Genomic DNA, 61,024 nt, shown 5'->3' with positions numbered 1-61,024 from the left:
TGTGGTGACTGTGGGCCACTGTGGTGTCCACGGGCTGCTGTGGTGTCCATGGGCTGCTGTGGTGACCACGGGCCGCTGTGGTGACCATGGGTCACTGTGGTGTCCACAGGCCACTATGGTGTCCACGGGCTGCTGCCTCTGCTGCTGTGGCTGAGTGGGACGGACACCATATCCACATGCCCACTGCAGGAGAAGGCCCCCTTACGTTGTGGGGCACCTGTTCCCCTGCCGTGTTCACACAGTTCGCAGCATTCTCTCTTACTCATAGGCAGGTCGACCCGAGTGCTGGGCAGCATCAAGCTAGCTGGGTAGGGACGGCCCAGCAGCCGCCTGTGTGGTTGGAACGTGGGGCACTGACGGTCTGCCAGCACACAGTGCCTGTCACGCCTGCCCCTCTGTGCCAGCAGCCTGGCACATGCGTGAGTCCCTGTTCTCCCAGGACTTGCTCTGGCCACCTGTGTCGGCTGGGCCTGAGCCCACGATCAGTGGAAACTTGGGGCTGTCAGAGGGCACTCGCCAACTGCACAGGCCCTGATGTGTCCTCAAGTCATCGGGGCGTCTCCTGTGAAACACAAGCCAACACCCCAAATAATGGAGAACAATCGGGGTTGGACACTGCTGGGCATGCAGGTGCCCAGACGTACAGACGCCATGCTGTCCGGCCAGCCCTCACTGAGTGGAGAAAACACAGGCCCACGGCTGCAGGAACACGGGCAGGGCCTTTGCGCTCTCCTGCTGGGCCACGATGGTTCATGGAACAAAGAACTGGCAACTTGAAACTCCTCACAACGTGAAATTTGCCCCTATTGGAACAGAAACCCACAGCACAGGCACAAGAGCTGGAAATCCTCCTGGGACTGGCGCCGTGCAGGAACGCGTGAGACTGCTGCCTTCGACACCAGTCCACACACAACTGTTCACGTCCCAGCTGCCCTGCTTCCGGCCTGGAAGCAGCAGGGGCCAGCCCAAGCCTTGGGCCTGCACCTGCGTGGGAGACCTGGAAGAAGTTCCTGGATCTAACCTTGCTCAGCCATTGCATCCACCTGGGGAGAGAACCAGCAGATGGAAGATTCTCTCTCTCTGAACTTTTTCGAATAAATGAGCAAATCTTTTATTTAAAAACCTCACCTCCGGTCCTTACTTAGTTCCAACTTTGGATCCCCACCCTCTCCTGCAATAACCATAGGGGTCACTCCGGAGCCCCCACCCCAAAAACAAAACAAACAAAAAAAAAAAGATTAGAATAGACAGACAGAGAACAGCAAGGAAAGCTTAGAATCAGACAGGAAACGGTCAGTGTGGACGCACTTATACCTCACTAGGTGGGACACGAAGATTAGTTACTCCTCACTGAGGTATTGAAGATTTCTCTGCACACCCCTCCTAAAACGGTTCTGCGCCTCAACTGTTGACATATGCCTTGTTAAAGTTATAAACCAGTTTGGACTATCCACCAAGTTCAGTAAAAATTATGCTTCAACACTATAAACTGCTAAATTTATATTTATGAAAATAGACACGAGACAGCTGAATAGTACCCTATAGCCAGTTTAAGGTGGATAGCAGCCGGTTGTGTATAAACCAAAATTGAAATGTCAATGAAGTGGTCACAGGATGTAGTTAAGAATTTGCTTTTTCTAACATATCGGTCGCTCAATACCATGTCAATGATCTCCATAATGTTGTAAGCTGTTGTTGATGTTATGTTGTGGCTTTTAATTGGTCGGGATAATATTCTGCCAGCTCTGCTTTTAGACCAGAGATGGTCTCCCCAGGAAACTGTTGCATTTATCTGGACAATAAGATGCTGGACTTTATGCATGGTACATGCTTGCAATGAAAGAAGCATGACTGAATTTGAACTGTAATACTGCAACAAGGTGGAGGAATCCACCATGGGGAAAGGGTACAGGGAGGGGTTGGGGGAACCTCAGAGCCTGTGAAACAGTGTCATAAGATGAAATGTAATTTTAAAAAAACTCACTTCTGATAAAGGACAGCCAGGGAATAAAAAGAATCATTAGGGGCCCGGCAGCGTGGCCTAGCGGCTAAAATCCTCGCCTTGAACGCGCTGGGATCCCATATGGGCGCCGGTTCGTATCCCGGCAGCCCCGCTTCTCATCCAGCTCCCTGTTTGTGGCCTGGGAAAGCAGTCAAGGACGGCCTAAAGCCTTGGGACCCTGCACCCGCATGGGAGACCTGGAAGAGGCTTCTGGCTCCTGGCTTCGATTTGGCGCAGCTCCAGCCATTGTAGCCGCTTGGGCAGTAAACCATCAGATGGAAGGTCTTCCTCTCTGTCTCTCCTCCTCTCTGTATATCTGCCTTTCCAATTCTTATTTTTTTATATATATATATTTTTTTTATTTTTGATGATGTTTCTTTTTTTTTTTTATCCATTTTATTGTATTGTTGTTGACAATCTTTACATAGTTAACTATAGTTGAAGGAAAAACAAGAAAAAGAAAAAAAGGTTCAGGGGGATAGGGAGGTAGGCAATGCTATTATGTCCATATTGTTTATATCATGTATCTGAGGTAGAGGGGGACACTGAGGGAAAAGCCCCACCTGGTTTCCCGCCCACCCCAAGTCCCGGATGTGGGGCATGCTCTGAGATATGTGCTCAAGTGGAGTTAATAGTTCTCCAGTTATGAGTCACTGCCAGTTTCGCTCGATGAGGTCGTCCACTGATTGATATGGTCCATCATGAAGTCTCCATTTGTCCCATATTTCGCTGCCAACATGTAGCTGAGATGAATGATTGTCCTATTCTGTCTTCTGTCTTTTCTTGGTTAGAGTTCTGAGTCCAGCAGTTCGATTGGGGAGATCTCCAAAGATACTTTGAGGTATTCCCAGATTAGTTTCTTGTATGTTCTAGCAAGCACAGGGCCCGGCACAGTCCATCACCCCGATCAGCTGGTGGTTGCAATTGCTATGTTGGTTTTGTTTTCAGTCCCGAGTTGCACTGGAACCAATGGGTGTTGCAGTCCAGTCTGGTTCGGCCCTTACATCAACCAGTGGGAGCTGCAGCCTAGTTGGGGCGACCCACAATAACCCCCACCAGACCGCCCCCTACCCTGGTTTGCCAGTATGTGTAGCAGAAGACCAATCTGTCCCCCATCCCATTTGGCTCTGGTACTTGTCAATGGGTATTAAAGCTTAGTTTTATCTAACCAACTCAACCATCCAGCCCTCACAGATATTGTTGAGTACCTCTCTATCTAGCCATCCCAGCCCCCGTCCTAGTTTTCATGCCCTCCCACGGGAATAGTGACCCAAGAAGGGGGAACCCACTTTTTCCCTCCCAGGTCTCTCTGTCCCGGTTTATGCACTCTTTAGGTGGTCCTGTGATTTGACTCGACAGAATTAGTCCCCAGTGCCAGCTTCTGCCAGCTGATGCTGTGGCCCTGATCTAGTCCACATGCAGCGCACAGGTGTTGTAGCCTTGCTTAGTCGTGTCTGTCTCTATCCCAGCCCACACTCTCCAGTGGGAGTGGCTGTCCAGCGAGGGGACCAGCCCCTTAACCCCCCCGCCAGTTCTGCCCCTCCCTTCCTGGATCTCACGTGTGCTGGATGGGTGCTGCATTCATATCCAGTACAGGCAACCACGCCCTGGCGTTCCATAATGTGTACTGGTTTTGTCGCAACCAAACCCGGCCCATTCCACACTCTGTTCTGGTGATCGGATTTGCCAGAGGATGACATGAACTGATTCAGCCTGGTCTGCTCCTGACCCATGCCGAATGCATGCCAGTGGGAAACTTTCCATGGCCTATTCTGGGCTGTTTCCAATCATGCTTCTCGCGCTTACCTGCAGGGACTGTGTCCTGCCAGAGGAGTTGCCCAGGCTCCTCCATCAGAACCCCTCCCAATGCCAGATTTTGCGCTTGCCAGGGGGTTCTTGAGCCAACCCTACTCAGTTCACCTCCTGTTCTAGCAGGAACAGTGGCTTTTCCTGGCTGGCTTTCACCCCATTCTGATTCTTGTTGTTGGATGTTTCAGCCCAGCCATGGCTCGTCCATACCCACATACAGCTCACACATGGCTCAGAAGGGGATTGAGACCCAGCCTAGTCAGTCCCACATCTACCCTGTTTCTCCATAACACCAGATGGTGCTGGGATCTGAACCGGCCTGGTGCATCCAATCCCAGCCCACACTAGTGCCTCGGGTGACTGCAACTGTTTCCTAGATAGAACGCAGCCCCCATTCCAGCACATACACCCCTTGGTGGGAACCTCATCCCAGCTGTGGCATCCCAGATTGGGACCGTTCCTAGCCGTAAATCACGCACCTGCACGTGGTTGCTCCGAGGACCATTAGGTGCCAGCCTGCTACACAAGCCGGAGCTTATCTTTTACTTGATAGGTGTTCAAAGCTCAGCATTATTAAGGGATTGGAAGTTCTTCAAAGGAAGAGTTACTGGCATTGGGAATCTTTAGGATTGACTCAGATCCCAGAAACAGTGGGGTCACTCTAGAGCTATCTCAGCAGCGATTCAGACGTCCAATACCCCAGAGCTCCCTGACCGGGCGGCCAGCAGGCACATCCTGGCGCCAAATGGCGCACTGGCCGCCCGGGCCCAGCCCGCCATGAGCCATGGGCACATGGCGGACTGGGTTCGGGATCCGAGCTAGACGTCCTCTCCCGCAGCCCTCGGCTCGCCTCTCTCCAATTCTTTTTTTTAAAAGAAGGATCATTAAAACCCAGCAACGTGGAAACACAGTGGGCCATGCATCTGCCTGCCATGCCATCACTCTGTGTCCGACTCCAGGACTGAGGTAGCATCGCTGCTTCCAGTTTGTCTCCTGCTAGTGGCTGGGAAAGCACCAGGCACTGATGCCCATGTGTTGGGCCCCTGCGCCCACATGGGCAACCTGGATGGAGCACCTGGCTTCTTCCCAGCCCCACCAAGCCATTGTGACCATTCATGGTGGGAACCTCAAGATGGAAGCTAACACTCTTAAAACACAGTGAGTAGTTGAAGACCATGTCATGTAGAAGTGCAAGGGTGTGGGCACACACACGTAGACACATCATCAGGGACGTGTACAAGGGCCGCCCACGAGGCTGCGGCATGCCAGCCAGTACAGCTGGAAAGGCCAGGACGAACACCTAGGACATGGCGTGTGTCACGGAAGGTGTTCGTGGGTAGAGGCCCCGAAGGCCAGTGAGGAACAGGCCCACAGCCCCTCGTGGAGCCAACACAGCAGCCCCAGCCCAGGCTCGCCCAGAAGTGAGCAGGAACCTGGGGTAGGAGTATTCAGGGACCGGGCGCCCAGGCACCTCAGGACCAACAGGCACTAACGCCAGAGGCGCCAGCCCAGAAGCCAGGCAGGGTAGGGGCAAGGGGAAGGGCCAGACCTGGTGAGGGGACAGTGGCCATGACCACACAGCTCCAGTGAAAACATGAACATTTGCAAAAAATCACAGAAGAGAGAAATCATATTTCAGTACCAGCTGGACATTCCGGGACAGAGGGAGGCCACACGGAGACCACCGGGCTATGTGGGTCCGTCCCCCAAGGAAGCCCACCGGGCGGCCCAGGGACACATGCCCACACAATGACATGGACAGTACAGGACCTGGGCCAGGCAGCTGGGCAGAGCTGGTGGGGTCTGCTGGCAGGAGGCTGACCCTGGAGGAGCCCCTGGCAAAGCTCCCCAGGCCTGTACGAGCGGAGAATGGTCCCCATGACGCTCACAACCCCTGGAACTGTCCTGCCCCTCACTGAAGTCTGCGTGACATCGCCTTCCCAGGGTGGCCGGGAGTCTGGTCCAGCAGGCAGCCATCACCTGAGATGTCAGATCCCACGCCTGAGGGCCTGGTCCGAGTCCTCGGCCAGCTCTGGGCCAGCTCCCTGCTCAGGCAAAGACAGGGGGACTCTGGGGAGCGGCCTCTGCCACCTCCAGAGTGGTCTCAGCATCTGGCCTGGCCACATCCCATCTGGGGAATCAGCCAGCAGCAAGCAGCTGAGTTGCTGTGCCCCTCAAATTAGAGCCATAACATAATGACAATAACTTCCGGAATGCAGCACGTTGGTCAAAAGATGTGGAGTCCATGTTGTAACGCAACGAGCCCAAATGTGGCTAGAATCTACATCAAGCATGCCTCACTGCCCCCGGGAACCCTCGGCGGCCAGTCCTGCCCCACACCAGCCATCCAAGCGCACAATGGCCTGTGGGGGAGATGGGAAGTCAGGCAGTGCTGCAAACTTATAGTTTCTATCCCAAAAATGAGCCGAAGGCAGACTCTCAGCTCTCTTTATCCATTGGCCAACAGACAGTCCCACACCACCACGTGTGGAAGAGGGCAGCAGCCCCAACAGGTGCAGCTAGGGGCTTTTAAACTCACACTGGCACGAAAAACCATCCAACCAACTAAGCTAGCGTTGGTGCAGTGTGACGAAGGGGGAACTGTCAGGAATTCTTGTCTTCTGAAGGTGGTAAAAAGATCTGTGTTTTGGCCTGGGCTGTCAGGGCAAACTAGCTGAGTGCCAGTCTGCGGATAAGGCTAAGGTGGGCCACCTGCAACCCAGCTGCCAGGTAAACTGGAGACCAGTCACGGTTACACGCTAGGCTCTCCAACGGGCAGGTGTTTAAACAGACTAAGAGCAACGCCCTGCTGGCCAGTGGGGACCTGAAGCAAGCAGGCAAGCCTGGGCTGCAGGGGCCAGCTGTGCAGGTAACCATGTTTTTAAGTAGACAGTGGACATCTTTGTAATATTCTGGTCCCACATACGTGTCCCTAACTGAACACTTATTTTTCTCCTCGCCCTGGGACTCGTGTAGACTTAGCGGGCCTCACAAAACTGAATTTTCAGGCTGCCATAGGCAGCGTCCCCTCTCCTGCCCAGAAACCCGCATAGTCCCTGGACAGGAGAGAGGTCAAGCTCCAGTTCCCTCTGTCACCTCCTGGGGAACTCAAGACTGTCCCCACACAGAGCTGTTTAAATCCGAGTGAGTGAGTGCGTGAACAGGTAAGAGAATGAGTGAGCGAGTGAGGGATGGAGGAAGTGGATGACTGAATGCGTGAGCAGTGAGCCAGGACGAGCCCAGTGGCCAGCGGCTCTGGCTGGCACAGAAGAGGGGGAGCCAGCCGCAGGGAGCTCCCAGCCCCACACAGAGTCATCTCACCAGGCACCAGGCAAACACATACCCACCCTCACGCCTCCTGCCCCCGCAGCCCTGCGGCTTCTGGGGAGGGGCTGGCCTGCGCCCCCACAGCTGGCCGGCTCTCCCGGGAGGTGGGACGGCAGCAGTGAGTGTCCCCGGGCCCCCCCGGGGGGCAGCCAGCTGTGAGTCAGAAGGAAACGCGTGGTCAGTGAGTCAGCGGGCAGGGGGCCCTGGTGGACCCGCAGAGGCCGGCAGCCAGGTGTGCGTCAGGAGCTCCATGCAGCAGCAGGGGCCTTGTCCACACTGCGGAGGGCGGTGCTGTCCCAGGGCTGAGGGCCAGCTACTCAGGCTCTGCGCCCATCCCGTGAGCCCCAGCTCTGTGAGCAGCGGAGGCTCCCCACACCTCCTCTGAGGGGTAGCTCCTTTCCCTGCCTTACCAACCCCAGGGGGGGCGTTCACACCTCACACACAGGCTCCCAGTGGGGCATCCCCTCAGCTCCTGCCTGTGACAGACACACCCAGAGCACACCTCCCATACCACGGGGGACACAGCTCACCCCACCCTTCCCAGGGCCTGTGCCTGCATCCACCCTATGCCAGCCCTCAGGAGCCCTGTGCCCATGGTGCTGGAGAGCCCCCCACCCCACAGCCCCAGCTCCCTGGATGCTCTGCACACCCACAGGGGTCCTCCCCAGACCTTTCCTGGAGCACTGTGCCCTGACCGCCCCTCTTGGCTGCATCAGCTCCAATGTCACACATGGCCTGCAGGTCTGGGCACTGGAGAATAGAGGTGGCCCAAGGGGACAACAGCACGGGAGGGGTACAGGGACCTCGACTCCAAGGCAATGAGGGTTTGCCACACTGGGTCCTTCTGTCCTCACACCTGGCCCCCAGCCTGACCCCCTCCCACCCCAAAAGGCTCCAGAACAGTGACACGTCCTGCGGGTTGGCAAGGCATCCAGGGCAAGCTGGCCAACGTGCTGTCCGGGCTCTCCACAGACAACTGCCCAGAAGGCAGCAGTGAGGAAAGCGGGGCTCGCATCCCCTCGGGCTGCTGCCTGTGGCCCCATGACTCCATGTGTGTCCCCCGGAGGCTGCAGGCCAGGTCCAGCTGAGGCAGGCAGCCAGGTGTGCGTCAGACCTGGATGCACCCCACTGCCTGCCCTCGGCCCCCCAACACAGCCATACGAAGGCAGAGAGAATGGGCCCGTGGGCTTGTGTGGGCATCTGGAGGATGCTCAGCCCCAGGCACTGAGGAGACCACAGGTTTGAGGACAGACTCCGCACAACCCCACGGACGGGTCCGCCAAGGTGGATGGGAAATCAAATCAGAGCTGGAGTACCTGAGTGAATGTCAGCTACAGCAGCCCCGAGAGAGAAGAAAAGGGATAAAGAAAACTCGCAACAAAAGGGACCACAGGACACAGCAAACCTAAAAACGGTCAGCACAGCCACAAAATCCGGGAGACAGACTCCACAGACACGGCAGCCAGAGGCAGCAGGACCAGAGCTCCAGTGGGAGACCTCACACTGCTCTCAGGGAACAGGAGCAAACACAACGAGGTTCGTCGGTCCAACAACATGGTCGTCATTGAGCATGTAGGACAATGGACATCAGCAGAGAGGTAGCACAGTGGACGTCACCAAGATACAGGACGGTGGATGTCACCTGGGATACAGGACGGTGGACGTCACCTAGGATACAGGACCGTGGACATCACCTAGGATACAGGACCGTGGATGTCACCTAGGATACAGGACGGTGGACGTCACCTAGTATACAGGACGGTGGACGTCACCGAGGATGTAGGACAGTGGACGTCACCGAGGGTGTAGGACAGTGGACGTCACCGAGGATACAGGTAAGTTCATGTCTCTGTTCATAGCAGGGAACAAATGTTTAGCTTGGCCAGTGAGATGCCAATGCTTTCCAAAAGCACACAGAGCATTTACCAAGATATATGACACCCACTGTCATTTTAAAATGTGAAGAAACTCGTAATAAAGAATAATGCAAAATTATTCTGGACATGACTAGATCCTTGATCTAGGGCTAGGGTTTGATGTATCCTGGCCTGGAGCTCCTCACCTTCCCCAGCTATCTTAAAAAAAGAAGGAAGAAGCAACTACATGGGCACACTGGTATAGTTAACACAAAGTTGGCATTAACCCAGGATGCCCTAAAAAAAAATAGTTGGTGATAGTTGGTGAATGTTTCCAATGGGTTGAAAGTTGGGGAGTGTGCTTCCTAGCTACCCACAAGGGCAAATTTCACAGAAACCTAATAACAACTTTTAACTGAATGAAAGGGAACATAAGGAATCTGGGCTGTGGTGTGTCCAGCTAATCCTCCCCTGATATCCACACCAGTACTGTCCGCTGCATTTCCAGTCCAGCTCCCTGCTTGTGGCCTGGGAAAGCAGTCAAGGACGGCCCAAAGCCTTGGGTTCCTGCACCCACATGGGAGATGTGGAAGAGGCTCCTGGATCCTGGCTTTGAATTGGCTTGTCTCTGGCCATTGCAGGTAACATCAAGATGTGTGGTAAACAGTTGAAGCAGCGTTTTGGTGGAAATTTCTAACACTAAATATTTATATTCAAGAGAAGAAAGATCTGAAAAGAATAATTCAGTCTTACAGCTCAAAAAACTGTTGAGAAAAATGAAATACATGGGCCTGACGGCGTGGCCTAATGGCTAAAGTCCTCGCCTTGAAAGCCCCGGGATCCCATATGGGTGCCAGTTCTAATCCCGGCAGCTCCACTTCCCATCCAACTCCCTGCTTGTGGCCTGGGAAAGCAGTTGAGGACGGCCCAATGCATTGGGACCCTGCACCCGTGTGGGAGACCCGGAAGAGGTTCCAGGTTCCCGGCTTCGGATCGGCGCGCACCAGCCCGTTGCGGCTCACTTGGGGAGTGAATCATCGGACGGAAGATCTTCCTCTCAGTCTCTCCCCCTCTGTGTATATCTGGCTGTAATAAAATGAATAAATCTTTTAAAAAAATGAAATACAGTAGAAAGAAAAATAAGAATGAGAGCAGTGAAAAATTAAACGACACAATAGAAAAGAGCAGCAGAAACAAAACCTGATTGTGAGACATGAATGAAATCGATGAAGCTTCAACAGACCTGACAAAGGAGGCAGACAGCCACAAGGAGCAGCCTGGGGCGTGAGGGATGACTCAAAGTCACAGACCTCAGGGACATCTCAAAGGGGACAAGACACCATGGACACCCTGACAGACTGCTTCATAGACACCCTGACAGGCCCCTTGAGAGACCACCTCACCAACTACCTGAATGAACACCTGACCAACCACCCAACAGACCCCCCCTGAGAGACCACCTCACCACCTACCTGAATGACCACCTGACCAACCACCTGACACAACTCTGACCAATCATCTGATCAACTCTCTGACCAACCACCTGACAGACCATCTGACCAACTCACCTGACCAACTAACTACCTGACCAATCTCCTGACAGACTCCTTGGCAGACCACCTGACCAACCAACCATGTGACTGACCACCTGACAGACCCCCTGAGAGACCACCTGACCAGCACATGAAAGACCATCTGACCAACCACCTGACAGAGCCCCTGAGCAACCTGACAGACCACCTGACCAACCGCCTGACAGATCAGCTGATGTATCAACTGACCTCCTGACAGAAGTCCTGAGGGACCCTCTGAGGGACCCTCTGAGGGACTGCCCAGGCACAGAGGTGCCACAGCTCTCTTGTGGTGTCCTGTGCACAGCCCACAGCCCAGGCCCCCCTAGAATAAGTGCACCTGAAGTCTCCGAGAAAAAGGACTTGTGGTTAAACTTCCAGTAAAGGCAGGCAAGCTGGCATGGTTTCACGGGTAACTCAACCCAATTACAGAGGAAACAGGGACACCAATGATCCTTAAAACCTCCTTGAACACAAAAGGAGGGTTCCTAGGATGCCAAGAAACTGACTCATCCTGACCCAGAACAAGATAGAAACACCACACAGCAACACTCTCCACAGCAGAGATATGGGGAGGCCAAGAGATGGTGAGCAGACCAAAGCGGAGTGCAGACAGCACCCATGGATGTGCATAAGAATCTGGTGGGATACAGGCTAGGCCGCAGCAGAGGCTGACACATGTAAAAACCAGGGCTGGTGGGGGGCAAGCCTGGTGGGGGATACTGGGGGTCACCTGTCTAGGCCGCAGTACCCACTGGTATGTGTGGACCAGGCTGTGGCGCCCTGGCTGAACTGGGCCATAGCACCCATTGGGTCTCATGAGATATGAGACTGAGGCAGAACTAACCAAGCCGCATCCACAGTGCATTGGCTGGTGCAGGTGAAAGACCAAACCTGAGCCTGCACTGGCTCATGCACACAGGAGTCAAGTCTGAGGTGACCCCAGGAGAGGTTTCTTGGGGGATTCCCCAACTAGACCGCTGGGCTCAGACTCTGGTGGCAGGGAAATCACAGCTATGTTGTCTGTCCTGCTTTGGAATACATGTATCAGGATTGGGCCTCCTTGGTTGCTGATGCCTGTGCAGTGGACAGCATGTCAGGATGCACACAGTGGACATGATCATCAGCTCATCCAGGCCAGCACACATGTCAGAGGATGGAAAATAGAACAGGTAGGACCACTCTCCTGGCCAGGCTTTGCAGCACGTTCCTGGGTCTGTGGACGCACTGAGGTGGACTTCGTCGGCCAATAGAACTTGGAAGGATTTCCTCAGCCCTGGAGCAACAAAACCAACAATGTCTCAGACCTATAAAAACCAGTCTTCCCCACACCAGGGTCTCTAAGCCATCCGCCATCCCCAGGTACTGATGCAGCTTGACAGAACCTCTGAAGCACGTCCCCCCCGCCTTCCTCCCTACCTGACCTTAACCAGAGGCCCACATGGGCATGCATCCCTCTTAGCTATGTAAACAGTATTAAAAATAAAATTAAAAGTTTTTAAAAGACAAGGGGTGCTGTGGCCCTGATGACATCATCCTCTAAGACAGGCAGACGCGGTCCTCAGCTATGAAGGTGGAGCCCTGTCTGGACTGGCCAGCAGCAGGAGCCTCCTGTGGGGCCACGCTGTCCCCTCATGGTCCTGCACGCTCTCCTGGGCTCCCCCACCAAGTCCAGCATCTCAGCATCCAGGGGCCTGGGTGCTGGTCAGCTGCCCCTGAGCCTGGCTGCTGACCATGCTGGACAGGACACTCTTGGCACTGGACCCCTAGGGCCAGCAGAGATAGACACTGCCCCCTGAGGAGGGCCCTGGAGCCCAGTGGGGCTTCGCCATGTGTAGGGGAGGACCCTCTCCCACCCTTACCCCACCCAGCCAGAGACAGCATCCCCACACCATCCTGCCCCCCATGGACTCCACGCTGCCCTCGCCGGACAGCTGCAGGGCCGGAGGCAGAGCCCTAGCAGAGGGCATCCAATGCGGCCATCTCTGTGGCTGCAGAGGCCAATGGGCCAGGGTCCAGGCAGGCAGGGACAGTGATGACCAGGCCCAGGGGTGCCAGGGCAGGGCCAGGGCAAGACGGGACTCTGGCAGGGGTGAGGGGAAAGAAGCTTCATGTGAGAGTCCCCGGGGGGTCCCATCGGGACACAGCCCAACCACAGGCCCCCATTCCTGCCAGCAGCAGGAGGGCACGCCCCTGGCTGTGCAGGCGGCCAGGGCCTGGTGCTTGTGAGGGACACCCAGAAGTGGGGCAGGGGCCCACGTCCACTGACTTTGCTCTGAGCCAGCATGAGCCCCCAACAGCCTGGCAGCTCAGACCCACAGGACTGCCACAGCATGGGTGTCTACAGAAGCTGCCCAGGGCCGGCCCAGCTGGGACGTCGGCAGACTTTAGCAGTGACCCTGGCCTGATCCCACCTCCCCGTGCCCAGAGAGGCTTTGGGACAGCTCAGCCTGGCCAGCTCCTCTGAGTCACAGATGACCATGTGTGCAGCTTGTCCATGTCTGCAGGGCAGCCACAGGCTTCCTGCAAGGCCACTGTCCCCACAGCTCAGGCTCCACTCACTTTCCACTGCTGGATCCAGCAGAGACGCCAGGGGAGGGGCAGCCAGAGACTCCACGTTCCCATGTGTTTTGCTGGCCTGGATGGGGAGGGGAGCTGGAGCAGGAGCAGGCCGGGAAAGAGCCATTGTCCAGCTCACTGTGGTCTAGCACTGGGCCCAGAGGAGCAGGGGTGAGGCCCGGAGCCTGGAACTCCCGCACAGGACCTGGAGGAGAGCAGGGACTGTGAGCCACCATCTTCCGCCTTCCGCCAACATTCCCACGCAAAAAGCCACTCCTAGGCCTTGGCAGCGTTTTCATCAAAAACACATGAATATGTGACGGGACCATAAGTATTTTTAGATTGAATGAACAGCCATCAACGCCCTTATGGGAACAGAAGTCCACAGCTAGCAAGGCGGCTGAGTGCCAAGAGCTGCCCTCTGGCCACAGCTGGGCTCCCGTGGGCCCATCCTGTGGGCAGCGCCTGTGTGGGAACCATGGAGATGCAGGCCCAGCCGCCTGCCTGCCAGCCCCAGGGCGCTCGGCCCAGGAGCCGCCCATCTGCACAGCATCGCGACCACCCAGCCGATTCTTGGCTGAGCACAGCCCGCGGCTCCCTCCCTCCCACCTCCATGGTTTCGCCCCCTCTTGGACCCCACAATCCTTAATGGGAAAATATCTGTGACCACATCCCACACTCCCACAGCCCAAAGCTACAAGCTGAAGAGGAAATGGAGGCGCAGGGGTTGAGGGGGACCCTGAACCTGTGTCAACATCCTGACCTTGGGAGGGGAGACCCCCAGGACCCAGGTCTGTCTGCCTCTGACAGGAGGGGGACCCCAGGTCTGCGTCCACCTCTGAGAGGAGGGGACCCCAGCACCTAGGTCTGTGTCTGCCTCTGACAGGAGGGGGACCCCAGGTCTGTGTCTGTCTCTGACAGGAGGGGGACCCCAGGTCTGTGTCCACCTCTGAGAGCAGGGGACCCCAGGTCTGTGTCTGCCTCTGAGAGAAGCGGTACCCCAGGTCTGTGTCTGCCTCTGACAGGATGGGGACCCCAGGTCTGTGTCTGCCTCTGAGAGGAGGGGACCCCAGCACCTAGGTCTGTGTCTGCCTCTGACAGGAGGGTTCCCGCCAGACTGCCCAGCTGCTGCTTACCCTTCAGCCTGGAGGTGCCCGAGCTCAGTCCCTTGTGGACTCTGCTCACCAGGGACCCCGTGAACAACAGGGGACCTCAGTCCAGCTTCCCTCGGGGTGACCCCCACCCCAGGGGAGGGATTGAGTGGCACCCCATCGAGCTGCTGTCATGTGTGTCCTGGCTGACCTGAGGGAGCCACAAGGTTTCTCTACACGTGACCATGGTTCCCAGGTATGAGTCACATGATGTGAGAGCTGCGTGTACCTATGTGTGTCATGTGGCCTCAGAGACATGTGAGTCGTGTGGCACGCCTATGTGTGTGTGTATTTGAACTTGCTACGTCACCCCAGCTGCAGGTCCTATCCACCTACCCACGCACCTGCTCTCAGACCCCAAGACCCTCACGCCTGCTCCGAACCCTCAGGAACGTGGAGTCCCAGGGGAGGCGTCCATCTGCATCAGGCTCCGTGCCTTGGCACAGCTGCCCGGGGAGGCCAGCGAGACCCTCCTGTGCCCAGTGAGCGAGACCCTCCTGTGCCCAGTGAGCGAGACCCTCCTGTGCCCAGTGAGCGAGACCCTCCTGTGCCCCGTGAGCGAGACCCTCCTGTGCCCCGTGAGCGAGACCCTCCTGTGCCCAGTGAGCGAGGCCCTCCTGTGCCCAGTGAGCGAGGCCCTCCTGTGCCCAGTGAGCGAGACCCTCCTGTGCCCAGTGAGCGAGACCCTCCTGTGCCCAGTGAGCGAGACCCTCCTGTGCCCAGTGAGCAAGACCCTCCTGTGCCCAGTGAGCGAGACCCTCCTGTGCCCAGTGAGCAAGACTCTCCTGCCCCTTCTGCCAGTGGTGTCTGGCTGCTGCCAGCAGTTTAATTCAGGATAAAGTGCCTATGGGCAGCCTTGTGACACTCTACATGTGCGGAGGTGAGCCATTTGGGAGATGAACCAGTGGATGGAAGATCTGTTTCTGTAATTCTGCCTTTCAAACAAATAAATCTTTTGAAAAAGAAAACAACACAACTCGAGCGAGGCTGTGGTCAGCTGGCCCCACACCATACACAAGTGCTAACGGCCGAGGATGTTCCTACAGGGTGTCATGTTTCCCTGGGGGCCCAGCACCCCAACCCGCAAGGGCTGGGTGTCCAGACCCTTGGCAGGCGGCATGCCTCCCACAGACTCACCCACCGCACCCCAGCGTGTGGGGAGACACTAGGACAAGGCTGCCAGGCAGCTGGGGTCACCCCGCAGAGGGCTGGCCCAGTGTGTGTGGTTCTGTGGACTGGTGGCCAGGACAGCAGGGCCCAGGAATGGCTTCCCCTGTCCCCCTGGCCATCCACCCGCCGCGCTGGGCCCTGGGAAGGGCCTTCCCCTCGCTGGGCCCGGGGCTGGTGCAGGGCGGCGGCGGGGGAGGGGCGCCCTGGACCGCCAGGCCCCCTCCCAGCTGCTTGGCAGCCGACGGCCCCTTCAGAACCTTTCCATTTATGGTGAGGGCTCTGTCTCCCGCTACGCCTCGCACAGATGGGAACATTTAGGCCGTTCTCCGCATCCTAGGTCCAGGCAGAGCCTGCGGGGGAGGGGGCGGCTGAGCCTCGCAGATCTGCTTTCTGGCCAACAGCTGGGCCCGCGGGTTGGGCACACACCCATCCCCCTCGCACAGCCTGGGGGCGCCATGCAGCCTGTTGTGGTTGCACTCTTGCCCCAATTCTCAGCTTTTGGGATCTGAGGCCCGGGGCCCTCTCTGCCCACATGCAGAGACCAGGGAGCCGCGCACCACCTCAGCCCAAGGCTCACTGGGGACAGCTCCCCAGGACCCCTACACTGGGGCCTCACCATGTCCCGGGAGCTGCCTCCTGCATCATGCTTCCAGGACGTCAGCCCTCAGGCCTCTGCTCCTGCAGCTAGGACCCTGGTATGCACCGGCTGAGCGCGGAGGGAGGCGCAACAGCAGCTGGACCTCCAGGACCCAGAGGGGGACGGAAATCTCTCTCCTTCCATCTGTCGGCAAAAGCACAGCCAGTTCCCAGCACTGCGGCCTCCCCCACCAGCGTCTCAGGGCCTCGCTCACACCCGGGTGTCCCCAGGAGCAGCTGAAGTAGTGCCATGGGGCAAGTGTCCCAGTGCCCTTCCACACCTCCCTGAGGACAGACGGAGCCTTCCCACCGGGGGTCTCTGCGTCAGGAAAAGGGCCACTCAGAAGCCCACTACACACAGCCCTCATGGCCCATGGGATACGTGACAAGGCCTGGCGTCCCGATGGTGGCTGTCACAGACCTGCCTGTCTGCACCCTTGGGGCAGCCCCAGGGGACTCCCAGCAGGGCACGGAGAGGAGCGGAATTGCACAGGGTGGGGCCCTCACAGCTGCCTCTCGCGGCCGAGTTCACCCATGTTTCCTCAATGAGAGCCAGCAGGCCAGAGGGCCTCCACGGAGTCTGAGCTGGGACTCCTGGTGTGGCCAGCAGCCCTGGGACCCGGCAGGGCTGACTGATCTGTACCCGCAGAGCCCCACTTGGCACCAGCATCCTGTGTTAAGCAAGCAAGGGCAGGGCCGCCAGTGCCTGAGCCTGTGCCCCAGGCTCTCCGTGGACAGCCTCTGTGGACATCTCCCACTCATTGCCTTTCCCACATCCATGTTCCAAAGTCAGAGCCATTCACAGTTCACAATGTCCACTGAGCAGGGCTGCGTACTCCACCCGTGGTGCTGAAGACCACACAATGTGGCTGACCACTGGAGGGAATGTGGCCGAGTGACAACTCAGCCTACCGCAGGCACAGGATCGCACGGGGGCCAGGAGCTGGTCGTACAGCCCCTGCACAGCCCTCCCCTACCCCGTGCGCTGGCTCTGCTTCCCCAGAGTCAGTCCTGGGAGACAGCAGGGACCGTACCCTGCACAACCCCCACTCCACATCGCTGCCCTACTCAGCACCTCGGCTCCCACACGCCCTGCAACCCCGGTCCCTCTGTGGGGAGGAGCCTTGGCGAGACAGAAGCCTCCTGAGAAAAATGGGGCCAAAACCCACAGTGGAAAATGGGTCATGGGGTGAGCGCCGTGAGTCACACCCCAGCTCTGGGCTCCAGGACTTTCCAGGGAAAAATCTCTGACTCAGGAGGGGCGGAGTGTCCTCCCCCAGGGGAGCTGGGGGACCTGGAGGGGTGCAGTGTGGAGAGGCAAAAACCCAGAGGACTTCCTCAGGGTGAGGCGGGGCTGTGAGGGGCCTGGGAGCACAGCAGGGGAGGCGCTGGCCAGGCTCCCCAAGGCTCTTGCCCTCCCACAGTCCCTCCAGCTCCTGGAGCCCCAGACACAGCCAAGCCGGGCTGCCTCTCCTGCTCCCGGGAACCAGCCCAGAGGCCGTCCCCCCACACCGCCCCTCTGACCTTGTTGGCGCTGTGTGCCTATCTCCATTCTCCAGGCCTTGGGCCCAGGCAGGGCTGGAGGGCTGACCGGTCACCAGGGCCTGTGGACCCACTGTCACTGTCTTGCTTCCCATTGGGCAGTGTGAGCTCTTCTGGATGTGACATCAGCCTGGATAACCTTTGTGAGAACTAAACCCCTGAGCCCCTGTGACCCCAGCAGGCCTCCTCCACCTCTAGGGCTCAGGACGAGGCCATAGCTGAGCCTGTGTGGGAGGTTTTCTGACCAGTCCTGCACTGCCAGGCCGGAAAGATGCCCGGGCCATGCCCTCATCCACTGTGGCATCCACCGAGTCCACTATCTGCACGTCAAGCCCACAGGGCCTCCAGGAGTGTGGCCACAGTCAGGCCAGAGACTCGAGGGGGCGCATGGGGTTATTCATTTGCCAGCCCTCAGCCCTGCTCCAGTGGGCTCCAGATGGGATGCCCAGGCTGGCCACTCACCTGGCGCCTGTGGTACCCGTCCCTAGCCCTGTTGAGGCCCAGGGGACCCAGGAGTCACTGGGTAGGATGTCACCCCACTGAAACCAGGAATGGGACATGGGGGAGGGCGGCCCAGCCCCTGCCCACTGCCTCTGTCATGAGGAGGCACAGACATATGGTGCCACGTGACCCAAGCTAGAGGCGTCCAGTGCACTGAGACTGCCCAACTGAAGCTGGGGGCTGCTGGGCAGAGGAGTGGGGAGGAATGGGGCTTCCTCAGGGGTGCAGGGAGGTGGTCCAGCCCAGTAGCTGTGTTTTAGGGGTGCTGCGTCTACAGGCGAGGTGGGCACCTCTGTGCTGTGTGAGTTCTACTCCAGCGAGGGTATATGGTGCAGTAGGTCTTGCATAGTCCTTCCTTGTGGTCAGTACTGAGGCGAGGGCTGTGCCTGTGTCATTCTGGGGTGCGCCCCACTCCCTGGGAGGTCCTGGCTGGGTGTGGCCCAGCACTGCCCTGGGAGGACCTGGGTGGGGGTGGCCCTGGCCCCTCTGCTGGCTCCCTGGCCTGTGCTTGGAGTTCACACTCTTCCCGACTCATGAAACCCGTCCCTCCTTTCACAGTGGCTTGGTAATTGGGCCCCCACCCTGGCAAACAGTGGGCCCTGTGTGCTGAGCAGGGGCAGTGGGGGGCCCTGGGCGTGACGGCCGTGGCTGGGCAGACACTGGGCGAGGGCCGCACCCTCCTCCACACACAGGCACTTTTTGGATTTCTGTAGAAACTTGGTTTCTTCTCCCCTCTTGTTTCTCTGGCAACATAGGAAACAAACACACACAGCCGGCCCGCCTGGCTCCCAGCTACATCTTTCCAGCAGACACCTGGGGCTGGACACAGCGGGACGGACACTGGCCCAGGGCCCAGCCAGGCTCCCCCACCTCCGCCCACGCCAGGCAGCTGAGCAGGGAGGGGGTGCACTCGGCAGAGCTCAACTTGCAGACCTTGAAATCCACCAGGCACAGGGAGGCAGGCCACGGGCAGGACGCTGGGGAGGAACCCTCCCCTCCCCCAGCCCTGAGGAGGGGCCCGCCGCTGTGTGGTCCCTGACACCCCAGCCCCAGCAGCCGGCAGCTTCTCTTGGCCTGTTGGGAGTTAGAGGGCGGTGTGGAGAGAGATGTCCCAGGCTCTCAACTCCGTGTTTGCCTCCGTGGGCAGCACCCAGGCAGGGGGTGGGCAGACCGGGGGTGGTGGGGAGAGGAGGAAGCAGCAGCCCCCCAGCAGCTGCTGAAGGCTGCAGGACTTCCAACTAGCTCCCTCCGTGCCCACGCCTCCCCTCTGACCCCAGCTGCCTTCAGGACCTCAGGGTGTGCCTTTCTCCCCACCTGGCCCCGCATGGGTGGACGTCTCGGTTCCAACAGCCACTGGGGCAGGAACTCCAGATAAGAGAGCCACAGGTCCACACACACCATGCTGCTGCCTGCTGACGTGAGAGCCCAGTTTTGTGGCAGCAGCAGACCTGCGTGGGAGGGAGGCCAGGTGAAGACAGTCACGCCCTGTGTGGACCCTGCACCGTGGCCCAGAGAAAGAGGTGCCAAGAACCGCTGGTCAGCCCTGTCAGGGGAGGGCAGGACAATGCTGCAGCCGGAGCTCAGGCCCACCCCGCACTCGGTTCCAGGCAGCACCTTGGGCAATCCCCGATCCCCTGACCAGGCAGCCACAGGGAACTGCAGCGAGTGTTAGGGAAGTTGAGCACTGTGGAAAGAACCCTTCTCTGCAGTGGAGGACACCAGCCTGGTCCCTCTGCGATGGCAGGGCCCAGGGCCAGAGCAGGAAGGTACAGGTGCCAGGGGGTACAGCGGTCAGTCAGGGCTCTTACAGCCCGGGGAACCTCCTGAGCTGTTACAGCATTTCCTTATCTTTCTGCTTAGCCTGGTCTTGCCTGACCAGTGACACCCAATTCTTGCTAGGCGACCACCGTGTCCTGCCTGTGAGCTGGATTTCACTCTCAAGCAAGCCAGTTTCCACTGCAGTGGGAGCGGTCCTGCTGCTGGCAGGGCTATCAACAACGTGGACTCCTTACCACCTCACTGACAAGCTGGACCTACAAGCCCAGACTTCCCCTCCACCCACAGTACCCCTCCCCTGCTCAGCCCCCTCCCCCTACGGGCCATCTTCCCTGCTCAGCCCCCTCCCCTCCACAGCCCCCTCCCCCACAGCCCTCTCCCTGCTCAGCCCCTTCCCCTCCACAGCCCCCTCCCCCACAGCCCTCTCCCTGCTCAGCTCACCTCCCCTCCACAGCCTCCTCCCCCACAGCCCTCTCCCTGCTCAAACCCCCTTCCCGCCACAGCCCCCTCACCCCTACAGCCCCCTCCCCCTACAACCCCCTCCTTGCTCAGCCCCCCTTCCCTCCTACAGCCCCCTCCCTGCTCAGCTCACCTCCTCTTCCACACTCTCACTACCGCCTGAATCTGTGAACCAAGCCCAGCCTCCCTCCTGCACCTGCTCAGCTGGAGCCTCTACAGCTGTGACTGGGGACAGGTGCTGAGGCCATCGCTGTGGGTGGTTGCGTGTTGCTCAGCGAGAGGTGCTACAAAGCAGGTGCATTCTCATGGCATGGCAGGTGCCCCTGACCCCCCGTGATAGAACTGTGGACACCCAGTGTGACACTGAACTGTGGACACCCAGGGTGACACTGAACTGTGGACACCCAGGGTGACACTGAACTGTGGACACCCAGGGTGACACTGAACCGTGGACACCCAGTGTGACACTGAACTGTGGACACCCAGGCAGCAGGTTCAGTTCCCCCAAAGCGACTCTTCCTGCTTTCTATCACAGAACAGAACGCTTGGCTGATCCATGGCGAAAGCCCCCACCCTTTCTGGAGGTTCCTGCCGCTGTGTCTGGACTCCCAGCTGGGGAGAATCTTGGGGGCCGATTCAGAGACCATAAGGGACACAACCGAGACTTTTCCAAGAAGGGAGAAGTCCACACAAAAAGAAATAGCCAGACCGAGTCTAAACAAGTCTGTAAATTAAGGGAAACTAAAATCCCATCCAGAATCTTCCATGGCGGAAACCACATGCTGATGTGCCAAGTGGGTGAATCCCATCCAACGGCACAACGGCCTTTTGCAACCCCATCAGAGCCCAGGAGGTGGGACACCCAGCCAGGTACTGTCTCATTCCCAAGGTGGACATGAACATTGCACAAGGCGCCAGGTGCCCCTCAGATAGCCTATCCGAGGCCTGTGCCATCAGGGGCAGAGCCTAGCAGGTCAGCAAGGCGCCATTGGTGGCTTCTGTCCTGTGCCTCCCCTGACTCAGGCCAGAGAAGCTGTCAGGCCACCCTCTGGGACAGGGTGTCCGCTGTCATAGCTGTTGCTTGGTCCCCGAGCTGCACCCTGGGCTCCAGGCTCCAGCCAACATGGTAAGCAAAACAAAAAGTCCTGGCCTGGCTGACATGCATCAAGCTCTGGTCCTGGGCAAACCTGAAGCCCTCAGCCGGCAAGGGGGCATCCAGAGCCCGCAATCACAGGCAAAGCTCAAGACGGGACCTCAGCAGCAAAGTGGTGTGAGCACAGGGCAGTGGCCAGGAGGAGGGCAGAGCCTTCCTGGCCTGACCCAAGGGCCCAGCTGAGGCCCCCTCAGCCGGAGCAAGGCCTTCCCTTGCCTGAGGACAGGAGGTCCTGAGGGAGAGGGTAGAGACCATGGCCCTACAGACAAGAGCCCTGGGAAGGCCTGGTGCTGATGGCTGCCCAGTTAAGCACCAAGGCAGAGGAGGCCTGCCGGCTGCTGGCCCAACTATGCAGGGGAGCGAAGTGGGGGCTCCAGAGAGAGAGGATAGCAGGTGCCACAGACACTGGCCAGACCCTAGGCCCAGCAGGAAGCCAGTGCAGCAACCAAACGCTCAGGTCCTCCACACAGAGCTAAAGTCCCACACACCATCATAGCGTCTGCTCCTTCCTGATCTCAGGTGAGGCCCAGTGCATCCTGGGAGAGCAGGCAGCTGTCATGGCGTCCACTCCTTCCTGGTCCCCCTTTGCCCCCTCCCCTCACACACACAGCCTGGCCTTTGTATGTGCAAGTGAGCCACAGAGCTGATCTGTTCTGGAAGGCTCTGTCTCCACACACGAATGTCCCAGCCCAGCCCATGGAACCTGGCTGCACGCAGATGGACACACACACACACACGATGCATTTGTACGTGTGGGTGTCCAGTGTGTGCCCACATGCCAGCTGACACACACACACAGCCTACTCCCACCAGCTCCTCATGGAACCCCAGCACACTTCAGGGGCCACTTGTGACCCCCAATGCCCCCAGACCCCTCACCAGGTCTGGGGTAAACAGAACTTGGCCATGTCCTCCCTGCTCTGAGTGAGGCCAATACATGGGACCTGTGGGGGATTTGTAGGGCTTCCAGGGGCTACTCTAGGGGCTGTCAGCTGCAGAAAGACAAGCTTCTCACTCTCCCAAACTTGTTCCCTCAGTGGGACAACCCGGCTCCCACCTCTGTCCTGTGGACAACATGGACGTGGCGTCCTGCCCACATGACCGTGATTCCTGGCTCAGATGGCCAGGGCATTGCTGTGGACTTCTCAGCAGGCTCTGGGAGCACGGGCAGTGGGCAGCAAGCAGGTGGGCAGTGGGCAACAGGTGGGCACTGTAACCCCACACAGCCTTGTGACTAGGGACCTCCTAGCAGGTCCAGATACCCAGGGACCCTGCATGGTTACAACTGGCAGCTGGTCACACATGCACCCTCCCCCCAGGCGTGCGGCCAGACTCGGGGTTCTCTGGAGTCAGGGTTCCTTCTGATTGCTTCACAAGCTGCATGGACGAGGGCAACCTCAGAGAGCTCACAAGTAGACTCTGCGCTAGCCCAGCAGGAACTCAGGGCGCTCAGATCCCCAAGGGGATGCTAGCTGGCAAACCCGTCACGAACAAGCTGCCGCAGCTCCTCAGGACGGTGCTAGTGACCACCATGGCACACGCTGATGCTACGTGACAGAACGCCTCTTGGCCTGCACGGGCAGCGGGCCAGGGAGCTGGGCTGCTACCAGAGGCAGACCCTGGAGACCCAGCTCCCCCTTTTCATGATGATCTCAGTGCCTCCTGATCTCCCCACTCGAGTCTGCCTTTCACCGAGGGGGGCTGGACCCTAGGACAATGGCACAAATGGCCAGCGTCTTCACAGTATTAACTGACAATGGGCTGCTGGAGTCTCTCTGGCTTCTATCTCCCTCTCTCTTCCTCTAGCTCTCCCTCCATCCCTCTCTTCCCTACCTCTGTCTCTGCCCATATGTCTCTCCTCTCTCCCTCCCCCCCTCCAGGTTTCTCTCTCCCTCCCTGTCCTCCCCATGTCTCTCTCTCTCTCTCCCATCTAGCCCAGGAGCAGAGTCCCCGCTGTGCTCTGAGGTCACTGAGACCCTCTCAAGCACAGGGGAAGGGCTGGGAGAGGCCTAGGGCACTGCAGCCTGCACCGTCTCAGGGAAGGTGCGTCCTGGCTCCATTGCTGGCCAGCGTCGTCAGCAGTGAAAATTAGCAATCGGTACAGCCTCAAAGGCGAGGACATGGGAGCCTTCTTCCCACGAAAATGCACCAAGTTTGTTTTTATTTTTTATTTACTTGAAAGACAGTTACAGAAAGAGGAGGAGAAAGATCTTCCATCTGCTGGTTTGCTCCCTACATGGCCACAACTGTGGAGCTGAGCTGATCTGAAGCCAGAAGCTTCCTCCGGGTCTCCCACGTGGGTACAGGGTCTGAAGGCTTTAGACCGTCCTCAACTGCTTTCCCAGGCCACAAGCAGGGAGCTAGACCGGAAGTGGAACAGCTGGGACACAAACTGGTTCAGCTGCTACACCACAATGCTGGCCCAAGTGCCAAGTTTTGCTCAGACTTTGAGGACCTGCCTCTGGACTGGCATGAGGGCCAGGGGTTGGGTTTGCCTGGCATGGCCTCACTGGCCCCGGAGTGCTCGCCTGCGTAGACCCCATGCCAGCAGAGCAGGGCCCCTGCTCAGCACGCAGAGCTGGCTTGGAGCCATGCAGCTGAGGCATGCGCCTCTGCGATGTTGTGTAATCCGTGGGCTGGGGGTTTGGAAATGCTCAGAGGGGAGGGAGAGACAGGAAGTGGAGACCCGGCCTATTCTTCCCACCCCGGCCTGGCTCCATCCACACAGGCAGGATTCTAGCTCAGCGGTGTGGTCAGGGTCTGTGGACACTGCTGCTCAGCACAGCTGGCGTCTGTAAGAAATGACCCAGCAAAGGCAGACCCTGCACGGGGACTGTGGCCGGGGTCCACCCGCACTCATGATGTCCCGAGTCCCTCTCCACCGTCCACCCCGGTGGCAATGATAACACAAACGCAATACCTTTCTTCTTGCTCTAGTGCTGTTGTAAAATAAGACAAAAACGCAAGTGTTCAGCAAGCCAGAGCCACAGCTGGGAGGGTCAGTCGTGCCCTGCAACGCTGGCCCCTGGGGTGGCCGTGTAGTCCTGGCCCTAGAGTTACCCTGTGGGCGGGGCAGGGCCTCCTGGAGCATCTCCAAGCCCACCGCAGCCTCCTCACCCCCACAGCTTCCGGGGCGTCTCTGGCCCAACCGCAGGGCCTCCCCCGCCTGGGAAGCTGTGGGCGGGAAAGGAAATGCAATCCTCCTCCATCGCATGCCACAGGCCGCAGACTGGCCCTGGGCCGCCCACGCCTACCAGGCACTCCCAAGGTGCCTGCAGCCTTCCAAGCGGCCCCGCTGTGTCCCAGAGAATGGACCAGTGACCCCCATGGTAGCCTTGGAATGGGGCAAGGGAGGAGTGTGCCATGCAGCATTCCAGACCCTCAGAACCAAATGGGCCTGGCTGCCTCAGGGCTTTCCTGCAGAGCCCTGTGGGTTTTCCGAGAATGGGGTCTGGCAGTGCCCTGTACAAACCCCATCACACACACCCCCAAATCTCCTCAGAGTACAGCAGGCTCCAGGTCCCACATCTCTGCACCCACTCAGGGCTGGACACTGAGGTGAGGGCGTCCCAGGCCCAGCTTCAGCTGCCCACACCTGGATAAGCAGGCCCAGTGTCCTCTACAACAGGGCAGGACTGCCAGGGGCACCGGGCAGTGTGTCCAGCACCCCAAGAGCTCCCGGAGGTGCCCACTACTGGGGGAACAGACAGCCAGGACTGGAAATAGAACTTCCCACAACAGCAAGCCCACCAGGGCCCCAGTGCAAAGTGCCCAGCCTGTCCGAGGTCCAAGCTAAGGTAGTACATGAATTCTCCCTGCCCAGGCACACCAAGCCAATCCCTGCACACGGCTTTCCACCCACTCCCACAGCCCAGATGTGCAGGCGCTCCCACCCCTGGGAGCCCTGAGAGGGACGTGGGGCAGGGACTGCGTTGCCATGGGCCCCGTTCCTGGGTGCAGGACTGTAATACACAGCGACTGTCCCTGTATTTTCGGAGCTCACCTCCCAACACGGGAGCTCAGGGCTCACGCAGGCTCCCCCAGCGCCTTCCTCCTCCCATGATGCCATCCGTGCAAGCCACTGGCTCCCCGTCCCGTGGACATCCAGGTGGTCAGGGCCAGCTGATGTCCCTCTCACTCGAGCAGTGGCAGCCAAGACTTCAGGCACTTGCGACCAGGTTGCTGCTTTCGCCACCCGACCCTGGGACGAGCCACGTGGTTTCCAGGGCCCACACTGAGACGGGAGCCGTCCGTGGCCACCTCTGCCTCTGGGGCTTCCAGCCTGGAAAAGTGGCTGGGAGCCAGAGACCCCTGTGAGGGAGAGAGAAGTGGGGGCTGTAGCATGGCTTCCCAGCTCCTGTGGCTGCCACACTCAGGCACCCACCCCCATGGAAAGGCTGCTGGGCAGGACCAGAGTGGCCGGCATCACCGGGAGAAGCTGGAGCTCCCATACAGGCCCTTTGGGGAGCACGCAGCGTTGTGTGTAGGAATGCCTGCCTGGGGTCCTGTCCACTGGCTGGTGGGGTCTGTTGTCCCTCGCACCCTGGACACTTGAGGAGGGCGCCTCACTGTCCAGCAGGATGAGGTCCAGACACAAGCCGCGGGTCGGGCCCGTTTCAGAGATTTGCAAGCCCCATCTTCCTTAAAGGAGGAGCCCTGAGGGGACAGAGATGCCCCAGAATGCCCAAGGCCCGGCTGTCCCGGCCGCCTCTCACCAGGCCCTTCCTTTGCCAGTGTCCAGTCCAGGCGTGCTCCGCGAAGCGCCACCCGGAGCCGCTGCTCTCGGGCATGGGGTGGGCGCGGGACAGGGTGGCGGCCCCCGACCTGAGCGTCTGCGTGGCCACAGCGCCCCCCGGTGGCCGCGGGGCCGGGCGCGCGGCGGGCGGGGCCCGGGTATAAAGCGCGCGGCCCCGCCCGCCGTCCCTTCCCGCCGCCGCGTCTCCGTGGGCACCGCAGCCTCCGTGGACTTGTGCAGCGACGGCGCCGCGCGGACCGGTGAGCAGCCCTGCGCGGGGTGCGGGGCGCGGGCTCCAATGGGGAGGATGCAGAGCGCGGGGCACAGGCAGGGGCTCCCGGGCGGGGCCCTGAAGGCCGCTGACCCCCACCTCACGGCCCCTGAGTGTCCCAGACCGCCTCTGACGGCCTCCGACAGCAGCTGTCGGCTCTGGCCCTGACAGCTGGCGAAGTTGGCCCTGATGCCCACCTGCGTCCCGAGGGCGCGCTGTCCCCAGCACTGGCCACCCCTCTCGTCGCGGACAGTGGCTGGGGATTGACCACAGGCCGCTCCTGGCCCCTCAGTGCCCAGGCTCAGCCACTGTTAGACCCCTCCCTGTGGCCTCTCGGGCATGGAGTGGGATGAGAAGCCTATGGCCCCTAGGGACGCCATATCCCACTGGGAATCACGTGGGCCCCGGAGCTGGGGGAGAGGCAGGGAGTAGACAGGCTGTACTCCTTACCACTAACTAGAGGGTCCTGCCCACCCCAAGCCCTTCTCCCGGAGCCCGACAAGGCACCCTCAGCCCCTGGATTTACTCAAGCAGGAGTAGGTACAGGGCTGTCAGGTGAGGTGGGAGGGGATGGGCAGGAAGATGGTGCCTCCCCATAAGCCAGGCCTGCACCCCCTGGACTCTGAGCCTGCGGGGCCTCGGCAACCACAGGCACGGAGAGGGGGATTTGAAAGAACCCTCTTGGGTGTCAGGATCCCTCCAGCTGGCACCCGAGCCCGAGAGGAGCAGGGCAGGACCAGGAGGCGCGAGCCCGGCCGATTTCCCTCCGAGAAGGTCGTCTGTTTGTTCACCAGGTCGGCATCTGGCGCTGGCGCCCTGCCTGGTCCCCATAAGGCTGCGAGACAGTGCAGGCACCAGGGACAGACAGGGAAGAAAGCAGCAGTGTCGGCCTTGCCAGGCAGGCGGGCAAGCCTGGGGAATGGGCACCACACCTCCGGGCCTCACTTGGGGACTCAGCACAGGCCCGAGGCACCAGGTCCTGGTAGCTGGCAGGCCAGCCAGCTCTTGCTGCCTTGGCACCTGGGCAAGGGGCACACACTCGCCCAGGGTGTCCTGGGGAGTCATGAGTGGCCCAAGTCCAGGGTGGGGAAAGGCGGGCCAGGCCCCAGCACAGGCGTGGCCTGCCCTCTTGCAGGACCAAGCCCTCAGGGCCCCAGACAGAGGTGGACATGTTTCTCATGGCCACTGGAAGGCCTCTGCATAGCAGTGAGGACTCCACTGGACACCCAGTTCAAATCCTGGCTCCACTTCCATTTCTGGCTTCCTGCCACGTGCACCTTCCTGCTGGTGGCAACGCTGGTGGCTCAAGCTGGGTCCCTACCACCACGTGGGAGACCCCAGTGAAGCCCCAGGCCTGGCATTGGCCTCACTGAGCCCTAGCTGTAGTAGGCATTTGCTATGTGAATCAGTGGGGTGGCTGGCTCTGTGCCTTTTAAACCTATGGAAATTCAAGAAATTTTGCAGAACTGGTAACATGCCACTCAAGGCTATAGCAGAACAGAGCTCACCGTCCTAGGGTTGGACCCTCCCACGCTGGGGTCCCTGGTGTGTGGGACATATGGGCGGGCTGGGGCACACAGCACCAGGTGTGGCCAACGGGCGGGCTGGGGCGCACAGCACCAGACACGGCCTCTGAGAGCTGCTCACAGCAGGCCCAACCTGGAGAGTTGGGGCGCCAGCCGCACCCAGGCAGGCCAAAGGCATGCCAAACTTTCATAGGGGCTGTGAGCACTGGACTCAGGCACGCTTAGAGGGGTCTCTGCCCCAGGCCGGGTAGACTATTGGTCCAGGGGTGTGAGAAGTACTGGGGCCTTGAGGCCACTGGTCAGGTACCCAAGAGGTGGAGGAGGCTCTTACAGGGACATCCACTCTCTGGTCCTCAGAGGCTTGTGTGGTGGGTGCTAGGGGGCACTGCCCCACCCAGGTCTGCCCCCGTGTGGGGTTTGTACATGGCCCCGCCCAGGTCTGCCCCCCGTGTGGGGCTTATACATGGCCCTGCCCAGGTCTGCCCCTCCTATGTGAAGTTTGTACATGGGCCTGCCCAGGTCTGCCCCCCGTGTGGGGTTTGTACATGGCCCTGCCCAGGTCTGCCCCCCGTGTGAAGTTTGTACGTGATGCGTTTCAGATTTGTACAGAGCTTATTGTCTGATCCTGGGTCGTTTGTGGTTTTGTTGTGGCCTGTCTGCTTGTGATTCCCGATGTTTCTGGTAACTACTCATTTTTTGCTGATTTCTAAAACCTTTTCCCCACCTTGGTGGCAAGATGCCCCTGAACTGTACCTTTGAAGCTGCAGCTCACCGACATAAGCTGTCTCCGTTTGCGTACACAGTCATCACTGTACTCCGCATCCGGAGCTGAAGTTCATCCAACAATGCCCAGCCCCTCTCGGGCCAGCAGCCACCGCTCGGCCTTGACTCAGCCTGGGTGACCGCGGCTTGTTGGCGCCATGTTCCCACACTCTCCCACCCTGCCCTGTGCCAGGACCCCCTGCCCTGTGTCAGGACCCCCTCCGCAACTCCCCCACCCTGACCTGTGTCAGGACCCCCTCCGCAACTCCCCCACCCTGACCTGTATCAGGACCCCCTCCCCAACTCCCCCACTCTGACCTGTGTCAGGACCCCCTCCCCAACTCCCCCACCCTGCCCTGTGTCAGGACCCCCTCCCCAACTCCCCCACCCTGCCCTGTGCCAGGACCCCCTCCCCAGCTCCCCCACCCTGCCCTGTGTCAGGACCCCTTCCCCAGCTCCCCCACCCTGCCATGTGCCAGGACCCCTTCCCCAGCTCCCCCATCCTACCCTGTGTTAGGACCCCACCCTGCCCTGTGCCAAGACCCCCTCCCCAACTCCCCCACCCTGCCCTGTGTCAGGACCCCCTCCCCAACTCCCCCACTCTGACCTGTGTCAGGACCCCCTCCCCAGCTCCCCCACCCTGCCCTGTGCCAGGACCCCCTCCCCAACTCCCCCACCCTGACCTGTGTCAGGACCCCCTCCCCAACTCCCCCACTCTGACCTGTGTCAGGACCCCCTCCCCAGCTCCCCCACCCTGACCTGTGTCAGGACCCCCTCCCCAGCTCCCCCACCCTGCCCTGTGTCAGGACCCCCTCCCCAACTCCCCCACCCTGCCCTGTGCCAGGACCCCCTCCCCAGCTCCCCCACCCTGCTCTGTGTCAGGACCCCCTCCCCAGCTCCCCCACCCTGATCTGTGTCAGGACCCCTTCCCCAACTCCCCCACCCCGCCCTGTGCCAGGACCCCCTCCCACTGGTGTGTGTGTCTGTGGGCTGTGGGCATGTGGCGGCTACCTCTGTCCGATGTTGTGAATGATGCTGTTGTAAACATGGAACCTTCTATGTAGCCCCAGAAGTGGGATTGCCACATCATTTGGTAAAATTCCTTCTTCAACTTTCATTTTCTTTGAGGGATTGCCAGCATCCTACTCTGCTCGGCTCTGCACAGTGCCCCTCCCCGGGGCCACTCCTGTTTCCAGGCTTTGCTGGGTGTGTTGTGGCATCTCAGCTTCCATTTGCATTTCCTGGTGATTCACACATTTTGCTCATCAGTTATTTGCATGTCTTCTTTGCGGAATTTTCTATTTAAGCTTTTGGCCCCATTTTTTTAAGAATTTATTCATTTATTTGTTTGTTTTAATACTGAAGTTACAGAGAGAGACAGACAGTGATCTTCCTTCCGTCGGTTCGTGCCCCAAATGACGGCACCAACCAGGGTTGGGCCAAGCAGAAGCCAGGAGCTTCTTCCAGGTCTCCATGTGGGTGCAGGGCCCCAAGGACTTGGCTCATCCGCTGCTTTCTCAGGCCATGAGCAGAGACTGGATGGCAACAGCTGCAGCTGGGGCTTGAACCAGCACCCACATGGGATGCTGGTGTTACAGCAGCACTACCCTGCTGGCCCCTGGGTCAGCCACACAATCGACACCTACTCTCTCCCATTTTTGGACCTTTTGCTCTGTTGACAGTGCTTTTGATACACATGTTTAAGTTTTCAGGAAGTCCCACTTGTCTTTCTTGCCTTTTGTTGTCTTTGCTCTTTGTGTCACTCACAGATCCAGTGTCCTAAGTGTGTGCTGCTTGTTTTCTTCCAGGAGTTTTGAAGTGTTAAGTGTTAGTTATTGTCGTGGACCCATGTAGTTGTGTGTTGGTGTGTTAAGGGCCGGCTTCATTGTATGCTGGCATGCACTGTCACACTGCTGATCACCGTCACTCGTGCTGTCAATCACTGTCAATCATACTGTCAATCACTGTCACTCACCCTGCAGATCACCGTCACTCACACTGTCAATCACCGTCACTCACACTGTCAATCACTGCCACTCATGCTGTCAATCACCATCACTCACACTGTCAATCACTGCCACTCATGCTGTCAATCACTGTCACCCTGAAGATCACTGTAACTCACTCTGCAGATCACTGTCACTCACCCTGAAGATCACTGTCATTCTGTAGTATGTGCTAAAATCCAGATGTGTGAGACGTCCAGGGTTGGACTGCTTCAAGATTGTTATAGCTGGTCAGTTTCTTGAAATTCGACATGGGTTAACATGGGATTTTGATCAGAGATTGTGTGGGTAGATTAGTGGGGTAGATTGTTGTCTTAATAGCATTAATTCTTCTAATCCATGGATGTGAGTTATCTTTCCCTTGAAATGTTTTGTGGCCCTTGAGTTCCAAGGTTACTAGCTGAAATTTTATTATTTTTGATGCTGCAGAAAATGGAATTTTTCTTCGTCTGTTCACTGTTAGTGTGTTGAAATGCAGCTGACTTTGTATACTACTACTTTGCTAAATTTGATTATTCATTATAATACCTTTTATGGACCGTTCCAGACTTTCTACATGTAAGATCCCATCAATGCCAACAGACACCGTTTTGTGTCTTCTTCCAATGTGAATGGTTTCTATTCCTTTTCTTGTTAAGTTGTTGTGGCTGGGAATTACTGTGAAAGAGTGCAGGCACCCCCCCTTTACCCTGACCTCACCACGGGAGGCAACAAGCTGGGGCTTTTCCTGCAGTTTGCAATATGCTGAGGTCGTTTTTTCTTCTATCATATTTTTGAGGGATTTTTTTTAAATCACAGAAGGTGCTGAGTTTTGTCGGATGCTTTTTCTGCCTCAGTTGAGGTGGCCATGGGGCTTTTCTCCCTCATCCTGACCATGTGATAGATCACATTAATCCTTTTTCAAACATTGAGAACCGTGCTTGCATTGCAGACCTCACGAGGCCAAGTGTGCCCTCCTGCTAACATCCTTTTGAACTTGGTCTGCTAGACTCTGGCCAGACAATTTTGCATCAGGGCTCACAGGCATGTCGGTCTCAAGTTCTTCTCCCGTCCTAACTTTGGCTTTTGCTCAGATAAGGCTGGCCTCCCAGGATGGGTCAGTGTGCCCCTGCCTGTGACCCTTCTGAAATCTGGCAGGGGTTGGTATGAACCCTGCTTTGTGTGTCTGGTGGACTTCACTGTGAGGCCGGCAGACCCAGGCCTTCTGCTCAGGGCTGTTCCGGTCCCGCCCGTGTCTTCCAGCATGCAGCCATTCACAGTCCTCCCTTACAGCCTTTTGTCCCGGGGATGTAGCGGCCATCATCTGTCTGGTGCCTCCCCCTGCAGTCTTGCTAACTGGTTCTTGCCTGTACTCTTCTGTTTCATCTCTAACCATGGTTGTCCTCTCCCATTGCCAGCCTGTGAGCTTGTTCTCTGTTTGCTTAAGCTGAATTCAAGATCCTTTGTGGCTTTATAGATGTAGGAAGACGGATAGCCAGGAAACAATGGAAAGACCTGCAGGTGTGCAGCGAGGCCACCTGAGGCTCAAGCTAAGCGCGGTGAGCGTGGCGGGGTGGGGATGGTCATGGGCCAGCCTGAACGGGCAGGGTCACACCTGCATGTGCCTAGCCAGTGCCTGTTTGGGCTGCTCAGCTCATCGCCCTCCCCAGGCCCTGCATCCCCCACACCACCCTTTGCCCTTGCACTGCGTCCACCCCGTCCATCTGTCGTCACAGCCAGGCCACACGGTCCTCTGAGCGGCCAGTGTTGGATTCCTTGGCCCTCTCCTTTGTGCTCATCATGGGTCTTGCAGTGGTTCCCAGGTTTTTGCTTACTTGACTTTATCTGTTCTTGTCCTGCTGAGATTGTAGGAATCATGTGTCTGTCGGAGCTCATCTGCTTTGAGGCCGTTAGTCTTGCACACAGGACCAAGCTGGCCAGGCAGCTAGCCTCATGTCCCCTTGTTCTCATTGTTACCACTTTCCATCCAGAACACTGTGTGACAAGGTGGCATTTTGTTTAGCTCTTCATTGCTGCATAATGAACAACCTCCATGGGAAGGGAGGGCAGGAGGGGTGGGTAGCAGTGAGCGTATTTTCTCATGGCTCTTTCAGTTCAGGTTGGGTCCACGCTCTGCTTGACTTCCGAGCTCAGAAGGGTCAGCATGCCAGCCAGGTCCCGGTCACTAGAATCTGTAGGACTGGCCTCCGTGCTGGCCTCGCAGGGTCAACTCAAGTGTCTTCCCGAGGGGCAGCCCTATATCCCTCGTGACCCTGTCTGGGGCGCACCATACACCATCACTCCGGTGACACAGGCCAGGCATGGGTCAGTGTGGGAGGGCCACAGGATGTGGAGACCCTCTGGGGATGAGGACAACTGGACCCCCTGGAGGGCTCGTGGCCTATCCTCGTGCCACTGCTCCTCTTGGCCGCCATGGGGAGGACACTGCTTTCAGCTGGCCCATGCTGGTGCTGGACGGGAAGCCAGGGTGGCCATGACTGTCCGGCTGATGCTCAGCCCAGCACCTCACCCCAGGTACACACTCAGATCCTGTGCATGGGGAGGGAACCAGAGCAGAGGAACAGGGACTGGCCAAGGTCACGGGCAGATTCCAGGAGTCCCTCTTGGCTAAAGCCAGCATCTACTCCATTCCTGCCTCTGGTGCAGATCCAGGCGGGAAAGGGGATGCTGGTCCCTGGCATGTCCACACCAAAGGGACTGTGCCAGTCTCCCAGCTACACCTGGGGGAACAGGGAGCCCGGAGAGCTAGCTGTGGGGCTGGGGTGGAGTGGAACCTCCCAGGCCCAGCAGGCACGGGGAACAGGTTCCTGCCTCCTCCAGGAGGGTGGGGCCAAGCCTCAAGCACCCCAACCATGTCTACACTGGCTCCTTCTCCCATTGCAGGGCAGCGCCCACCATGCTGACCGTGCAGCAGGGCCCACTGCTGGGCCTCCTGCTCGGGGGCCTCCTGGGGACCCTCCACGCCCAGCAGCAGGAGGTTATCTCGCCCGAGACCTCCACCTCTGAGAGAACCAACAACTGCCCAGGTAACTGGAGGCGGGGACTCCATGACGTGCACTGCCCCTGCACGGCCTGCAGCGGGGCAGTCCGTGACAGCTCGTGTCCCCCTCCCAGAGAAGGCCGACTGCCCTGTGAACGTGTACTTCGTGCTGGACACCTCGGAGAGCGTGGCTATGCAGTCCCCCACCGACAGCCTCCTGCACCACATGCAGCAGTTTGTGCCACAGTTCATCAGCCAGCTGCAGAACGAGCTGTACCTGGACCAGGTGGCGCTGAGCTGGCGCTACGGCGGGCTGCACTTCTCGGACCAGGTGGAGGTGTTCAGCCCGCCTGGCAGCGACCGCGCCTCCTTCATCAGGAGCCTGCAAGGCATCCGCTCCTTCCGCAGGGGCACCTTCACTGACTGCGCACTGGCCAACATGACGCAGGAGGTGCGGCGGCACGGGGGCCGTGGCGTGAACTTTGCCGTGGTCATCACCGACGGCCATGTCACCGGCAGCCCCTGCGGCGGCATCAAGCTGCAGGCCGAGCGGGCCCGCGAGGAGGGCATCCGACTCTTCGCCGTGTCCCCCAACCGCAACCTCAACGAGCAGGGCCTGCGGGACATTGCTAGCACTCCCCATGAGCTGTACCGCAGCAACTACGCCACCATGCGGCCTGACTCCCCCGACATAGACCAGGACACCATCAACCGCATCATCAAGGTTATGGTGAGCACTTCACCGCCACACCTGCACCCCTGTCTGCCTCATGCACCCCATCTCCCACCTGCACCCCCATCTCCCACCTGCACCCCGTCTGCCACGTGCACCTCATCTCCCACCAGCACCCCGTCTGCCTCATGCACCCCGTCTCCCACCTGCACCCCGTCTGCCACGTGCACCTCATCTCCCACCTGCACCCCGTCTGCCACCTGCACCCCATCTCCCACCTGCACCCCCATCTCCCACCTGCACCCCACCTGTACCCCGTCTGCCACGTGCACCCCCATCTCCCACCTGCACCCCACCTGCCACGTATGCCCTCACCACATGCACTCCCATTCCCCACCTGCACCCCCCACCTGTCACATGCACCCTCACCTACATGAGGAGCACCGCCCCCCACTGCATGCAACTCCCCTTCATCTTTGGCACCACGTGGGCCTGGTGGACGCTGGGGCACACGGTCACCCAAATCTCTCTCTGGGTCTTTTCTGCAGAAACACGAAGCCTACGGAGAGGTGAGTGGCCACCATCTTGCTGACCCCAGAGCTGCTCCCAAGTGGTAGCGGATAGCAGGAGGATATAGCAGTCCGTCTGCTCGGCACTGGGGCCCTGGCCCTTGAGTTTGGGCAGGAAATCTCCCGGTCAGAGCCAGTCTGTGTCCCAGCCCAGGATCAAACACTCCCAGAGCTCCGGTCTGCCAGAGAAGGCGTCTGCTCTGGCCCTGCAGCCTCGGGGTGTGTATTCCAGCTACCAGGAAAGGGGCACAGGTGCCTGAGCTCCGCCCCTCCTTAGCATGGCTGATCACAAGCGCGGGGTATATGCCAAAGGCCAATGCAGCCACACTCCCTGCCCTTCATTCTCCCATTGTGACTGCTTAACCCAGTGCCTTTTCCAGAGTGTCCAGACAGCTGAGTGCACACTGAGCTGCCCGCCCTGGGTGTGGGGCAGGGGTCTCGGACCCCCTTCAACCGTGGGATGCAGTCGGCACTCCCAGGGTCTGGGCCGTGTGTGTCCTCCACCCCGGCCTCAGCCCCCATCTCTCGTTTCAGTGCTACAAGGTGAGCTGCCTGGAGATCCCCGGGCCGCCAGGCCCCAAGGGCTACCGTGGACAGAAGGTGAGCTTCCCGGCCCCTCAAAGCAAGTTTCCTCATTCTCTTTAAAGTGGTATGGGAAGAAGGCTGTAGCTTGCTGAGAGTTCCAGCAGGCCATGCTAGAGGGGGTGGGCAAATGACAAGATGAGCTGCTGGCTCCGGGGTTTGTCCCCTGGTGAGAGTTACATCAGATGGACACAGGGAAAAATCCCTCCAAGTACAGTCAGGGGCCACAGCCCTGTGGGATTTCCAACCCCCTCCCCAGGGCCAGAGACCTCCGCAAAGAACTGGGACGGGAGGTATCCATGTGGTCCTGGCTGATCCTGTGGGGACCCTGGGGGAGGTGCCCACGTGGTCCTGGCTGGTCCTGCGGGGACCCTGGGGAAGGTGCCCACGTGGTCCTGGCTGGTCCTGCGGGGGCCACTAGGGGTGGTGCCCACGTGGTCCTGGCTGGTCCTGCGGGGACCCTGGGGGAGGTATCCACGTGGTCCTGGCTGGTCCTGCGGGGACCCTGGGGAAGGTGCCCACGTGGTCCTGGCTGGTCCTGCAGGGGCCACTAGGGGAGGTGCCCACGTGGTCCTGGCTGGTCCTGCAGGGGCCACTAGGGGAGGTATCCACGTGGTCCTGACTGGTCCTGCGGGGACCCTGGGGGAGGTGTCCACATGGTCCTGGCTGATCCTGTGGGGACCCTGGGGGAGGTGTCCACATGGTCCTGGCTGATCCTGTGGGGACCCTGGGGGAGGTATCCACATGGTCCTGGCTGGTCCTGAGAGGACCCTAGGAGAGGTGCCCACATGGTCCTGGCTGGTCCTGCGGGGACCCTGGGGAAGGTGCCCACGTGGTCCTGGCTGGTCCTGCGGGGACCCTGGGGAAGGTGCCCACGTGGTCCTGGCTGGTCCTGCAGGGGCCACTAGGGGAGGTATCCATGTAGTCCTGGCTGGTCCTGAGAGGACCCTGGGAGAGGTGCCCACATGGTCCTGGCTGGTCCTCTGGGGGCCACTGGGGGAGATGCTCAGAGGTGTCTCTACGGGGGTACAGGACCTGCAGCCAACCCCGTCCGGCTCAGGCCACCACCTGCCATCCCACCATGGTCCATCCTCACATCCACCATCTGCTTTTAGGGTGCTAAGGGCAACATGGGTGAACCAGGAGAACCAGGACAGAAAGGGCGACAGGTGAGTACCCAAGCCCCAGCCCTACCCACCACTGCACTTCTCATGGCCTTGGGATTACATGTCCCTTCTCCTTGCTCAGGGAGACCCCGGCATCGAGGGGCCCATTGGATTCCCCGGACCCAAGGTGAGTAGCCATGGGCACCACAAGCTATGGAGCAGGTGCCCCCACCATGACCTTCCATGGCTCGGTGATCATCCCAAACCAAGCATGAGACCAAGCTGTCTCCACAGGGGTCCCTGTGACTACCCTGTGCCCCTCCCCAGACCCTCCCACCTGCCCTGTACCCCCTCCCCAGACCCTCCCACCTGCCCTGTATCCCTCCCCGGACCCTTCCACCTGGCCTGAGTGCTCCTCCACAGTCCTCCCACCTACCCTGTACCCACTCCCCAGCCCTCCCACCTGCCCTGTACCCCTTCCCTGGACCTTCCCACCTGCCCTGTGCCCCTCCACAGTCCTCCCACCTGCCCTGTGCACCCACCTCCCCAGCCCTCCCACCTGCCTTCTCCCAGCCCCTTCTAACACCCCTCTCTCTGCACTCAGGGTGTTCCTGGTTTCAAAGGAGAGAAGGTATGTGGGGTCTGGTTGGGGTCCCCCCAGGGCAGAGCCAGCCCCTGGTGTTAGGCCCAAGGGAGACACCACTCTCTGTGATGCTGCTTTCTGCCCACATAGGGTGAATTTGGAGCCGACGGCAGGAAGGTAAGTGGGCGAGCAGGTGGGTGCCTCACCCCTGGGCTCCCAGACAAGGGCAGGGCTCACGGCACCCCTGTCTTCTCTCCCCAGGGGGCTCCCGGCCTGGCTGGCAAGAATGGGACCGATGGACAGAAGGTAGAGTGAGCTTGACCAGGCCATGTATGCTCCAGCACTCACAGCAGGGGCTGGGACACATCTAGGGCCCAGGACGAGAGCCTGGTTCAACCCTGACCTTCACTCTCCTCTCCCAGGGCAAGCTGGGACGCATCGGCCCTCCAGGCTGCAAAGGAGACCCTGGAAACCGGGTAACTGTGGCGGGCAGTGGGCGGGGAGCCTCTTGGATTCTCCCGGCGTCCAGCAAGGGTGGGACCATGCATGGGGGACACCAGTGGTTTCTGGGGCAGCCCAAGCAGCCATGTTCACCCAGGCCAGGCCATCCAGATATCCTGCAAGCATCCTCTCAGAGCTGTGGAGCCAGTGCCTGGCCTTACCGGCAGGGCACTCAGAGCTGGGGATTTGGGGGTTGGGGGACGTCCACCCACCCTGGCTGCAGCACCCACTGGCTCCGGGGGCAGCCCTTACCTCACTTCTCTTTCAGGGACCCGACGGCTACCCAGGGGAGGCAGGGAGCCCCGGTGAGCAGGGAGACCAAGGTGCCAAGGTAGGTGACCTGGCCCAGGGGTAGGCCACAGGGTTACCAACTCTGGGACCTCCTGCCCCTGCTTGGGGCCTGGGAGGGACACAGCCCTGGTGAGAAGCCCAGCAAAGGGCTAGTCCTGAGGCTGTCAGGGGCCCCAGAGGCTTGGGAGACCCTAACCACCCACCCTAGGTCGGTGCAGACTGACCGAGGCCAGGCATCCCAGGGGGCCTGCACATAGGGTGTGGGGTGGGGGAGCTGCAGACTTGGTCCTGCTGTGGGCAGGAGAACTATTTCTCCACATCTTTCCAGGGGGACGCCGGCCGCCCAGGACGCCGAGGGCCCCCAGGGGACAGTGGGGACAAAGGAAGCAAGGTCAGTCGCCATGCCCCTCCCTGCCCCCTGCCCGGGACCGGGAGGGGTGGCCACACTGTCTACTGTCCTACGTGGGGTTTGGGGAGACCCCCTCTCTCCCTGAGCAGTAGGGAGCACGGGGCGGGCATGGGTCCCAATGGATGACATGGGGGGTTGGGGTGGGGCCAGCTCTGACCTCCTGCTCCCTGCTAACCCGCTGCCTTCTCCACCACTCCCCCGCTCCCGCCCCAGGGATATCAAGGCAACAACGGAGCCCCCGGAAGCCCTGGCCTGAAAGGAGCCAAGGGTGGGCCAGGGTCCCGCGGCCCCAAAGGCGAGCCTGTGAGTACCCCCCGACACAACCCAGCCCTTGCGAGCCTGTGAGTAACCCCCAACGCCCACGCCCCAGCCTGGACCAGGCCAGCTGATGGGCACCGTTAGCCAGCCCAGCCTCTCCACCCACAGTGCCCTCCCCCTGGCCTCCCTGAGCTCAGATCTCCCTCTGAGTCCCCCCTACCGCCCTGAGGTGGCCCCAGGTGGGCTGGGCTCAGCCTGGCAACTGCCCCGCCAAGTGGGCACGGCTGTCGTTCCTGGTCACACGGGGCTGACCACAGGGCAGGCGGGGCCCTGTCCCAGCGTTACATGCCCAAGAGGAGCCTGGGGACCAGCCCCAGCCTGTGAGTGGCCCCCCGACTCCCGCCAGCTCCTAAGTCCTGAGCTGGGACCCTGCTGAGCAGCACGGGACCGGGGCCTGGAGGTGTCTGCAAGCCTGGCTGCAGCCTTAGGCTCCACAGCCCCGGACACCCCTCCGCAACACTCCCGTCTCTGCAGGGACGCAGGGGTGACCCCGGAACCAAGGGCAGCCCAGGCAGTGATGGTCCCAAGGGGGAGAAGGTGAGAGCCGGTGGTGCCTGGAGCGGGTGGGGGGCTGGGGCTCCTCGTGCAGCACAGTGGGACCCCCTAAGGAGGGAACACTCTGCAGGGTCTGGGCAGACCGAAAGTTCCTGTTGGGGGTGCTGGCCAGGGCCTACACAACCCAGCAGGGCCCATCAGGCATACCGGCCCCGGGGTAAGATTGGGGGGACACTGCGTTGGCTTCTTGGCCGCCACCTCCTTGTCCTTGGGGAGTGTGGAGGCCTGGACACTGCAGGACAAGGAGCCTTCACAAGGAGGGAGGTGACCACAGACAGCCCCTCTTCTCTCCTCGCAGGGCGACCCCGGTCCAGAAGGACCTCGGGGTCTGGCTGGAGAAGTCGGCAACAAAGGAGCTAAGGTAGGCATGGCAGGGGAGGGGACAGAGGTCAGCCATCCTAGGGGGACAGGGACCAACGTCCTAGGGGGAGGGGACGGAGGTCAGCCGTCCTGGAGCAGGGGATAGGGCCCAGCCATCCTGGGGGAGGGAACAGAGGTCAGCCATCTTAGGGGGACAGGGACCAGCTGTCCTGGGGGAGGCAGGGGGAACACAGCTGTCCTGGGGGAGGGAGGGACAGAGACCAGCCGTCCTGGGGGAGGGAGGGACAAAGGCCAGCTTTCCTAGGGGAGATGAGAATAGGGGTCAGCCATCCTTGCTAGGACCCAGGGCTGGGCCAGGCCGGGCCAGAGAAAGCAATACCTCCCAGGGCAGCAGAAGCCCATGGGGTTTGGTTTTTCCCCATACTCTGTCCTCATTCCTTCTCTTTCCAGGGAGACCGTGGCTTGCCTGGACCCAGAGGCCCACAGGGGGCTCTTGGGGAGCCTGGGAACCAGGTTGGTTTGCACAGCCCCTCTGCCACCTGACCCTGCTTTCTGGATCCTGGGGTCTCACCATAACCCCAGCCCTGCCCAGATGAGGATGGGGGTGGGATCTGGGCCAGGCCACACCCCCAAGAGGGGTACTGAGTATGGCCTGGGTCAGGATGGGCCTGTGTCCACTGAGGCAGGTCCAGGCCCACAGGGCAACTCCTCATTTCCTTTTTCACTCTCAGGGATCTCGGGGAGACCCAGGCGATGCAGGGCCACGTGGAGACTCAGGACAGCCGGGCCCCAAGGTACACCCTTTGGGGCAAGGGGAGGTGGGGGGTGGGGGCTGTGTGGGAGCCCACTGAGGCAGCTCCAGAGCAAAGGTGGCCTTGGCCATGGGCTCCAGGGAGCCAGGCTTCCCTCCCCAGCCCAGGGACTCGCGCCTGTCCCCTTACCGTCCACGGAGTCGCACCCCACAGGTGGCCCGGCTGCTGGTCTCGGGGCCCCATGCCTGGCCCCACTCACCCTGCTCTCATCCTGCAGGGAGACCCAGGCAGGCCCGGATTCAGCTACCCCGGACCCCGCGGGGCCCCGGTGAGTTGTGGCAGGGATGGGAGCACCCAGAGAGGGCAGGGTAGACTTTGGGGGACCCAGGAGAGCTTCCAGTTTCCCTGGGGCTTCTGCTTGCTTCTGAGGGGCACCCTACAGTGCCCACACCCCACAGGGCAGGAGGCGCTGCCCCACGAACACTGCAGCGGAGGCAGGACTCCTTCATCCTACCTCCGGATGTCGCCGCCTGCCGGACTGACCATCTCCCATTCACTTCCCAGGGCGAGAAAGGCGAGCCAGGCCCCAGGGGCCCTGAGGTAGGCTTAGGGGGAGCGGCTGCCCGACGGGGGGGAGGGGGTGATGAGGAGCCGCCGACCTGGGGCACCCACCTCTCAGCCCTGCCCGCAGGCTGCATTGCGGGGCTCCCTCAGGCAGAAGCACAGGCTGTCTCATGACCATTAGCACCCTCAAGACCACCAGGACTGCACTGGGCCGACCCGAGGGGCGGGGTACCCTTCTCCTCACTTTGCAGGAACTGCTAGAGGAAGGGGTGGACCCTGGGAGAGAGACCCCAACTCCGTGTCCCTTCACAGGGTGGCCGAGGCGACTTTGGCATGAAAGGAGGCCCCGGGAGGAAAGGAGAGAAGGGAGAGCCGGTGAGCAAGCGCCCTCTTCCCTGTGTTGGCCCGCAGGGTGAAACCCACCCACAGACCCCTACCAGCACCCTAGTGGTTACCCTAAGGATCAGGTCAGACCAGGGGATGGGTAACTGAGTAAGTGCCAGACTGTGGGTTGCTGGGCTGTGGGTGAGTGGGCGGAAAGTGGACTGCAGATCGCTGGGCTGTGGGTGGATGAGTGGATGGACTGCAGGTCACCAGGCTGTGGGTGGGTGGGCAGAAAGTGGACTGTGGGTCTCTGGGCTGAGGGTGACCGGCAGATGAGTGGATGGGCTACAGGTCAATGGGCTGTGGGTGGGCGGGTGGATGAGCGGATGGGTGAGTGGACAGTGGGGTTGGGTTGGGGGGATAGGGGCCATTGGGTCAGCGTGTGCTGCCTTATCTTTCAAAGATCCTCTGCCAGGCGTGGCTTTGATGGGGGCACTGGTGGTGCTCACAGCTGGGAACCCCTGCGTGGTGCCAGGCCCAGCACAGGGCACCTGGCACAGCACCCCTCCATCCTGGCACCCCCAGGTCCCAGGTTGAAAGAAAAGGGTGAGGAGATACAGGGTCTGCCCAGGGGTTTGCTCAAGTCCACCTGCCCTGTTCTTTCTCAGGCTGACCCTGGTCCCCCAGGTGAACCAGGCCTTCGGGGGCCAAGAGGAGACCCAGGACCTGAGGTAGGCCCCTCTGCCTGCCAGGGTGGGAGGGGAAGGGAGATTGGTGGGCAAACAGTGCTAACCAGTGGCGCATGCTGCACCATGCGTTCTTCCCCCAGGGTGAGCCCGGCCCCCCGGGAGACCCCGGCCTCACGGTAGGTAGCACATGGGATGAGGGCCCTTCTCCTGGACACAGGAAGCAGAGGCCATAGATTGGGGGAGTTGGAGGTCGGTGTCCCCTCTCTCCCTGGCTCTGCTCCAGTCACTAACGAGGGGTGGACAGTGTCCTGGGCGGGGATTCCTGGAGGGCCAGGCACTCATGCCCTGTGTTGCAGGAGTGTGATGTGATGACCTACGTGAGAGAGACTTGTGGCTGCTGTGGTGAGTCATTGCCCAGGGGACTCAGGGCTGGAGCAATCCCAGGCCCGCAGCCTGTCCCTGCTGTCCAGGGTGCAAGCTAGGGGTTCCAACCTGTCCCTGCTGTCCAGAGTGCAAGCTATGGTTCCCAACATGTCCCTGCTGTCCAGGGGGCATAACTAGTGCTCCAAGCCTGTCCCTGCTACCCAGGGGGGCTCAGAGGTCCCAGCCTGTCCCTGCTGTCCATGGTTGAGGGGGCTTGGGGTGCCAACCTGTCTCTGCTGCCCAGAGGACCTCAGGATCCCAGTGTGTCCCTGCTGTCCAGGGAGCTTGGGGCCAGGATCGTCCCAGGGTCCCTCTCCGTGACCACCCCGACACTGCGACCCCACAGACTGTGAGAAGCGCTGTGGCGCCCTGGACGTGGTGTTCGTCATCGACAGCTCCGAGAGTATCGGCTACACCAATTTCACGCTGGAGAAGAACTTCGTCATCAACGTGGTCAATAGACTGGGGGCCATTGCCAAGGACCCCAAGTCAGAGACAGGTCAGGGGTGGGCATGGGGGCCAGGCAGAATCTGTGGGCAGGTGGACAATGGTGGGAGACCTGGCTTGCCATGGGTCCCCTGGAAGCCCCAGCCCTCAACCCAGTGTGTCCTGCAGGGACGCGTGTGGGCGTGGTGCAGTACAGCCACGAGGGCACCTTCGAGGCCATCCAGCTGGATGACCCACGCATCGACTCCCTGTCCAGCTTCAAGGAGGCCGTCAAGAACCTCGAGTGGATCGCAGGTGGCACCTGGACACCCTCCGCCCTCAAGTTCGCCTACAACCAGCTCATCAAGGAGAGCCGGCGCCAGAAGACGCGCGTGTTTGCTGTGGTCATCACAGATGGGCGCCATGACCCCCGTGATGATGACCTGAACCTGCGGGCGCTGTGTGACCGCGACGTCACCGTGACGGCCATCGGCATTGGAGACATGTTCCATGAGCGGCATGAGAGCGAGAACCTCTACTCCATCGCCTGTGACAAGCCACAGCAGGTGCGCAACATGACACTCTTCTCTGACCTGGTGGCCGAGAAGTTCATTGACGACATGGAGGATGTGCTCTGCCCAGGTGAGTGGCACAGGTCTGCTGGACAAACCCTGCCACCTCCCCACCCGCTGCTTGTGCCGCTGCCCTGTCCAGGCCCCAGCAGTTCACCTCCTCCTGGGACAGGTGGCCACTCCAGCAGGAGAGGGCTGGACCTCGTAGGTGGACAGGGTTCAGCTATACCCTGAGCCCAACCCCACACCAAGAGTTTAGCAGGGCCTGACCACGATCCCTGACCTCTCCTCTCTCTTCTAGATCCACAGATTGTGTGCCCGGAGCTTCCCTGCCATACAGGTAACACCTCTGGTGCCTCTGAGCCCACCTCACACCAGCAGAGCAGCCCCGCATCCTCCTGGGCCACCAGGGCTGGGGCCGGGACAGTGAGGGCCTCTGCTTCCCCAGAGCCTTCCCCAGGGGACAATGGGAGAGGCTGGTCCCAGGGTTCCCTCACAGCTGAGGAGGGATGCAGAGGCAGCTCCCTCCCTCCCATGCCGGCACCATCAGTCCAGCCACGGTGGGATGCTGCTGGCCCAGTGCCCGTGCTTGCCTCGCAGCCACTGGTCTCCAAGGCTCACAGCAGGGGAACCCACAGACAGGGCTGTCCAGCTGCCCAGCCGGGGTCCTGCAGGAGTGAGCTCGGGACTTGGCAGAGGGCATGGTTGATTCCAACCATCCAGAAGCCAAGGAACCAGTACCACAGCGGCCAACCCGCTTGCTTCTAACCTGCTCACCAGCCTCAGCTGCTCCACAGCCAACTGAGGGGGCAGAGCCAGCATGTCTGGCCACCCTGCAGTGGCCATATTGGTGGCCCCAAGGGTATGAAGCCAGAGCAGGGGCTGCCTGAGGAAGAGGTTGTGCCTGAGGAAGAGGTTGTGCCAGTGCCAGGCAGGAAGGGGCTGAAAGCACTGTGTGTAGTGTGCCAGACACCATCACTGCCACCAGGTCTAGGTATGGGGCCACAGGACCAGCAGAGGTGCCCAGGGGACTGTCAGTGGCCCCTGCCCCTCCAGGGCGCACTGATGTGGGCACCAGCAGCCTGCTGTTGGGAGAGAGCTGCCGTGGACACAGGCTAGGGTGGGAAAGCTCAGTGCCCAGGTTGTCATTCGCAGCAGCAGCAGAGTGTGCTGGCACAGCCCAGAAAGGCTCCTGGCACAGACCAGGATGCCCACAGAGCATTTCCACAGGCACTGCAACCCCAAGGGAAAGGCCAAGTGCAACTGGGGGCAGGTTCCCCAGGCCAATTCTGAGAGGACCTTCCTAAGGAAGTATTCATGGTGGCTACGCCTTGTGGCCACGCAGTAGTAGCATTCAGCGGTACTGACCACCAGCAGCTGTACATCACTCAGAGTTACCTGGAAACCCACAACACTAAAACCCACAACTCTCACACAGGACAGCAAGGGCAGGACCTGACCGGGACCTGGCAACCATAATTCTGAAGCACAGCCCCCACCCACCATTCACAGCTCCAATCCACCACAGTCACCAATCACCAACCACAGCTCCACCCACTGACCAAGCTCCATGGAGCAACCACAGCTCCACCCATGAACCACAGTCACCAACCACCAATCACAGCTGCACACACCAACCAGTTGCCAACCACCAAACACAGTCACCAACCACCAATCACAGCTCCACACACCAACCACAGTTGCCAACCACCAACCACAGCTCCACCCAGCAAACACAGCTCCAACTACCAACCACAGCTCCACCCAGCAAACCAAGCTGCCACAAGAGCAAGCACAACCTGCACACCCCACTTCTAGGGCTCTCAGACCCTCAGGGAGTGGGACGTTCAGTAGTTGGGCAGGATCTGAGTATAACTGGTACTAGAGTCCCGGGGCAGGGGCCTGACTCCCTACAGTGCACGGGGCTCAGCCCACTGAGGGAAGAATTTCCTCTCTCCCATGTGATACCAGTTCTCACCACTGGTGGGTGCTGGAAGCGGACAGATGCTCCTCCTGAGCCTGTCGCCATAGTCACAGGACCCTCTAGGTGTCACAGAGCTGGCTGAGACCTAAATGTTCTGCACACCAGGGGTCACGATGGCACTACCCTGTGCCATTCAAAACAATCTGCTCTGACTCTGCATTGAGAGGCAAGCCAGGCATCTACCTGCCTCTCCAGGGCTTTCTGTCGGTACCCTGGCTAGGACATTGTGCATGAAGACAGGGTGGGGACAGCAGACCAAAAATTCACATAACTTCAGCACATGAAAGGGAACATGGAAGTACTTGGGAACCTGAGAGCCATTCCTGCCAGAACCTTACCTCACAAAATGAGTACAAAATAAACAGTCAAGAACCTGGTGCATTAAAAAAGGGATGGGAATTAGCACTGATGGATCTAATATGTAATCTCGAAGAAAGTTTTGGTCTAATGAAGGAGTAATGTGTGTATGATAGAGTGTCAAGAAACAGTATGATACAGGAGTGATGTGTGTGTAGGACACTCTGTCACAGTCACAGTGTGATGCAGGAGTGATGAGTGTAGGACACTCTCAGTCAGTGTGATGGAGGAGAGATGAGTGTAGGACACTCTGTCACAGTCAGTGTGGTGGAGGAGTGATGTGTCAGGACACTCTGTCACAGTCACAGTGTGATGGAGGAGTGATGAGTGTAGGACACACTGTCACAGTGTGGTGGAGGAGTGATGAGTGTAGGACACTGTCACAGTCACAGTGTGATGGAGGAGTGATGAGTGTAGGACACTGTCACAGTCACAGTGTGATGGAGGAGTGATGAGTGTAGGACACTGTCACAGTCAGTGTGGTGGAGGAGTGATGAGTGTAGGACACTCTGTCACAGTCACAGTGTGATGGAGGAGTGATGACTGTAGGACACTCTGTCACAGTCAGTGTGATGGAGGAGTGATGAGTGTAGGACACTCTGTCACAGTCAGTGTGGTGGAGGAGTGATGAGTGTAGGACACTCTGTCACAGTCACAGTGTGATGGAGGAGTGATGAGTGTAGGACACTGTCACAGTCACAGTGTGATGGAGGAGTGATGAGTGTAGGACACTCTGTCACAGTCACAGTGTGATGGAGGAGTGATGACTGTAGGACACTCTGTCACAGTCACAGTGTGATGGAGGAGTGATGAGTGTAGGACACTCTGTCACAGTCAGTGTGATGGAGGAGTGATGAGTGTAGGACACACTGTCACAGTCACAGTGTGATGGAGGAGTGATGAGTGTAGGACACACTGTCACAGTCACAGTGTGATGGAGGAGTGATGAGTGTAGGACACACTGTCACAGTCACAGTGTGATGGAGGAGTGATGAGTGTAGGACACTGTCACAGTCAGTGTGATGGAGGAGTGATGAGTGTAGGACACACTGTCACAGTCAGTGTGATGGAGGAGTGATGAGTGTAGGACACACTGTCACAGTCAGTGTGATGGAGGAGTGATGAGTGTAGGACACTGTCACAGTCACAGTGTGATGGAGGAGTGATGACTGTAGGACACTGTCACAGTCACAGTGTGATGGAGGAGTGATGAGTGTAGGACACACTGTCACAGTCAGTGTGATGGAGGAGTGATGAGTGTAGGACACTGTCACAGTCACAGTGTGATGGAGGAGTGCTGAGTGTAGGACACTGTCACAGTCACAGTGTGATGGAGGAGTGATGAGTGTAGGACACTCTGTCACAGTCACAGTGTGATGGAGGAGTGATGAGTGTAGGACACACTGTCACACTCATAATGTGATGTAGGTAACCAGCTGTAAATTAAGTATTTTCTCAGCCCCTGCCTGAACCTTGTATCTAGCCTGTCTCTGTGTTTCTTTGTTCTTTGCTTCCTGATCTGCACTGTTCTTGATGCTCTTGTCTAACAAAGCCCATCCACCCAGGATTGCATCTTTCTGGATTGCTGTCGGCCCCTGGCTTTTTTTGATTTTCTGACTCACAGCTGTGTTGGACAGAAACTTCCCCCTACCTCGTCTCCTGGTGGCCTGACTATAGTTCATTTAATTAAAGTCTTGTGGGGTACTTGCAGGCTGCAATCCTCCTGCAAGAGTAGAGGTTGCGGATTGGTCTAACCCAAGAGCAGGCATATAAATCATTCTTCATGTCCGAGGTGGGGTAGTGAGGTAGAGTAGATTACACCAGATAGTCCTCCCCAACCTGCCATCCACCAGGGAGAGAGGGACAGAGATGGAGACAGAGACTGGGACAGAGACCAGGAGGGAGAGAGACAGAGACTGGGACAGAGACCAGGAAGGAGAGAGAGGGAGATCGGAGAGAGATACAGGGACAGAGATCAGGGAAGAGAGAGACAGAGATCAGAGAGGGAGCCTGGGACAGAGACCAGGAGGGAGAGAGACAGAGACTGGGAAAGAGGGAGTGAGGAAACAGAGACCAGGAGAGAGACAGACAGGGACAGAGACCAGGAGAGAGAGAGATGGGTCGGAGACCAGGAGACCAGGAGAGAGAGATGGGTCAGAGACCAGGAGAGGCTGGGACAGAGGGACAGAAACAGGGGAGCTGACGGAGAGAGCATCACAGAAAGGAGGGGGACTGCATCCCTGAGGTTCCCAGTGCAGAGTGCAGGGAGGGGCTGCTCAGAGCGGGGTTCTCAACAGGTGGCTTTCCCTGGGGTCCCTCTTGTGCTGGGCACCGCGCAGAGTGGCTGCCTCTCTCAGAGCTGCTGGGGCTGCTGAGGTGGCTCTGGGGCTGCGCCCCATTTCTTGGCACCCTGGCTTGCTGTGTGCACCCCACACACACCCAGATGCCACCCGCCTAGCCTATGCGCCTCCTGCACTGGGTCCCCGCTTGTGCCTCTGCCTTGCTCAGTAGCAACCCACACCCCAGCCCAGCATCCTAGCAGGGGCTGGAGGCTGCCCCAGCTGCCTGTAGCCCTCAACCTTTTCTGGACGCTCCCTTGCAGATGGACCTCGGCCCGGTGACGAGCCTCTGGTCACCTTCCTCCGCACGGAAGCAGGGCCAGCCCCCACCTTCCCCAGCACCGTTCCCCTGATCCAACAGTTGCTAAACGCCACGGAGCTCACGCAGGACCCCACTGCCTACTCCCGGCTGGTGGCCCTGCTTGTCTACACCGCCGAGCGGGCCAAGTTCGCCACAGGGGTCGAGCGGCAGGACTGGACGGAGCTCTTCATTGACACCTTTAAGCTGGTGCACAGGGACATCACGGGGGACCCTGAAACTGTGCTGGCACTCTGCTGAGGCCGTGGGGACCCCAGGGGCTGGCTGAGCCCTCAGTGGAGGCCGCCCAGCGGAAGGGCTGCCCTCCTCCTCCCACCCCTACTGGGGCCGCCAACTTAGCTCACACCTCCGTGGCACCAGGTGTACCCCATCTTCCTACGCTGCTTCCCCGTGTCCCTCAACAGTCTGTCCTCCTGCCCTGGGGACACTGGTTTAGAGCTCAGGCCATCCCACCCTGCCACACTGCTGTGTCAGGCCCTTAACTCAAGTTCCTCTCCATCATATGGGCGACTCATAGGCTCCCAGACCAGGTCCTGGGCCCCCCCTTCCAGCACACCCCCTCTAACTGAGCTGCCACACATTTGGGGTACAAGTGAGGGGGAACCTCCAGGGCAGCTCCCCACCCAGTTCCAGCTGGGCCCTTAACCCATACCTCCAACCCGTGTTGCTCACAGCCCGAGGGCCTGAGGTGAAGGTAACCAGTCCAGGCAGCAGCAGACAGTCCATGTCAGGGTGAACACCAACTGGCCCTGGGTTGGTCAGCTGTATCTTCCCTGCCCAGCCTCAGGGAGTGAGGAGCTGCCACTGGAGAGCACCTAGCCTGGGCCCCCTCTACCCTACCAGTAGGGTACCTCTCCTGGTCAGCCAGGAGCCACCGTGGTCTTTCCCCAGGTTCCTATATGTGACCATCCCTTGTCCACACGCTCCAGCTGAGGGTCCAGGCCTGCTGTGAGGAGTGGGGTGCGCACTGAGCCAGTAGACATGTCCAGTGGCCTCTGCTGCCCCATGGCTGGGCCTACCACGTATTTGTGCTGAGGGGCCTGGGAGCCTCCACCCTGGACAGTCACTCTCCCATGGCACAAGCCAAGGGCAGCCCCAACAGAAGCTGCTGTTGGTTGGTACCCAAATAAGCTTGTTGTCAAATGCAGAGAGGCTCCGTGGGCAGAGCTGGCACAGTGTCCTGAGCTCCCCGTCAACATTCCTGACAGGGAGCAGGGCGTGCTGCCATGGGCTCACAGGGCCCTAGCCCAAGGCCCATGGCCAAAGGAGGGTTAGGACTCACCTCCCTTTGGCATTCCCAGGGGTCCACATCCTTGGACAGCTGAACACCCTGAGGGTGGGTTGAGTGTCTTAGATACACCTGTGCCCAAAGGGTAGTCCCAGGCACCTTGGCCGGCCAGCTGCTGCAGGACAGTGGTGTGGGCAGGTGGCTCTGGACATAAGCAAATGAGGGAGTCAGGCCCAGGGCCCTTTTGTCACTGGGTGGGGACCACCATGAGATGCTGCCTCACCTCTCCTGCCAGGACTCTGGCTGTGACAGGGCCTGTAGCCCCAGGTCTGGAAGCATTCCCCTGTGGGTGACACGAGGCAGCGGGTCCTAAGGGCGCAAGATGGTTTGCCAACCAGCAGAGAGGACACAGGGCTGGCCAGTTGCGGCAGGGCACCAGGGGTGCTGACCTGGCCGAACTTTGCCCAGCCCGTGCCCTCCCCACATCTTCCCTCAGAGCTATACGTGGCCCAGTGCACACAGCGGCCAGTGGATATCGTCTTCCTGCTGGACGGCTCCGAGAGACTGGGGGAGCAGAACTTTCACAAGGCCCGACGCTTCGTGGAGGAAGTGTCACGGCGACTGACGCTGGCCCGTGGGGACGACGACCTGCTAAATGCCCGCCTGGCCCTGCTGCAATACGGCAGCCAGCGTGAGCAGCAGGTGGCCTTCCCACTGACCTCCAACCTCACGGTCATCCACGAGGCGCTGGACAGTGCCAGCTACCTCAACTCCTTCTCGCACGTGGGTGCGGGCATTGTGCATGCCATCAACAGCATCGTGCAGCGCGCACAGGGCGGGGCGCGCCGCCATGCGGAGCTGTCCTTTGTGTTCCTCACGGATGGCGTCACAGGCAACGACAGCCTGCAGGAGTCTGTGCATTCCATGCGTAAGCAGAACGTGGTTCCCACGGTGGTGGCCGTGGGCGGCGACGTGGACATGGATGTGCTGTCCCAGCTCAGCCTGGGCGACAGGGCCGCCATCTTCCGGGAGAAGGACTACGACAGCCTAACACAGCCCGGCTTTTTTGACAGGTTCATCCGCTGGATCTGTTAGCCACACCCCCAGCCCCATCCTGTCCATGGTGCTATCCTTACCATAGCTCGGCGAGTCCCACATGACCTGTGACTCAAAGTCTGTTCCCCAGAGAGGTTGGAGGAGGGAAACACGGCCCATGTGCCCATCTCCCGCTGCTCCTACCTGGCATCCCAGAGCCCAGCCACCAAGTCCCTCTGACATGGCGGGCCCCCACAGCCTCTGCCTCCCTGCATCTCCCTCACCCCACAGCCCTTTCTAAGGCTCTTGCTAGCCCCTTCAGAAGCCCAGACCCTGCCCCTCCCACCTGAGTTAGGAGGACCGCCTGAGAGTCCCTGTTGCACACCCTCCACAGTCCAATAAAGCCTTAAGGCCACCTGCTGGCCAGTGCCCAAGTGTGAGTACCCAGCAGGGACCCCCGGCCCCGTATCGCCCCTGCAGTCTCATCCAGGCCAGTCGCATGCCCGCCACGGTCAGTGCTCCCTATATACCCCACACAGTTCCCAAGTGTGTGCCCTGGGCAGCCTCCTCTGGGAGGTCCACCCAGCCTGCTGACTGGGGGTTGAAGCAATGGGCCTTACTCAGTGCTCCAAGAAGGCCTTCACAGTGGACCTGATTTTCCACTGGCTTATCTACTTCCACTTGGCGACAACAATCAGATCTGGGCCAGCCAGAAGCGAGGAGTCTGGAACTCCATCAGGTCTCCCCCTTGGGTGCAGAGCCCAAGCACTTTGGTCATCCTCTGCTGCTTTCCCAGGCACATCAGTAGGGAGCTGGGTGGGAAGTGGAGCAGCTGAGATTCAAACCAGCACTGGGATGGGATGCTGGCATCACACAGAGCAGGTTAACCTGAAGCACCACAATAGTGGTCTCAATAATCCACTGTTTTCCTACCACACATCCCATCAAACAGAAACCCAGACATCGCCACGACAAAACTTGATCTCAAGACCCACAGCAATAACCCAAAACCAGCATCCTCTTGCCAACTCTTGCATGTATTACCAGCAGGTCAGACTGACGTGCCCTCTGCTGCCCCCTTCAACAACATCCCCATTATTTAATCAGCATTACCTCCTTTTATCTCACCAGCAAAGTCCTGTCTCCACTGTATCCATCACAGGCTCTTCACAGTAAGATGCTCTCAGCAGCACCCTGTCTGCAACACGCCACACCCACAGTGCCTCAGTCAGCAACATGCACCACTGCCCATGTTCAACAGTGATTCACCCTGTCACCGACATGACCCTTTGGCAGCAATCCACACGACTGCCACCCAGGGTGGCAGGAGCTGGAAAGGAGGTGAGACTCCAAGGCGGTTAGCAGGAAACAACATCCCCTCCCACGTTCCCTGCCCCAAGTGCCCTCCCAGTGTGTGCGGAGTCCTGCACCAGATGATGCAAACCACACCAAGGCATTCTCACCACCCCCTCACAAGTAATGCCCACAGCCGTGATCAGCCTTCCGTCACCACCTACCAACTGCACCTCATTGCTAAGCCCACCCCAACATCCTTCACAAAAATTCCCCTCACCAAACCTCTTCAAAGACCTAATTCCAATGTCATTTCACCAGTAATCTGGTACAGAGAGCAAGAGAGATCATGCCAGACACAAGTGTAGCATAAGGAGGCATCATTATTAGCCACACTTGGTGACGGTAATAGTGATATCAGTTCCCACTACCTCCAGGAACCACGGCACCGCACAGCTCGTTAGGGGGTTTTAATCTCCCATTGACACACAGTACCCAGGGATTTGCCAATCAACTCAGGTGGTACACATTACAAATCATTCAATCAACTTTCCAGGAGCAGACAGCACTGCTCAGCATGCTCGAATTCTAGCACTATGCCAAGACGCCAGTGCCTTCAGGTCCCCCTTTTAAAATATCATATCTGCTCATTGCCATGGGAAGCCATCAACCGGCTGCACCCTGCCATAAGCCACTATGAAAACTGGTTCAACATCACCTCACCAGCATTACCTCACATCACCTCACCAGGATTACCTCATCACCTCACCAGGATTACCTCATTACAGCATTACCTCACATCACCTCACCATGATTACCTCATCACCTCAACAGCATTACCTCACATCACCTCACCAGGATTACCTCATCACCTCACCAGGATTACCTCATTACAGCATTACCTCACATCACCTCATCAGGATTACCTCATCACCTCACCAGGATTACCTCATTACAGCATTACCTCACATCACCTCACCAGGATTACCTCATCACCTCACCAGGATTACCTCATTACAGCATTACTTCACATCACCTCACCAGGATTACCTCATCACCTCAACAGCATTACCTCACATCACCTCACCAGGATTACCTCATCACCTCACCAGGATTACCTCATTACAGCATTACCTCACATCACCTCACCAGGATTACCTCATCACCTCAACAGCACTACCTCATATCACCTCACAGGGATTACCTCATCACCTTACCAGCATTATCTCATATCACCTCACCAGCACTACCTCCCATCACCTCACCAGTGTTACCTCACGTTACTCACCACATTACTTCACAAGCATTATGTCATAATTACCTCACCACATCATCTCAATACATTATTTAATCAGCATTACCTCCTTTTATCTCACCAGCAAAGTCCTGTCTCCACTGTATCCATCACAGGCTCTTCACAGTAAGATGCTCTCAGCAGCACCCTGTCTGCAACACGCCACACCCACAGTGCCTCAGTCAGCAACATGCACCACTGCCCATGTCCAACAGTGATTCACCCTGTCACCGACATGACCCTTTGGCAGCAATCCACACGACTGCCACCCAGGGTGGCAGGAGCTGGAAAGGAGGTGAGACTCCAAGGCGGTTAGCAGGAAAGCTGCTTTCCTGTGGCATTGTTGACTCGAAAGCCTCACAGCCAAGGTGTGAGCCCAGAACAAAGAGGGGCACTGCCTTACAGAACTTTAGTGTTTGTCGCCCGCATGTAATGACACACTGTGCTTGGGGCCCCATTATAGAGTCGCTGTGGAGTTGTGCATATGACCACAAACCAGCTCCCTCCATACATGGCTAAGCCACACACCAATCAGCGGGCCACGGGCTAGCAAGAAGTTGTGGAAACCATCGTGTCCCCTTCCCCACAAGAGGCTCTTCTCTGCTTGGGGAGGTCCCTCCTGAAGCAGGCAGGACCCCCCCTGGGGGCCCAGTTCCCCCTTTGGTTCTCTGCTCCTCCCACACCCAGGTGCCTGGGACAGTCCCCGGAGTTCTGAGCCCCTGTGGGTTGCAGCTGCTCTCCCGAGTTGGAGCTGCACCCTGAACTGTTGGAGCACTGAGGCCAAGGTTTACAGATCCCAGGGACCCCCACTCAGCAGCCGGCTCTGCCCCCGAGGCCCCTGCTCAGCCCCCGCTTTGAGTCGCTCCCACTAAGGTCCCCCGCCCCAAGCCCCAGACACACAACACAGGTTTGCCGTCCAGTCTTTACTGGAAGTCACAGGCGACAAGAGAACCCCTCCTCCTGCCCACCAGCAGCCTCTGTCTCCACGCCCAGCCCGGACAGGGGGCCGCGGCGTCCCCCAGGACTGCAGTCACAGCCACTTCTGTGGTCATTCCTGCCGGGCCTCCAGCTGGTCCAGCACCTGTGCCGCCTGAGTCCTGGCCTCCTGCAGAAGGCTGGCCACACGCTGGTGGGCCTGGCAGACATGGTGGAGAATCGCAGCCCAGTGCCCAGTGTCCACCCACTGCCCCTCCCTCAGCCTCTCCCCAGCCAGCCCACCACAGAGTGTCCCAAGATCCCATGTGGCCCTGGCCTGAGACACCTCTGCTCTGGCCTCAGTGCAGACGGAGGCTGGGACACGGCGGCCCACCAGCTCCCTGAAGACCCTTCTCCCCGTCCCCACATGGCAACCCTGGGCCTGCAGGAAACACCTCAGTACTGACCACGGCCCCAAGTGGGAGCCAGGCTGCATAGGGCCAGGGCACCCCACACCCCTACTCACCTGGTCCTTGAATGCAGGGTCAGTGATGTCCTTCAGGTTGGTGAGCACATTGAAGTATGCCCCAAACACACCCGTCTCCAGGGCCTTGGCTGCCACCTGCCGAAAGCCCAGGGCCAGTCACCCTCAGGCCTCTCCAGCCCAAACTGAGGGCTGCACACTGCCCTGACTTCCTTCTGAGCTCCCTGAGCTGCCCCAGCAGTGTTTTGGGAGGAGGGGCAGAGGCTGAGTCTGTGCCCTGGGACTCAGCCGGGCTGCAGAGCGTCCCTGGGCAGGGTCTTGGGGTGCACCAAGCCAGCAGCCCCGCTGCAAGGGAAGGCGGACGTGCAGAGCTGCCTGCCCGCCCCCTGCCTCCTGGAGCCCCGGGTACCTGCAGGTCCGACCGGCAGGCCAGGTTCCCACACAGGGCCAGCTCCTGTAGTGCAGGCCACAGCGAGGCCACGGTCTCTGCCAGCGCCAGTGGGACTCCAACAGCGCGCCTCAGCCCCTCCTGCAGGGCTGCTGCCCGCCTGGAAAGGAGGGGACGGTGCTGGTGGGGTAATGGGCGGGGCTTGTGACATTGGCTCCACCCACCAAGGTGGGCATGGGGTGGGGCTGGAGATGGCCCCACCCTCCAGATGGTCAGCCTGCAAGCCTAGTGCAAGAAGCCCCCACCTGCCCTCACCTGTCCCTCTCTTCAGCTGTGTTCTTGGGCAGTTTCATCGCTTCCTGCAGGAAAAAAAGGAAATAAGACACCAAAAAGATGCTGGTGGCTTGCCACACCTTCCTGGGAGGCTTGTGAGGGGGTTAACATGTGGCTGTGTCGGCTGGTCATCTGGGCATTTCCCAACTGGGCCACTCAGCCGTGGGGCCATGGGGGCCAGACCCCCTTCGGACCCCCTTCCCTGGGAATGCGCTGCTCTCTTGTGAGGTCACCCCAGCGGGAGGAGGAGCCAGCTCCACCACACCCAGCCAAGCCTCCTCAGCACGAGCCCCAGGCACAATGGACTGAGGACAAGGACAAAGGTGACGCACCCAAGGAGAAGGGCAGAGCCTGGGGCCCTTCTCACCGTCATGGCATGGAGGCTGCACTGTGGCAGGAGCCCTGGGCGAGGTCATGTCAGGAGCCCGGGAGTGGGCTGTGGCCCATTCCCTCCACGCCCCCTGCCATCTAGGGTCCCCGGCAGTGTCCAGAGCCAGGCACTCAGGTGGATGGAGAACGCCGCCGGGCCTCGGCCAAGCTAGGGGCTGCACTGGAGGCACCAATGCCCCCGCCCATGCTGAGAGCTGCACAGCCCCCGCCACTCCTCAGACTTCCAAACCCCCAAAGGTTTCCCAAATTCTAGTTGTGGACCTGGGCTGAGCGATAGACTGAATCCCCTCCAAACAGGCCCCGACCCCCTCCCCGCGCCCATCTGCCGGCGCGCCGCACCCACCAGGCAGGCTGCGAAGGCCTTGGCGTCGGCGTCCACCAGGGCGGTCAGCTGCCCCATGGCAGCGTGGAAGGGCGGGATCAGGCGCCGCATGGCCGCATCCAGGTGCTCGAACTGGCGGCGCCCGTAGGTCATCTGCCCCACCATACAGGCTAGGGCCGCGCCCTGGGCGAGACCGAGGGAGGGCTAGGGCAAGGGAATGTCTCCGCGAGGGTGCGGGGCTTGAGACCATGGGGTCCCGGTGGGCAGTGGTGGGAGTGGGAGGATAGTGAAGGTCCCGCATAGGAATCCCGGGCAGGGGGGCCTGGGGTGTGCGGGACGAGGGGGCGGTGAGGGTCCCCGTTCCCAGGCCCCCTCAATCCCCACGCCCCTCCGGGCCTGAGCTCACCATGGCAGCAGCGGCGGCAGCCACTGAGCCTCCCCCGGGGGCCGCCGAGCGAGCACCCACATCGCGGATGAAGGCTCGCAGGGGCCGGTCCAGCAGGCTGTGCTCGGCCTGGGCGTCCGGAACCAGGTACCTGGGACAGGATTGGGCTGCAAGTGAGCACGGTGCGGCTTCACTGCCCCCACAAGCCCACAGACTCCACTGGGCATGAGACCCCCTGAATGAGCAGGTGGGGGCACGTAGAAAGGGGGCAAGGGGCAGAACCGGGAGGGACAGGGGAGGTGGGGCCAGATGGGGGCGGAACGGGCCTCTCACTCGATGACGCGCTCCTTGGGGCGGAAGGGGGTCAGCGAGTCCAGCCCCAGCCGGCTCACCACCTGCAGAGCACACCACGGCCAGAGCCTCAACAGCACTGGAGCGGCTGAAGACACTGGGGTTTCCAGCCCAGAACCCTCAAGCCCTGGCTCCCCATTAGGCCTGACTCCCACGGGTGCCCCATACCACTCCTATGCCCCCTTGTGGAATGTAGGCCTGGGGAGCCCCCCATCCTTCCCTGACAGGGACTGACTTTAACCCCAGGGTCAGGATCAGGGTCAGGAGGCAGCCGGGACCCTTGCCCCTCAAGGTGTGAGCTGGCAAGGCTGCTGCCTGCATGGGTGTGGGCACACTGATTATGGGGGCAGAACAATTGCTAAAGGTCTCAGCAGTCAGGAAACCCAGCGAGTGGCTGGTAGGGGCCCTGCCCACACGCCAGGCCCCTGTGCCAGGACGTGAACAGGAAACAGACGTAGCTCAGAGGAAGCCGGGGTGAAGGGCTCCTCTCCAAGCAGAAGTCAGCAAACACAGCTGGGTGCAGCCCAGCCAGGACCAGGAGGCCTACAGTGCCCCTGCCCTGCCTTGGCCCCAGCCACCCACTCAGAGAGCTGCCCCCACCCCACCCCCAGCCTACACCCCTGCCCTGCCCCTGCCCATCCCACCCACCCAGAGCTGCCCCCACCCCACCCCCAGCCTACAGTGCCCCTGCCCTGCCTCGGCCCCAGCCACCCACTCAGAGAGCTGACCCCACCCCACCCCCAGCCTACACCCCTGCCCTGCCTCTGCCCATCCCACCCACACAGAGCTGCCCCCGTTCCCCCTCACCAGCCTACACCCCTGCCCTGCCTCTGCCCATCCCACCCACCCAGAGCTGCCCCCGTTCCCCCTCACCAGCCTCAGACGCTGCTCCTCCTCTAGCACGAAGAGCTTCTCCCGATCGCAGTAAAAAGCAGCTGCATCCAACAATGCCCTCAGTGGCACCAAGCCCACCAGCTGCGAGCCAACCACGGGGAGGTTCAGCACCTGCCAGCACAGGACAGGGCAGTCAGTGGGTCAGCACAGGGTAGGGAGCCCCACCTGCTCACCTGCAGTGGGCAATGGGGGCGGGGGTCTCTGCTCCCTGGCTGGGGTCCCACCTGCTCACCTGGGCCTCTCTGCAGGTTTCCTCATATACTGTGTGCAACCCGGTGGCCTCAAAGTCCAGCAGGTTGGTGGACACCTGAGCCAGGTTCTTCTCTTCCAGGTACCAGCCAATTCCCTGCACCTTCTTCAGGCGTCCTGGCTACAGCAGAAGAGGGGTTTCCACCTGTCCTTGGCAAGAGGCTGGGTGGCCTCTGTGGCTCCCAGCCTCCCTGTCTCGCCTGAGCTGGCCAGGAGCAGCCCTGGCCAACCCTTGGTCAGGCCTGTTGACTGGCCCTGCTCCTGGCCCAATCCTGCCTGCTCTCCAACCTCCCATGTGTACCCCAACCCTGCCCACACCTCAGCAGGGCCCCACGGGCCACCCACCTGTCCAGGACCACGGCCTTGCTCCCTCAGGTTGAGTGCAATGCGGTGTGCCTGCTCCTTGGTACTGAGCAGGTTGATGTTGAAGGCGATGAGGAACTTCCGGGCACCCGTGGCAGTGGCCCCCCAACGAGGGACAAAGGAGCTGGGGCCAAAGTCCGGGGCCCACTCAGTCTGCATGAGCTGTGGAATCACCCACCTTGACTGAGAGGCGCAGGCAGGGGGACAGGAGCCAGTGTGGGGTCCACCATCAAGGACATGCGCAGGATCCACCCCTTACCACCGCCAGAGCAGGCGCAGGGTCCACCAGCCCCACTGCGCAGGTCTGGGATCCACTCCCGATCCACCCCACCACAGTGAGGGGCAGGCGCAGAGTCCACCAGCCCCACTGCGCAGGTTGGGATCCACTCCCAATCCCCCCCACCACAGTGAGGGGCAGGCAGAGGGCCCACCAGCTCCACTGCGCAGGTTGGGATCCACTCCCGATCCCCCCCACCACAGTGAGGGGCAGGCAGAGGGCCCACAAGCCCCACTGCGCAGGTCTGGGATCCACTCCCAATCCCCCCCACCACAGTGAGGGGCAGGCGCAGAGTCCACCAGCCCCACTGCGCAGGTCTGGGATCCACTCTTGATCCCCCCCCACCACAGTAAGAGGCAGGCGCAGAGTCCACCAGCCCCACTACACACTCCCACCACAGTAAGAGGCAGGTAGGTGCAGGGTCGACCAGCTCCCTAACAGGAGCAGGTGCCAGCTCCCCCCTCTGCTTCCACACAGCCTGACACACCTTCTCAGGCAGAGCCTCATACTCCCCAGCGCGGATGGCTGGCAGGGTCCGGCGGCTGTCCACCCGCGCTGCATCGCCATATAGGTACACTGCGAGGGAGCAGGCCTGTCAGGCCCATGGCCAAGCAGGGCCTCGCTGGGGTCAGGGACAGGATCAGGGGGCCTCACCCGGCACAGCCAATTCCTCTGCCAGCCGCTGGCCAAAGGCCTCAGCGCACAACACACACTCGGCCAAGCTGACGCCACGCACAGGGACAAAGGGACAGACATCAAGTGCACCCATGCGTGGGTGCTCCCCTATAAAGACACGGGGCAGGGAACTGGATGGCACCTCAGGATCCTGTGCTTGCCTACCACATCCTGACCAGTGCTAGATGCGTGGTCAGCTATCCGGGCTGCCCTGGGCAGCAGCATGCCCAGACCACCGGGCCACACAGGGGTAGGGCCACACGCCTTCTCCCGCAGTTCACAGAGACACCCCCAAATCCTGTGATGGGCCAGCAGAGGACCCAGGGCACCTCCTGGCCAGGGCCTCCCAGGGCCAGCAGCACTGCCCACCCCCCAGCTCGAGTCCACCCCTTCCCTCTCGGATAAGCTCTTATCTGCTCCGGATGTGACCCCCTCCAGGCAGCCAGGTCTTGGCAGACTCCCATGTGGCCACTGACCCTTGACCGTGCCCAACGTGGCCATCGTGTTTGGGTTCTGGGACTGTGGCAGGTCCTGATCTACAGCAGCTGTGAATTCTCCCAGCTGCACCCAGAGAGTACCCCAAGCTCCACAGGCACAGCTGCCCCCTCCCAGGAGTCACCCCATAGGCTTACCCCAGGCAGTGATGCCCTCAACTCCCAGCTAGCCCCACCCCACAGCCAGGACCTGCCCTGTGCTCCCTCCCCTCCCCTGACCCCCTCACCCCGGTGCCTGCTCATGTCGATGAGGCGCCAGGCGGCCCGGGCAGCACTGAGGGCACCCTCCACGACGCTCTCGGGCGTCCCCACAAAGGTATAGACAGTGCGGTTGGTGGAGGGGCCAGCGTCCACATCCAGCAGCACACAGCCCGGGGTCTGTGCAATGGCCCTGGAGATGGTGTCGATCACCTTGGGGAGAGGGCAGCCCTCGTCAGGGCAGCCCTCGTCAGGGTCCCCAGCGAGACACCTGCACCCCCTCCCTCAGGCCTGAGGCAACTGCACTGGGGGCCACAGTGCCAGGGAGACAAGGGTGGGCCCACAAGGAGGGGTCAGGGGCCCCACCCCTACCCCAACAGCCAGACCAGGAAGGGTGGCCGGGCATCAACATGGCCCTCAGGGCAAAGGTACCAAGAGCAAAGCCCCTGTACCCCCAAGCCACCTCTTAGCCCCTTACAGGGATCCCCTTTGAGCACACAGCCCCCCACACCCCACTCCCCCTTCCTTCAACCAGCCCCCTGGGGCCTCACCTCCTGGTCATTCCCCTCTGAGAAATTGGGGACACATTCCACCAGCTGGGACATGGCCACACAGCACTCGGACACGATCTCGTGGAACAGAGGACAGAGGGTGGTGGACAGGCCAGGCCGTGGCAGGGACCTTTATCCACTGGACAGTGCCTTCCCCCTAGGTGAGCTGCTGATTAACCAGCAAGCACAGGGGGAGGGCCATGACGCAGGGCTGGGTGCAAATGCAGGCAGGTGGCCTGGAACAGGTGGGGCAGGGATTCCTCCCCAGAAACAAGCACAAAGCTGGGAAGGCCAGCTTGGGTGTCAAGCCAGCCTCTGTGTGACTGTCCAGACGACATCCAGGTGACCCCAGTATGACGTCCAGGGGACCCACATGACCTTTGCTGGTGAGCCCTAGGTGGCCGCTGGGAACCTCACAGTGACTCCTGCACCTCTGTTCCTCCGTGCCAGGGCCCA

The 61,024-nt window shown here is 59.9% G+C and overlaps 2 protein-coding genes across 3 annotated transcripts; one reads left to right on the top strand and one right to left on the bottom strand.

The window, feature by feature from the left end:
• Window positions 1–26,406: 26,406 nt before the first annotated feature.
• Window positions 26,407–51,159, top strand: COL6A2 (collagen type VI alpha 2 chain). Of its 2 annotated transcripts, none has more exons than XM_058661529.1 (28): window positions 26,407–26,507; window positions 33,696–33,838; window positions 33,927–34,522; window positions 35,014–35,034; window positions 35,569–35,634; window positions 36,732–36,785; window positions 36,865–36,909; window positions 37,327–37,353; window positions 37,456–37,482; window positions 37,567–37,611; window positions 37,728–37,781; window positions 38,075–38,137; window positions 38,426–38,488; window positions 38,720–38,809; window positions 39,299–39,361; window positions 39,678–39,740; window positions 40,151–40,213; window positions 40,432–40,494; window positions 40,730–40,780; window positions 41,017–41,052; window positions 41,329–41,391; window positions 42,009–42,071; window positions 42,170–42,205; window positions 42,386–42,431; window positions 42,799–42,951; window positions 43,068–43,520; window positions 43,752–43,790; window positions 50,174–51,159. In XM_058661529.1, exons 2-28 carry the CDS (start codon window positions 33,709–33,711, stop codon window positions 50,770–50,772), a joined length of 3,072 nt encoding a protein of 1,023 aa, XP_058517512.1. In that variant the 5' UTR covers window positions 26,407–26,507; window positions 33,696–33,708; the 3' UTR covers window positions 50,773–51,159. The 2 variants fall into 2 exon arrangements, with proteins under 2 accessions (XP_058517512.1, XP_058517513.1); XM_058661530.1 differs by lacking the exon at window positions 50,174–51,159 and adding an exon at window positions 48,394–49,364.
• A 3,130-nt stretch (window positions 51,160–54,289) lies between these two features.
• FTCD (formimidoyltransferase cyclodeaminase) lies at window positions 54,290–60,622 on the bottom strand. Its single transcript, XM_004594079.2, has 14 exons — window positions 60,569–60,622; window positions 60,047–60,230; window positions 59,305–59,433; window positions 59,138–59,226; window positions 58,356–58,535; window positions 57,994–58,131; window positions 57,741–57,872; window positions 56,850–56,911; window positions 56,538–56,667; window positions 56,153–56,314; window positions 55,402–55,445; window positions 55,108–55,246; window positions 54,741–54,836; window positions 54,290–54,434 (listed from the first exon to the last, which is right to left on the bottom strand). The coding sequence occupies exons 1-14, from the start codon at window positions 60,620–60,622 to the stop codon at window positions 54,348–54,350; spliced, it is 1,626 nt and encodes a 541-aa protein (XP_004594136.2). The 3' UTR covers window positions 54,290–54,347.
• Between the last annotated feature and the right edge of the window lie 402 nt (window positions 60,623–61,024).

Source organism: Ochotona princeps, chromosome 3 (genome assembly GCF_030435755.1).
Source record: "Ochotona princeps isolate mOchPri1 chromosome 3, mOchPri1.hap1, whole genome shotgun sequence".
Taxonomy (NCBI): domain Eukaryota; kingdom Metazoa; phylum Chordata; class Mammalia; order Lagomorpha; family Ochotonidae; genus Ochotona; species Ochotona princeps.
The sequence above is the reverse complement of the archived record's forward strand: the minus strand, read 5'-3'. Positions and strand labels throughout refer to the sequence as shown.

Bases quoted from the DNA above. Each gene is read 5' to 3' on its own strand.
- COL6A2 (XM_058661529.1), top strand. From the start codon at position 33,709: ATGCTGACCGTGCAGCAGGGCCCACTGCTGGGCCTCCTGCTCGGGGGC. The intron at 37,782-38,074 runs GTAACTGTGGCG...CTTCTCTTTCAG, and splicing joins AAGGAGACCCTGGAAACCGG to GGACCCGACGGCTACCCAGG. The intron at 43,521-43,751 runs GTGAGTGGCACA...TCTCTCTTCTAG, and splicing joins GGAGGATGTGCTCTGCCCAG to ATCCACAGATTGTGTGCCCG.
- FTCD (XM_004594079.2), bottom strand. From the start codon at position 60,622: ATGTCCCAGCTGGTGGAATGTGTCCCCAATTTCTCAGAGGGGAATGAC. The intron at 58,536-59,137 runs GTGTGTCAGGCT...GTGATTCCACAG, and splicing joins ATGAGGCTCTGCCTGAGAAG to CTCATGCAGACTGAGTGGGC. The intron at 54,435-54,740 runs GTGAGTAGGGGT...CATGTCTGCCAG, and splicing joins ACCCTGCATTCAAGGACCAG to GCCCACCAGCGTGTGGCCAG.